The sequence below is a fragment of the Alnus glutinosa genome, chromosome 2 (genome assembly GCF_958979055.1).
Source record: "Alnus glutinosa chromosome 2, dhAlnGlut1.1, whole genome shotgun sequence".
Taxonomy (NCBI): Eukaryota; Viridiplantae; Streptophyta; class Magnoliopsida; order Fagales; family Betulaceae; genus Alnus; species Alnus glutinosa.
The window spans coordinates 36,142,212-36,205,780 of NC_084887.1; the positions used below are offsets into that span (position 1 = coordinate 36,142,212).

General features: G+C 35.1%; 7 protein-coding genes across 11 annotated transcripts; 3 read left to right on the plus strand and 4 right to left on the minus strand.

The window, feature by feature from the left end:
- Positions 1 to 1,985: 1,985 nt before the first annotated feature.
- On the plus strand, positions 1,986 to 8,578 carry LOC133859841 (uncharacterized). Its single transcript, XM_062295386.1, has 14 exons — positions 1,986 to 2,224; positions 2,768 to 2,912; positions 3,067 to 3,134; positions 3,240 to 3,293; positions 3,419 to 3,502; positions 3,604 to 3,689; positions 4,324 to 4,404; positions 4,863 to 4,993; positions 6,472 to 6,513; positions 7,161 to 7,237; positions 7,308 to 7,398; positions 7,479 to 7,560; positions 7,733 to 7,805; positions 8,096 to 8,578. The coding sequence occupies exons 1-14, from the start codon at positions 2,136 to 2,138 to the stop codon at positions 8,262 to 8,264; spliced, it is 1,272 nt and encodes a 423-aa protein (XP_062151370.1). The 5' UTR covers positions 1,986 to 2,135; the 3' UTR covers positions 8,265 to 8,578.
- Positions 8,579 to 9,347: 769 nt separating this feature from the next.
- Positions 9,348 to 14,432, plus strand: LOC133859842 (protease Do-like 1, chloroplastic). 3 transcript variants are annotated; one of them, XM_062295388.1, is made up of 9 exons: positions 9,348 to 9,833; positions 9,930 to 10,052; positions 10,809 to 10,980; positions 11,491 to 11,528; positions 11,949 to 12,147; positions 12,282 to 12,434; positions 12,673 to 12,807; positions 13,449 to 13,559; positions 13,690 to 14,432. In XM_062295388.1, exons 1-8 carry the CDS (start codon positions 9,400 to 9,402, stop codon positions 13,524 to 13,526), a joined length of 1,332 nt encoding a protein of 443 aa, XP_062151372.1. In that variant the 5' UTR covers positions 9,348 to 9,399; the 3' UTR covers positions 13,527 to 13,559; positions 13,690 to 14,432. The 3 variants fall into 3 exon arrangements, with proteins under 3 accessions (XP_062151372.1, XP_062151373.1, XP_062151371.1); XM_062295389.1 differs by having other exon boundaries at positions 13,707 to 14,432; XM_062295387.1 differs by having other exon boundaries at positions 13,449 to 14,432.
- Positions 14,433 to 15,839: 1,407 nt separating this feature from the next.
- On the plus strand, positions 15,840 to 17,474 carry LOC133861497 (transcription factor WER-like). The gene is made up of 3 exons (XM_062297283.1): positions 15,840 to 16,108; positions 16,239 to 16,368; positions 16,926 to 17,474. Exons 1-3 carry the CDS (start codon positions 15,979 to 15,981, stop codon positions 17,284 to 17,286), a joined length of 621 nt encoding a protein of 206 aa, XP_062153267.1. The 5' UTR covers positions 15,840 to 15,978; the 3' UTR covers positions 17,287 to 17,474.
- Positions 17,475 to 18,989: 1,515 nt separating this feature from the next.
- On the minus strand, positions 18,990 to 24,071 carry LOC133859843 (carbonic anhydrase 2). The gene is made up of 10 exons (XM_062295390.1): positions 23,873 to 24,071; positions 22,475 to 22,536; positions 22,231 to 22,374; positions 21,960 to 22,008; positions 21,651 to 21,767; positions 21,281 to 21,334; positions 20,117 to 20,202; positions 19,769 to 19,874; positions 19,400 to 19,558; positions 18,990 to 19,177 (listed from the first exon to the last, which is right to left on the minus strand). The coding sequence occupies exons 1-10, from the start codon at positions 24,053 to 24,055 to the stop codon at positions 19,139 to 19,141; spliced, it is 999 nt and encodes a 332-aa protein (XP_062151374.1). The 5' UTR covers positions 24,056 to 24,071; the 3' UTR covers positions 18,990 to 19,138.
- A 5,054-nt stretch (positions 24,072 to 29,125) lies between these two features.
- Positions 29,126 to 36,490, minus strand: LOC133859844 (phosphoglucan phosphatase LSF1, chloroplastic). 3 transcript variants are annotated; one of them, XM_062295392.1, is made up of 11 exons: positions 36,081 to 36,490; positions 35,852 to 35,958; positions 33,878 to 33,993; positions 33,534 to 33,652; positions 33,278 to 33,349; positions 32,883 to 33,004; positions 32,172 to 32,387; positions 30,728 to 30,833; positions 30,376 to 30,488; positions 29,602 to 29,746; positions 29,126 to 29,344 (listed from the first exon to the last, which is right to left on the minus strand). In XM_062295392.1, exons 1-11 carry the CDS (start codon positions 36,396 to 36,398, stop codon positions 29,225 to 29,227), a joined length of 1,554 nt encoding a protein of 517 aa, XP_062151376.1. In that variant the 5' UTR covers positions 36,399 to 36,490; the 3' UTR covers positions 29,126 to 29,224. The 3 variants fall into 3 exon arrangements, with proteins under 3 accessions (XP_062151376.1, XP_062151375.1, XP_062151377.1); XM_062295391.1 differs by having other exon boundaries at positions 33,534 to 33,993; XM_062295393.1 differs by lacking the exon at positions 36,081 to 36,490 and having other exon boundaries at positions 33,534 to 34,009; positions 35,852 to 35,964.
- Positions 36,491 to 41,395: 4,905 nt separating this feature from the next.
- LOC133859846 (uncharacterized) lies at positions 41,396 to 42,641 on the minus strand. Its single transcript, XM_062295394.1, has one exon. The coding sequence runs from the start codon at positions 42,490 to 42,492 to the stop codon at positions 41,686 to 41,688; it is 807 nt and encodes a 268-aa protein (XP_062151378.1). The 5' UTR covers positions 42,493 to 42,641; the 3' UTR covers positions 41,396 to 41,685.
- Positions 42,642 to 47,300: 4,659 nt separating this feature from the next.
- Positions 47,301 to 56,820, minus strand: LOC133859847 (probable phospholipid-transporting ATPase 8). Its single transcript, XM_062295395.1, has 11 exons — positions 55,807 to 56,820; positions 52,140 to 53,500; positions 51,629 to 51,739; positions 51,232 to 51,508; positions 50,935 to 51,023; positions 50,726 to 50,834; positions 50,429 to 50,635; positions 50,185 to 50,310; positions 49,605 to 49,703; positions 49,090 to 49,281; positions 47,301 to 48,010 (listed from the first exon to the last, which is right to left on the minus strand). The coding sequence occupies exons 1-11, from the start codon at positions 56,197 to 56,199 to the stop codon at positions 47,420 to 47,422; spliced, it is 3,555 nt and encodes a 1,184-aa protein (XP_062151379.1). The 5' UTR covers positions 56,200 to 56,820; the 3' UTR covers positions 47,301 to 47,419.
- Positions 56,821 to 63,569: the final 6,749 nt, after the last annotated feature.

A 63,569-nucleotide genomic window follows, 5' to 3' on the forward strand; every position in this document is an offset into this window, starting at 1 on the left:
TTTTTTATATATATATATTTCAAGTGAAATGGAGAGCATTTTGATCTCCTTCAAACATAATGCCACGTATAATATATATATATATTCAGTTTTGCTAGCAGGGAATAATGATATTTTATAAATTTTATCAAACATTTAACTACGTCTTTAAAAATTATATTTTTATCAACTGTATTTTAAAATTGTTATATTTTCAGTCATTCCGTCGAGTGACTATTTTTAGATGAGTAGTACCACATCACTATCTTATGACTATTCGTGATATTGTTAATTTATCCTTAAATCAACATTTGTTAAAAGAAATAATAATAAAAAAATTAATGATGAATTAGTAATGCCACATTAGCATAATAAATTAGTGGTGAAATAATAGTGTGAATATATAAAATTACTCTTTTTGAATTCATGTTCTGAGAGTCTGAGCATATTGAGCATATTGTGGTAGTGTCTTCTTCTTGTCCCTCTCACGGTGACAATTTTGTTCTTCCTATTATTGTGGAGAAAAAAATGCATTAGGGTCAAAATTGTGAAATTAGCAAACAAATGTGGAAGCTCCAATAAAAATAAAGCCACCACATGGAATTATTTTTTTTTATTCGTGGGTGGGCTTTTGAATCATTCAAGTAATGGTCCTTTAATTTTTTTTTTTGGTAATTTTCTGTAATGTAAATTAGAGATATTTATTCCTTTTCATAATGGATTAATAATCTATGTGCATAATTATTTATTCGAAATGTTAATATACTCTCAACTATCACGGTACTTAGGAATTTGATCTACCAAAACTGTGGAATTTATTGAGAGTTTAGGTTATTTCATATATATATATATGGAAAAATTAAAATTTTGCCTCACGAACTATCAACTCTTGAACTCTGAAGCTCCAAACTATTAAAAAGTTTCAAAAATGCTAATTTTGTCGAATTATGCCTTTAATACCCTGACACGTGTCAATTTTCATTTAAAAATAAAAAAAATAAAGAACTTTAAAAAAAAACTAAAATTTTATTTATTTATTTGAAAAAATAAAAGAAAAAAGAAAATGAGTGTTAGGGGGGTGGCACGCCCCGAAATGGATTACGGGGTGGCTGCGAGCCATCCCATAAGACACCTCTCAAACACTCAATTTTTTTAAAAAAAATAAATAAATAAAATTTTAGTTTTTTTTTAAAGTATTTTTAGTATTTTTTTTAATTGAAAAATGACACATAGCAGGGGTATTATAGGTATATTTCGACAAAATCTGCCTTTTAAAAAGTTTTGGTAGTTTGGGGACCAGAGTCCAAGCGTTGATAGTTGGTGGGGTTGCTAAACGACTGGCAATTTAAAGGGCTAAACTGTAATTTTTCCTATATATATATATATATAAAAGAGATTTTCTGGAATTTTTAGAACATTGTACTATGTAGATCTCCTTATAACTTTATCATTGTCCTTAAATAGATGATTAGGATTTTAGGTGTATTAATATTTATTTCTTTTAAGTTAAGATGTTACGAGGACCGTGATAAGACTTCGGAGGATATTAAGTAATTTTTTTTTCTTCAAACTTTATATCTTTGGACAGATACTTAAGTTTTTTCTTTAAAATATTAATTATAATGATTTCATTGTTTTTTCTCCTTCTCGTTAGGTATTTTCTCTTATATATTTCATATGTTTACTATTTAGGGGGACGCCTTTTGCGTTTTTAATAATATTTGCTAATTACTTATAAAAAAAAAAAAAAAAGGTTAAAAAGAATATGATAAATATTGATACAATAAAATTTTAATGTAAAAAATATTAATTATTTAATTTGATAATAATGGTTGAGATATGAAACGATTTATTTAATAAAATACATTAAAAAGTTGAAAAAATCATTATTCATTTAGCATAATTTTGGAATATAGGAGGAAAAAGGAAGAAGAAAAAAGCAAGCTTCCAGTGCCACGTCACTAGCTCGCTGTTGGAAAGTTAAAACCGTCGTGGAGCTGAATTGAGAATTGAGCGTTCGATTCCCGCAACTTTCTTCATCTTCTTCTTCACACTCTCTCACTCTAATTCCATTTCCACTCTCAAGTCGGTTAGGAAACCCTAGCCATTTTCACACATAATAAGTTTGAGAGAGAGATAGAGAGAGCAAGACAAAAATGGGGAACTTGATGAACAAGGAGCCTCCACCGCCAATGGTGCTCGTCCCACCTCTTTTCGATTTCCCTCCCCTCTCTGCCCGTACCAGGTTTCCCTCATCTCCCTCCGTTTTTTCATTCCTGATTATACAATATAAATGTGTCTGTATCTGTTTCTGGCCAATTGAATTCTGCATATAAAAAGTTTTCAGTTTAGAGTTCCTTTTATAACAATGTCTAAGGCACTTCATTCTATGCTTAAATTTAATTACCACTAGTGTAGTGGACGTTCAATTCGAGAATTTGGACTTTGAATGATTCACCTGCAAGGAAGTTCTGGCTATTGAGCAATCTGTGATGAATCAAATTCATCATAAAACAAAAATTAAATAAATAAAATTCTGTGATGAATCAATTCATGCTTAATAATTTGGAATATCAGGTCTTAATTTTCCAGGTTTATTGTTAATTTGTTACCATTTGGTTTACTTGAAGTAACTGTTAAAAAGCCCTTTGTATGAACAAGGTGTTGGTGCATTTTCTAATATTGGGGTTTGAATCTCCTTAAAGGGGCGGTTTTTGCGTCTCCTATAGTCCTATAACTTGTTGGGAAGTTGGAATAATTTAAATGAGGCTTTTGTGCCGTGATGCAGGATGTTGGAGTCGTCATATAACTTGTTATTTGGGAAGCTTGCTTTGAAATGCCTTTTTGAGGACTATTTTGAAGAAGCAAAGCATTTTAGCACAAGAATTATGCTTAAGCCAATTGATGACCCTCATGTGGATTTGGTTGCTACAGTATCCATGGAAATTTTGACTTTGACTACATTTGTGTCGCTGTTGTACGAGATTGATTCTTTTGCAGTTGTTTTATATTACATCCTTGTGTCTAATTGTTAAATTTGAGGAATAAATCAAGGAGAAAATATTTTCTTTCCCTTAATCTAATTAGGTTTCAGGTCCGCTTGATCATAAGCCCGAGGAGAACATTGTAGGAAACGCTCTGTTTCGCTGGCAAAGGTATTGTAGAATTAGTTTACTGTTCATCGCGTCTTCTTTGTTCCCAACACATTGTATGCTAATTGTGTTATTAAACAATACTTTAATGCTTCTTTATATGAACAGTGATATTGATGATCCTCATACGTTCGTGGACCTTTTCGTATCGAACTCTGACCCGTAAGGAACATTTATCTTAAGTAAATAATTTTACTTTCTAAATAAGGCCATCCCTTCCCCCTGGCCAGTTTTCCCCTATTCAAGCTGTAATTCTTTAAATGCTACTGTCCATGCTGTCACTTCAGGATTTTACAGATGAGGTCAAGTGCGTACTACCCTAAATATGGATTTGGAGCATTTGGCATTTTTCCATTGCTACTGAAGAAAAGGTGGGTTCATATCAGTAAAACCGTTTATATGGGCATCCTCAGCTAGTTGGTACTTACAAATATCAGATGCACTCTATTGACAAAACTAAATATTCCTGCAGAGTGTCTTCTGAAGATTATGGTGTTATGGGATTGAGATACGGGTCGGGAAATTTATCATTTGGAGCCACACTTATGCCTTTTTCCCGTATGTGACCTCTAATTTAGGACAATGAATTCCTCCTTGCGTGGTTCCTTAGAATATAATTCTGCCATACTTAAAAAAAAAAAATTGTGTTGACCTATGAGGGTTATTCTTTAAAGTTATATACTTATGGATTTCTAGTATTTAACTTTTTCCCCATTTCTTGTTCAATAACTTCAATTTGTTTGATACAGGATATTAGAATTTTAATAAATTGTTTTGAAGCTTAAACTATATTTGTTAGTTCTAAGAGAATTGGAGGGATTGGAGAAGGCATGGCTAGCTGGCCACTTGGAGGGCCGTTTTTCCCCCCCTTACAAGGGACTCCTTCAAAAGTGGTAATAGGCCTCAAAATGTCTTCACATATATTGCAAGGACATCATTAAGATAATAAATTATTCAGTTTGCCCCTGCCCCCTCTCTCTTCCCAATTAAGATTGAAAAAAAAGAGAGTAGAAATATCTGGTCAACCCTTGTGAGTCTGCATTTGAAAATCGAGATAAAAATTCTTTTGTTTTCCATGTTTGCCTCATTTAGCTTTTTGTTTGTAACTTTGGAAATCTCATCTACACACACTCCACCCAAATATATTGGATATGAGATGAAAACTTCTGAATGTACTCATCATACTTTGCAGTGAAAGATGAATTCCCAAGAAGTGCATGGTTCATAAGCAAGATGGGAAAACTAACTGCTGGGGTGCAATTTGAGCCACAGTGTAAGCTTTACTCAATTAAATCACTTTTGCAAAATTCCAAGTTCAGTTCATTAAACTTTTTATGTCAATTCCTTAAACCATTAGATAAGTTCGTGAATTTTTTTCTTTGGCCTAGAATGACGTTTTGTCTTCTCACAGGTTTTCTGTTGTAATTATTTATTTTTATTTAGTGCTAGATTTTTCTTTAATATGTTCACTTGGGAGTGTCAAACTCAAGCTTTTTATGGACAAGCCATGAAAGAAATACCATTCACCAATGGGAATGCTTTACATAAATGTTTCATTAACCTATGGGTTGGATATGATTATATTGTTGATTTCATTATTACTTTTCAGAATTCTTTCAAGTATGCCATGTTCCATATCTGTAAGATGAGCACAATATCATGTGTGATTGGAATTTGAGAAAGATTGTAATTGATTTTTATTGTTTACCTTGTTGATGGTGTTTTCTTTAGATGGAAACAAAGACGGTGCAAAATATAAAAATTTAATGAATTGGAGTTGTGCAATTGGCTATGGAGTAGGATCAGGCAGCCCCTTGAGCCCATCTTTCAATTTTGGTCTTGAACTTGCCAAAAGCTCTCAGGTTTTTTCTCAGATAGTTCAAATTATTTTTGAATTTGCTCCAAAATCTCTCTCTCTCTCTATACTAAATAATTGCTTCATTAGTATTGCAACTAGGTTCAATATCTTGGCTATAAATGAGAGAGTCGAAGCGTTCACATAATCTATTACTGAGATACTTGCCAAAAAATAATCTATAGCTGAGAAGAAGATGCGATACTTGAGATTGTTTGAGCACTGTGAGCTTGTCTTTAACCTCTACATGAAATGTGAACCAAGAAAGAAGCTAAATTATTTGTCTTTGTGAAAGTATGTATCCTACGGGTACTTCACAACTTCTTACACTTGCAAATAGCTATAGGTTTCCCTGCTGGACTCCTTGGCATTGTTCTCTGTCAGATGTCATTTAAAAGAGAAAAGTAATTATGTTGCTTTTGTCTCTATGTTCCCCTCATGCCCACATTTGATAAATTTTACTTAAAAATGAAAAAGCAACATAGAATTAGCCTCTTTGTATTTCTTGTTTTTACTGTTTAATAGCTTAATGAATCTATGTTGGATTTAAGTTCGACAAATTTTTAATCAATATTGCTCTGGGGGATGTTCAAATACACCAAGAAAATATTATTCATCCATCTATATATGCTTAAAGCAAATCTGTCCACACGCGAGATACATAGGTGAGCCTTTGGCTGTGTAACTCTTAGCTTTACCTGTTTGTATAGTCTTCTGCAGAACTGGCTTTGGACACAAATCGGGTGTCATTCTGGTAAAAGGTTTAGTGTATGATTCCTGAATGTCCTTTATGGGAAAAATAATTCAGGGTTCAACCTAATCTAAGTAGATGTATGAACAACTTTTTATCATGTTTTGCTGCACCAGTCTAATTCATGTGGCCATCTAAAAGGTAAAAGATGCCAGTTAACATGTGAGTGGAGGGAGGGTATGGATCTGCTGCCATTTCATTTTGATATATAAAATGCTAAAGATCACCAGTCAACATGTGAGTGGAGGGAGGTTATTGATCTGCCACCTCAACTCAATGTGCACATGAGAGGAATTTATATTACAACTGTTGGGCCCAGTCCATGCATAATACGGCGTTACAGGAACTCGAGGAAGAATGTATCAATACAACGGTACAATTTTTATCTTGGGGTCAATGTGCCAAAGATGGATCCCCTTTTGATATATATATATATAGATATGTTTTATGAATGGATCCCCTTTTGATATATTCCACAATGGAATTAGTTTTGGATCAATCTCCTGCAAAGTACATATCCAATATAATTCCCTTGATGCCTCCCAAGCTTCATGGAATTAAGTGCATCTATTGCTTGACTTCTTCACTTTACAAGTCATGTATTGGAAATAAAATCAAGCATAGATGCACTTAATTCCATGCACTTCTTTATTGGGGTCAATTACTTATCAAAAAAAAAAAGAAAAAGTTATGTGCTTCTTCACTGAAATTTTGTATACTGGTACAACCTGCAGTTCATTGCCTCATTCTATCAACACGTGGTTGTCCAAAGACGGGTATGTGTCTGGTTTTTTGTTTTCCTTTTCATATCTTCTTCTTCTTCTTTTCTTTTTTTTTTTTTTTTTTTTTTTAACCTATGTCTCATTGCCACTAATGATATAGACTATGGAATCTCATTGATTTTGTATAACCCTAATGATGGTTTACTAGTTTGTGTGTTATTGAGCTGCATGATGGTTGCCGTTTAGTATAAATATGGTCGGTTAGTTGTCATAAAACTTATGCTCAACAATGCTGCAATTGTAACCTCTAACTAGTAAGCATGGTTGGTAGCTGGGCACATTCACGATCCATTCAGCTTACTGAGATAAACGGTAATTGTATCATATTCTCTTGTAGAATTCAGGATAGTGACTAGTTGGTACAAAAGGATTTAAAAGCCAATTGAACCCTCACAGTTTGATATGGAACATGATGCCTATTATCTCGAGAAAGTGCTTACATTGTGTGAGTTAAATGTGGGAAGCTTGTCTTTTATTACGGAACCTAATTCCAAATTGTACCCCTAAACATTCCATCAAGAAAGAACTGGGAGTATCATTTTTTCTTACTCCTGTTATGTGATGTGGCACTTATTAGTTGCTTTCTTTTAGTAATCAAAGATGTTGTTTTGACAAAAGTTTGAACTGCTTCAACTAAACAGGTCAAGAACCCCCTTGAAGAACATGAAGTTGTTGGAATTACAAATTATATTGACTTTGGCTTTGAGTTACAGACAAGGTATTCTAAGTAATAGAACTGATTATAACCAGTGTGGTGATAACTGATTTTATTATGATTTTTTTTAAAGGGTTGATGATGCCAATACATCAAACAATATCCCCGGGTCCACTTTTCAAGTAGCTGCATCCTGGCAAGCCAATAAAAACTTCTTGCTAAAGGTAGCAGTTCTGATGCCATCTTGTGTTTCGTAACTACAGATCATTATCAGGTTTGAAAAATATCAACTTCATTTTTGCAGGGAAAGATGGGACCACTAAGCTCGTCAATATCATTGGCATTCAAGTCATGGTGGAAACCTTCTTTCACTTTCAACATTTCAGGTGCTCCTATAGTTGGTTGATTGTGTTATGGATTGGCTTGAAAGTTTCTTTCTATAGTAGAAATTAAAACATGTGTCATCATTATCAAATTTATTTGTGAAGGGTACATGATGTCACCCCTAATTGTTGATGGGTTCTGATTACTAATTCAGTAAATTCCATTATTTTGCAGCTACTAGAGATCGTATTTTTGGAAAGACAGGCTATGGATTTGGCATTCACGTTGAGAATCTTAGAGAAGCCAGGTTTCATATGTTTGTTTGCTTTAACTTCTTTGCTCAACCAAAGATTATTGTTTTGTAATTCGTTTGTGGGTCAAGGTCCGTGGCTTCTAGCCCTGCAAGCTTGAGTGTCTTATGGGTGTTATTCTACATTACGAAACGATAACTTTTACCTCCAAAGTTAATGGACTTTTGACATGTTACCAAGTTTGCTTGGGCTGAAGCTCATGTGGTCACCGGTCCATGTTTTTACCTCGAGTTTTTTTAGTTTATTGTGTGGGAAAAGTATAATGTATCATTTACCTGATTCGCAGTTATCAAAGAGCTGATCCAAATTTTGTAATGCTTACACCCAACAAGGAGCACCTAGCAGAGGGTATTGTTTGGAAAATTGGGAAGCGACCTGTGCTACAATCAGACGTCAGTGCTGGAAATTTTGACGACTTACCAAGAGAATTGAGACCTTTTGAGAAAATTTTGTGATTTCTCCTGTTGGTCCCTTTCCCCCTAATTCTAGGTCGTCGGGAATTTTAGGAGTGGATCACTGAAGAGGTAATCATTCTAGGTTGATGAGTTTGAATATATGTTTTTTTTTTGTCTTGGATTCATCAGTCTTGTGAAAAATGCTAACCTTTGGTTGAGGGACCACTACGATACTGGGTTGAACAAATTTTACTTTTGGTTGATCTCTTCTTGATTGTATATACTCTTTTTGTAATGGTTAGTGTGTGAATATGTGATATGATGGTGAACTGAATTGTGGTAAGCATAAGATTATATGAATATATGGTTCTCCATGATTCATCGGGTTGACAAGTGTGTCTGTATGATTTGAGAGTATTATCAATTTTTTAGTAGCTAATGTGATTAAATGTTGACATCTGTCAGCAAGTTATAAAAAAATTGTAAAAAATTGTGCTAGCATAATATAGCATTCTTCTTATGTAAGATGGATTAGGCACACGCTTCTTTTACGAGAGATCTTATTCCTCTATCTGTCCAACATTTTTCATGCAAGACTCTTTTTTTAAATTCACCAATGAATTTGTAGGACTCACACAGATCAAGTAATTCTAAAAATTTCTATTGTATCCCTCTAAAAATAATGTGACATTTAAAATCACTATTTAATTAAAATTTAATAATAATTTATCACAAATCACATAATAATTTTAAAAGGTACATTATTTTTTGAGAGATAAAAAAAGACAAATAAAATTTCTAGCATCACTTCTATATATCTAATGATAAATTTGAAAAAGGTACAAATTCGGAGATGGACAGAAAATGAAATGAAAGCATAGCATGTCTCTTAAAAAAAAAAAGGATAGAAATAAATGAGAGATTGACCGGAGATGAAAAAATAGCATTTATATTCTTTTATAAGAATGACTAAGAAAAAAAAAAAAAGGAACGTTTGTCAGACATTTTTCCGGTGCCTTTGGGCAGCACAATTACGTTTTATCCCGTCTCTACAACGCTGAAAGTCGCCACTACAATTACCTTTTTATAATTGGAATTGTAAGAAGGTGCATACGAATAATAAGCCAGTGACGAGAACACACAGGCTCAAATAAGTCAATCCCCTCACAGCAGCTGTCCCCCCCAAAAAACAGAGATGGCTGCGTATTCTGCAGTCCTTTCCACACACTTCCACTCTTCTCCCCCCTTTTCCTCCCCATTTTCTCGCTCCCCAAGCAGAAAGCTCATTGCCTTTTCCTCCAAATCCCTCTCTCCCACTCCCCACCCCTACCCCCCTATCTTCTCCCTCCTCCATCACCACCACCGCCACCACCACAACAACAATTCTCTTACCCAAAACAGTAACAACCCCCTATGCGCCAAAAACCCCTTTTCCTCGGCTCTAGACTCGATCCTCATTCTCTGTGCTTCGCTGGCCTTGGCGTTGTCCCTCTTTGTTGCCGATGTGGACTCGGCCTCGGCCTTCGTGGTCACCACGCCGAGGAAGTTGCAGTCCGATGAGCTCGCTACGGTTCGTCTTTTCCAGGAAAATACGCCCTCCGTTGTTTACATCACCAATCTAGCTGTCAGGTATGTTCTATTATGTCTTGCTCATAAGCATGTGTTTTTGTTCGTGTTCTTTGTTTGATGGGTTTGTGACGGTGGTGGTGGTGGTGTGGTTTTTAGGCAGGATGCGTTTACGTTGGACGTGTTGGAGGTTCCGCAGGGTTCTGGGTCGGGCTTCGTGTGGGATAAACAGGGTCACATTGTCACCAATTATCATGTGATTCGTGGCGCTTCTGATCTCAGGTTCGTCCGCTTCTCTCAATTCATTTAGTGTTTCTCTGCTTTGGATTGAGAAGAAAGCGTTTTGACTTGTTTTAATTCAAGCAAGAAACTTTTTATGTTGCTTGTGGTGTTGGTGTAGGCTAAAGATGATAAAGGATATAGAAAATGAGTGTTTTTTTTTGTGGGTTGGAATCCTTTCAAGTTTGGGTAGGTTAGTCTTTTTTTTTTCTTCCCAATTATTTCCTAGAGTGTGCATCCATTATGTTATCCGGAGTTGCCTTTTATGATGAGCCATCAATGTGAGCAAAGCTGTGGAGGAAATAGGGTGGTTGGGTACCTTTCATAAATTAACATAGAGGAAGTTTGGAAGCCCTGGATACATTGACTTGATGGGATTTATTTGATTACACATGTTCGACAGTTAAGGCTGTTGCTGCAGGCAATGGGATGGATTATTTACTCATTCCCACTGCTTATAAAGTGGCATTTCTAAAAAGAAGAGACTGTTGTGTTAAATTTTCAGCCCTTAAATTTCTGGGAGATTATGGAGCTATTTGTGTTGCGGTTTTACTTATCTGAAATTAGTACCTTTACCTTTTAACTCTGTGCAGTTAGTTCTTCGCTTAGATTCTCTGTTTGCTATGACGATTCCTTTGTGGTCAGATTTGTTGGACTATGATGGTAGATTTTGTTCTTAAGAAGTTAAAATGTCATAATTAGGTTGACACTTTTAAGCTTCTTATTGTTCCCATTTAAATTGGTTCAAGTTACATGCAGGGTTACTCTTGCTGACCAGACAACTTATGATGCAAAAGTTGTCGGGTTTGACCAAGATAAGGATGTCGCAGTATTGCGTGTCGATGCTCCCAAAGACAAGCTCAGACCTGTGCCTGTTGGTGTCTCCGCAGACCTGCTTGTTGGTCAAAAAGTTTTTGCTATTGGGAACCCTGTGAGTAATACTTATTACTCTGCTAGCAGAACATATACTTTCATTGCACTATTGCGTAAAAGTTTATTGGTTTGCCGTTATTTGAACAATACTACTGCTATTTAGGATTACAGAGAACAATTCACTTTTGGCGAGCAAGGGTATAGTTGATTTCTTAATTATTTTAAAAAACCAATTGAGTTAATTTTTTAATCTATTTTTAATCCATATGTGTGACAGCTCAGTTAGCTATTAAGCACATAAATTAATCTGCCCAAAGAAGTGCCTAGAAAATCCTTTTTGGGTCTATAAGGATTAGAGCGTAATAGTGGACAGGATGCTTCCAGATAGTTGGTGGTTTGTTGCTTTACTATTTCATTAGAGTTTGTTACCTATAGTTGTCTCCAACTCTGCAAATTGCTAATGAGTGCCTGATCAAGACTTCGATCATAATTTACCATGAATGTCACTAGTTGCAGTTTATTATGGTTCAAATAAATTACTCCTCCATTTTATTGTTTACTTTTGCAGTTTGGACTTGATCATACTCTTACAACTGGTGTTATCAGGTACAAAGCTTGATGAGGTTTATTATCTTAATGCTATTATATGTTATAAGTACTATTTGAATTTTCTCTGAAATTTTCTAATTTTTGCTTATGAATCATGTATGATGTAATCAAATTTACCTTAATGCTAGTTGAATCGATTGTGATGATTTTGCTGTTCCACATTGTGAAGCTTTTTGGTTTTTCTGGAACAACATATATTTCCAATATTTTAATTTCTATTTATTCACAATATAACAGAGAAAGAAAGATGTATATCAACAATTTCAGATGTGTGTGTGTGTGTAACATACCAAAAATAAAGAATAAGCCAACATGACCAACAAGAAATGTGACCTTTAATCTTAATTATCAAGAAATTAGTATGTCTTAACATGTATAAACAAATGTGTTTACTAATGTGTTCTTTATGTTTTACAGTGGGCTTCGCAGAGAAATCAGTTCTGCTGCTACTGGCCGACCCATTCAGGATGTTATACAGACAGATGCTGCCATTAATCCTGGTAATAGTGGAGGGCCACTATTAGATAGTTCAGGAAACCTTATCGGGATAAATACAGCTATATATTCTCCGTCTGGTGCATCCTCTGGTGTTGGATTTTCGATCCCTGTTGACACTGTGAGTTATTATGTGGGCCCTATCTTTTATTCTTCATAGGAAAACTTTGGTATTAGCATCACTAGATCTAACTGAGACAAAACTTATTTTTATGCTGTAGACCAAGTCACTAATCATCATTCTTACATATCCAGGTAGGTGGCATTGTTGACCAGATAGTGAGATTTGGGAAGGTCACAAGACCAATTTTAGGGATTAAGTTTGCTCCTGATCAGTCTGTGGAGCAGTTGGGGTTAAGTGGGGTGCTTGTCTTAGATGCTCCTGCTAATGGTCCAGCTGGTAAAGCGGTATGCATGCATTCTATCCTTAAGTTTTATCTTACTTTGAAATGAATTTCCTGTCAGCAAAGTGGAATGCTCCATTTTTTTTTGCCGTTGTAATATTTTGTATATTATTGTAGTTTGTTTCCTGGTTTGTTGGTGGAATGTTTTGATTTGATATTCTTTCTTTTACTGACATAAGCTTCTTAAGGTTGAAGGTTTTCTGCTTTCATTTAATCAGAGTTGATCAATCTCTATGCTGCAGGGCCTGCAACCAACTAAACGTGATGCCTATGGTAGACTCATTTTGGGTGACATCATAACATCTGTGAATGGTAAAAAGGTCACCAATGGCAGTGATTTGTACAGAATTCTTGACCAATGTAAAGTGGATGATACGGTATGCTGTTTTGGTTTCTTCAATATTCTTATTCTTATGCTCTCTCTCTCTCTCCCTCCCTCCCTCCGATTCTCTCTCTCTCTCTCTGTGTGGGATGGGTGTGAGGGGTAGAGTTGGTTTTTTCAAAATAGAAACCTTTACTCTGATGACAATGTGCCATAGAATTTGCTAATGTTTAGTGGTGAAGTATGACAAAACATGGAAGGAGACTTATTTGAACATTCAGACAATTTCTGTGTGAGGAAATTCCATAGTGGGAGGAAAATTCATTACTGGAAGCTTGGATATTGGACATTGCAGTTCTTAATCACATCAATGTCCACGGTCTTACTGTAGATCTTATGATCATTTTGTATGTTAGCCTATTGTTACATACTAAATATAGTTAAACTTAGTATGTAGAAGTGGTGAATCAAATGCGTGGCCTGAGAATATATAGAGGATCTTACAAAAATTTCAATTTGGGTTTGGTTTTCTGTTCTGTGCTTATCATGCAACAGATGAGCTATGCCGTACTAGTATGAGTAACTTCAAAAGCATTGCCTGAAGATGTAATAAGATGGTTAATTAAAAATTTCTATACATGTGAAGCTGATTCTATTAGTTTTTCGAAGTTTGTGTTTAATTATTTTGACATTCAGGTGACTGTGGAGGTGTTGCGTGGTGATCACAAGGAGAAGATTGCTGTAAAGCTTGAACCGAAGCCTGATGAGTCATGATATATACCTAGTGGTCCGGCATGTATATTTTAGGTACATATATATATATCTATTCAATTTTTATATGAATTGTTTCATGCGAAGGGCTGAGGGCTCCTATTGTACATATGTATTTCAATTGCTGTACTACCTCTGATAACACAAGGTTTATATATCTTTTGAGGTGAAAATGTGTAACAGTAATCTCCTTTAGTGGTACCAATTGAAAGTGAAGAAAGAAGGAACACCGTCCGGGTAATTAGGCTTCGGCAATCATCATTATGGTGGTTATTGGCTTCAGTATGACAGTAACTTTGGCCCTCGTAGTCTGCAAAATTTGAAATCGTCTCAAATGAAGAACCATTTATTCCAAAAGAAAGAAGTGCTTGAAGATTTTCTGCAAAATTTCCATCCTCACATTTTCCACGGCATTAAGTTCCGCCATTCATGCATGAATGGAAAACAATGTGTAAGAATGAGGTCCATACACGTGGAAATATGGTTTAATGCTGTTGGTGTTGATCAAGAAAGAGCATGTACCATGCAATTCAGGGTGGGTGCTCCATCCCCCCCTCAAACGTGTATTAGGATTTAAATTGGAGAGCATCTAGTTAGTTGTAGTGTAGGGGTACTCTTGTCCTAAAAAATGTGAAAAGACAAAAGTACACCTACACTTATAACTAACTGGAACTGAACTGGAGAGGATCTGTTTTCTTCGTATGTTGAGAGATCAGCTTACCCAACCAGTTTTTTGGGGTGATTGATCACTCTTTCAAATAGTAAAATGGTAGCCGGTAGCCAGTCGTACCTTAAGGGTGGTCAGACCATTCTTATATTTATCTTGCTTTACTTTATAAAAGATTTATGTGGTTAAAATTTGGATTGTTTGTTGTGAATGAATGTGGAAAGTCTGGATCCTTTGGAATATGGTTAAAGCAAATATTTATATTTTTCTGCTCTTAGCTCCATAATTGTTGACTACCATAGTTTCAGGACCAGGATTCTTGATCCTTTCCAGTCGAGAGGAACTGAAAAATGTGAAATTATACAAATATTTTTGTGTATAAATGATCAGCTTCTCTCTAGTTAATTTTTGCTGACTTCCATAGTCTCAGGACCAGAATCCTCGATCCTCTCTAATTGAGAGGACTTGGAAAGTGAAATTATACAAATATATTTGTGTACAAAGGACCGATTTTTCTCCGGTTAAAAATCAAGGGGGGAGGAACTTATGCATAGTTACATGCATTCCAAAAATGTTGACTGACATCTGAAAAGAAAATCTGTTGACTGACATCTGAAAAGAAATAGTGAAAGGACAATATTGGTCCAGAATTACAGCTCCGAGAATAAGAAAGAAATAGTGAAAGGACAATTTTGGACCAGAATTACAGCTCCGAGAATAAATCGAATGTGCGGTAACTCATAGGCACTAGGACGAGAGGACAGAGTACTTATTGAACAATAATTTGTTGTGTCCACTCATGTGGCGCCAATAAATGCTCTTACAAAGGGGATGGTGCGATGATTGATGATCCTCTTTATTGGTCCAACCCTCTTTATTGGTCCAACTGCTGAGTACATTGGGTACAATACATGCAATTGGCTCTAGTCACATCCTACTCTAGAGTACATGTAGGATTGAACTAGTTGGCTTTCCCAAATGGTGCATTTGCCCAAAGTAGTGAGAGGCAGGTGGACTTTTGATTGGTTCCATCCAATTCCGACAATTAATGTATAATTGTGAGAGAATAGGTGAGTCTTACACTTATTTGTGTTGCTCGATGTTATGCAATTTTTGCAGTTAATGCGAGAGAATAGGTGGGTCTCACACCACCTGTTCGGACACAACACAAATAAGTGTAAGGTTCATTTGCCTTCTTACATTCATGTAATACGAGCAATTAATTGCATCCGATTTCTTATAATGAAATAGTCAAATTAAGGTGCCCTTAAAAATCATGGTTATAAGTAGTTTGGGAGAAAGCCTGCCTCGACAGAAGATAACTTCATAGCACATCAGGAACAGTATAAATCTGTTATAATGGAAAACTAAATCCAGGGGTGAGAAGTAAATTAATTGTTGCTGCTAACACTAATTTTGCAGTCACTGTAAGGCAAATCTGAAATGAAGTAGAATTGAAGGAGATGATGGTAGAGGAGGAACTAATCAAGTAGCCTTGGCCCTTTGCTATTGCCAATGTTACAAAGGATGTAAACCGAATCTATTAAATGTTGTGTCAAGATGTGGACCAACTCTGCGCTGTAAATTATCCAAAGGCAGCATCTTCTGTTTGGCCATTTCAGTCCAGAGCAGAGGCAGTCAGTCAGATATCCTGAAAGGTCTCCATCATTATCTCATCATCAACTTCATTTAAAGGTTACACTTTTCAAAACTGCATAAACTAGTTAAGAAAAAATCATCCAAAATTCGCTCCCTTTCCCCCATTTCAAGCAGCAAGAAGAATCTACAATGACAAAGACAATGGAAGGTGGGAACCAATATAAGAAAGGTTTATGGACAAAGGAAGAAGACAGGATGCTTATGGAGTGCGTTAAGCAGCATGGAGAAGGGCAGTGGAATCATGTTGCTAAGAAGACAGGTACAAGTGTTGATTTACTTCTTTTCAATTGCCTTTTTTTCTTTTTTCTTTTTGTGGGTAAAACCTTCTTTTCACTTGCTTTTTAATAGAGAAGATGAATTCTAATATCTGCGTTTCTAATGTGATCCAGGCTTGAAGAGATGTGGGAAGAGTTGCAGGTTAAGGTGGATGAACTACCTGAGCCCCAATGTGAAGCTAGGCGATTTTACGGAACAAGAAGAAGACCTCATAATTAGACTCCATAATCTCCTTGGAAACAGGTAATTACACTCCATAATCTCTTGAAGTCTCTATAAAGATGAACATGATCAAAAGGTTTACTAGAATGATTAGTATTTACAAGAAGCCCGCCACCCAAAAAAAAATAGTCTATTTTTGCAGACTCGCTTCCATGAAACTTGAGATCCGAGGAATCATTCAAAAAGCAACCATGATAGTTTTGTCCTTCTGAATGTGGAGTTATGGATGGACCATATGAAAACTTTTTATAAAGGTTTTGGTTCAAGTGATGATTTAACATGACATCAGAACAAAGGTTGTGACTTCTAACATTATATCCGTCATTCTCCTAGTATTAGAATATTAATTAAATAATATAATCAATCATTTTCAATTAGCTTACGCTTTTGAGATAAGTGGTGAACTATTTTTTGCAGTAAATTGCAAGGAGAGTTCATATTAGCTAGATGGGTGAACAGATTTACTATTGTTGCAGTAATAGTGCTAAGAACTTCTGAACCTGCTGCTTCCCCAAAACCTTTGGCTATATCCTATTGTTTCTTTGTAAAGCTAGCTAATGTTAATTCTTGTGTTTTAGGTGGTCTTTGATTGCTAAACGGGTGCCTGGAAGAACTGACAATCAAGTCAAAAATTACTGGAACACTCATCTAAGCAAAAAGCTGGGCCTTCAGAAGCAAAACAGTCATCTTGGTGTTTCTGGGGCAGTGATAGTGTCGGACACCAGCAAAGCCATTGAAGATCAGGTAAGTATAGGCAGCCAGAAGTTGGATGAGGCCTCAGACTCACAAGAATCAGTAATCAGCCAGGGTTATGTCAACTCTTTCTGGGAATCTGATAGCATCTTTGAGTTAAGCAGCCTTGATGGAATTCTGGGATGGAACTCTTTTGATTTTGCTTCACATTTTTCATTCCTCAATGAGGACCAACCAAGTTTCTGAACTAGCAAGTAGGATAACTGCTATTTAGGTGACACCTTTTCTCTGGTCATTAAGAGGTATGCTTAACATGTTCGTTTATTTCTGAAGAACATAGTGTCATAGAAAAGATGCTACACAAGCAAATTTTTATTCAAAGTGCTAACCTGAAAAGAATAAAAAAGAAAAAGGAGCGTGGAGATTACTAGTTAAGACAACTAAACTTTTCAAGTTTTAACTATCAAGCAATGTCATATGAAAAAGCCACCCTTCAGCTCAAAATGTAAGTGGCGACTAGAATTGCGGTAAGTTTTCTGGAATAGAGATCTCCAACAATTTTGTTGTCTAGATTGCTAGTAATTTGAGCAGCAAATTTGATAGAGTCTCTATAAGGCTCACTTGTCCAAACAAGTCTCGGGCAACAAATTGCTAGGATCCAAATCCGGTATAAACCCTTGATAATAAACTTGAAGGCGCTTTTGGTTCATCCTTCATATGGAGTTACATTATCTCGCGGCAATCTCACGGGCCAAACAACAAAGCCTTTGAACCTGTTAGAATATAGGATATTTACTATATGTGTATTTGGTTTCTTATTAAGTATTTACCATATCTATTGGTAGGATTTGATTTCCTTTCTCAGCTTATTTGCCTACCTATTTTCCCTATAACCAAAGTCATCTTTAACACAAATACAATGTCAAGTCAATAAATCACTATGTAGCCCCACATGACACCTCTTAGTGGTATACGTAGGCATCTAAAGTCGAATCATGTCAAAATTCATAGGTTTCCTTTCTCTCTCCGCTTCCGCTTCCGTAACATAAGATATGGGGTTTAGGATCAAGATTACTCTAAAATTGATGATACCATAAATAAGCCTAGGGCCAATTAATAAAAGGGCTACCCCACAAAAAGGTTCATTCCATAGAAAAGCCCATAAAAGTCTAAGAGTGCATCGCGTAACCAACAATCTGACAATTTCTACTAAAGACCACCTCAAAAGAAGCTTTTGGATTCAATGATACACTACTGACTTAAGTATCAGAAGCTCTCTTGGATTCAATGATACACTACTGGCGTCACTCCGGTGGTTTTTTTTCTTGTCTTGTAGTTGAACCGTTATCCGTTCGTCCAAAAATATGTTATTGCAAAAATAAATGTTTTACGAATATAATTACAATTGTCAGTTTTTGGAAAAATGGACTATTATCTTTTTTTCTTGAGATGCATATTTTGGCCATTCTCGTATACTACTGAATGAAATTTTCTTTCTCTTCTTCCCCCCCAAGTATTTGATTGTTATAAGGACACACGATGAGCTAAAAAAAAAGGCAAGCACCATTGATGGACTTTCTATTTGCCCATGTTTGTCATCTTGAGAAATATATTTAGTTCAAAAGCATTGCCACTTATCTCAATCTCAATCTCTTTTGCTCCTATGTATAAATATTATAAATTGCTGATAATCTGGTTATTAGGGGCCAATTTTTATTTATTTTTTTTTTTTTTTGTGTTCTAATATATTGAGATAAGTGTCATTAATAGGGATGTTTAAAAGCCCCATGAATCAAAGCACTTAGCTCCCCCATATCAAAACCTATTTATTAGTGGTGATAAGGTTTTATGGTTTTTCTCATTAAATCATAGTCTTTGTATATGTTTGTTTCTACATCTTATTATCTTTTCAATTATTTTGGAAGGCCGGATACTTAAGAAGCTAGGAATACGTCAAGGAACATGAGATGAACAATGAAATTTCAGTCAAGTCAATGAAAGAGGCTTGTCTACATAACCCAGCTCTCAATTAAGTTATTATATAAATAATATATGAAGAAGAGCCTCATCTCTTGCAGGAATGACCTCTAAGCATGCCCTAGAGCTTCCAATGCAGTATCGTGGCCACATCTTTTACCTAACAAAGAAACAAAGACCAAAAGAAAAAAAAAATGCTTATTCTTTATTATAGAAAAGGAAGTTTATTGTGCACTTCTCTTACAAATACTTGTCTCTAATAATGGTTATGCAAACTACTAATGAACTCATCATCAGCAAGCCAATAAGAGAGTACATTGTAGGTAGAAAAAGTAGTAAAGGGAACCAAGATGAGGTCACTGATAATGGTTGATGTTCATACGGAGAGAGATGGAGAAAGACCAAACTCAAGCCCCCAGAGCTCAAAGCCTCCTTTAACAAAGTCGTAGTAACCACCCTTCAATGCCAGAGTTTTCTTCACCAACCCTTCTCTTACAAATGGATAGGTTAGCAGGTTTCCAATGGATAAATTCACTGCTTCCTGTATCACCCACCATTCAAACATGTATATTTGGTAAGAAATATTAACTCCATGAGACAGGAAAAAAAAACAACTAAAATTCAACATATGAAAACACAAGAACAGTAACAGTATTTGATGGTTTATGTTATGATTCTTCACTTGTCAGGCATAAGATAGAAAGGCATTAAACATGTGGCAAAGAAGCTGGGGAAGCAAGGGTGTTTTTACCTTTTCGCAATGTCCGCATAGTTCTGGGACACTTGCATTGCTAAACTCTGCTTTCACCTTGGCCTTCGCAGGCAAACCAATTTTGACCCAATCTTCTATGAAATCACTGCACATCCCAATTCTTAACCAATCAAAATTCCCCACTTTGAATATGAATTTTTTTTAGATTATACACTAAATCAGCCAGGCTAAATTGGGGTAGAATCAGATGCAGGACTTTTGCAAAATCCTGATCTGCATACTCTGCTCTGTTTGTTTTGAGCAAATAGGCATGCAATGGGATCTTTAAAGTGGAATTTATGAATGGTAATGAAGAGTGAACATGATGAATAAAAGCAAAGGCCTTACGTAGAGGTGGATCCATCTTCTGGGATGGATATCAGCCCCTTAATTCCACCACAAGCGCTGTGCCCAATCACCACAATGTTTTCCACCTGCGGATATTGATTACCAAATAAACTATTAATTTTTTTTTTTAAAAAAAATAAATTAAATTAAATGTTGACGTATTTGATCCTACCAAGATCTGGGTTTTAACCGTTCAACTATCATATATGAGATATATGTGCTAATGTTGCCAATGAAAACCTCAAATGGCAAGTCTTATCCCTATAAGAATTGATTTAAGGCCCGAACGAAGTTAATTCGAGTATTGATTAATGTTCAAGTTTGGTTCATTTTATTTTATTTTTTGCATGAGTTGAGCTCAAGCTTATTACTAACCTAGATTATTTTTTTTCAAATTCGATTCATTTATTTTTTGGACTTAAGCTTGTTGATGAGCAACTCAAATAACTTATTTATTCCTTATATAAAGTATATATCGTAATTGATTATACTTTCTTGTAAATCCATGTCAACCATAAGTTACTTAATTAGCGTTGTGATTTTACCATTCAAATTAATTAGATAAACTTATAAAAGTTAACTTCCCCAACTTTGTATTGTAATATATAATATATAAAAAATTTCACCATTATCTTATAACTTTAGTTACAATTTTAAATAATTCAATCTCGAGATTATATAAGTATTTTTATAGTATACATACATATTTATACCAAGACCCACAATAATCACATGACTTTAAGCTATATCTATGACATTAGGAAAATAATTTATTTTTCATTTTTTTTAAAATACTTAAGATGCTCTCACTATAAATTTAAAAACAATACTATAAAAAATAATAAAAATAAAGTTACGAACTTATTTGAGTCGAATCGAATTTAGTTTTGCTCGTTTAGTAAGAGAGCCTAAATTTTTGTTCAAGCACAAATGAATCGAACTCGAGTCAAATTTATATAAATCAAGCTTGAATTGTTTACGAACAACTCAATTCATTTATGACCCTAAATAGAGTCAAATGAGATCTTAATTTTTATTTTATTTTTTATTTTTAAAAAAAATGTTGGATATAATTTTTGGACACCAACAACCAAATATATAAGAGAGAGAGAGAGAGAATATAAGCAAAAGCAATGTATATAGGTTACCAATGTGTGGGCTTACCTTGAGATGCAAAACTGCATATTCAATCGCAGCCCCAGTTCCAGAGTACCTTGTCTGTTGCAGCACAGAAAACCGCAAAGTCCCATTTCAGAGTTGGAAATTTTTGGTCAAAAACAGGTTAAAAAAAATATAGAAAGAAATAGTTCAAGACAGATAAAAGTAATTAAGATAAATTTTTCTCAAATTTGGCTTGAGAAATTTTTTTAGATTCAATCTATTAAACTCGCATACGTCTAAAATGCATTAATTCTATTAAACTGACATATATCCTAAAATAAATGCATGTAATACATGCTGGCTGGGTTAAAAATACAAACAAAAATTAAAAATACATGTAAAGATAAGGCTTGTATATATGGGACGACCGTACCTTATCATAGGGTGGAACAAAGTTAGCAACGTTGCGGACCACAAAAGCCTCTCCTGGTTGGAAATCCAACACATGTGATGGGCAGACCCGGGAATCAGAGCATGCAAACACCATAAACTACAACATATATAGAAAATTCATATTAATTAATTAATGTAATTAACTTCCCATTGAAGAATCTAAGAAAAAAGCAGCCAGTAGTTGTACCAAACATATATAACCCCCAAAAAGAATGTAAAAGTACCACATGGCCCATGCTGCCTACAAAAAGAAGACAAATCTAGAAAGAACAAGAAGAAAGATCATTGCCTTGGGACTTTGTCCTTTGGCCAGCTCACCGTACAAAGCCGGGTTCTTGCTGCAAAGAGTTTTACAAAAGCAAATTAATAGAGCGTTAGAATTAATATTAACAGAAATGATTAAAGTTTAATTAATATGATGTTAGAGTGGAGATTCTGCAATATTATATATATACTTCCAGTCTCGGTTGTTAAAAGAAAGTTTAAACTTTTGAACATCTGATGGAGAATTCGAGAGCGTTAGAGAAAAGTGAAGTATGAAAAAGATCGAGATTACTGACTCGAATTTCTCTCTCTTGAAGTGAATGAAACCGGTTTTGATCCTCTCAACAGGGTTAAATTTGGCGTCGGAATTTGGAGTTTGTAACTCTGCCGTTATCTGCTCCACTTTTGCAGCAGCAACAGCTTTCAAGTCCCCCTTCTCACTGCATCCAACTCAAAAAGCAAAGATGCATAGAAAAGATCAGTAAGATAATTATTATTAGAAAACTTTTAGATTCAGTACATGTCGATCGAAGGAGTTACCTGAGAAGTTTCTTGAGAGCCTCAATAGCGTCCTCGTACGAGTCCTTCCCCATGTCTTCTCTCTGCAAATTAATGCCACCCAAAAATAAATAAAGGATAGCATATCATGTGATTATGACAAAAGTGGACAACTAACCTCCTTAAAATTTACCTATAATGTTTCAGTGACAAATTAATATATACTGCTATAGCTTTAATATTTAACAACTTGAAAAAAGAAAAATATATGGTTCATGCAATATATATTTATATATATAAACTAGTTTTGAGTACCTATATATTTTTCAACTCTTATACAATTTCTCTTCGTTTGGAGGAAACTAAAGAAAAAGATTAATGTTCTAAATTCAAGTGATCATGGTGCATGTGTATTTATTCAACCGAAAAACGAAATGAAAGGGAAACTGAGTGGTAGCAATGGAACGGATCGAGAGGAAAAAGTTTGTTTTGGCCGGCGAGGTATTATTGCATTTGAACTGACCATTTCTGTAAGAATTTTCCGCAACCAACGGCTCTTTTCAAGAACACGTACATTTATTACTTATTTTCTTTAACAAAAAAAAAGAAAAAAAGAAAAAAAAAAAAAAAAGGGAGCCGTTTATTATGTGGAGCTAGACAACATTTATTCTCACATGAACAACCACCGCCACACATATGTCAAGTGACAAAATATGCGTATAAAAACCGTGGAGATCCCGGTCAAGTGGGCAACGTCGGGACCATATATATTCTTGGTAGCTAGCTACTATCGGTTTCAGATAGCGATTTTAAAATATGCGTTTTAAAACATTAGTGATTTTAAAATGCAGTTAATTAATAAAAATGTGATTTTTAAAAATAGAGTTAAGCGTTTGGTAAAAATGTAGTTTAAAACGTATCTTTAAAATCATGCGTTTTTTAAAAGGCACCGGCAGGCACTTGCTTGTTGCGCAAAAATATGGATATTTCCTCATTTTCAAACGGTCATTTTTTAAAATAAAAAACGAGACATTTTCTTCGCTTTTATTTAAAATTAATTTAACACTCGTTTAGCCTACACCTAATCAAGTTATATATTGAGCATAATTAATGGAAAAGTGAGTAATTTATTTTTTACACCACATATTTTAAGAGACTTTTCATGTTCATCAGTCACTTAAAAAAAACTTAAAACACATCACATCAACCAGAATAAAATAGACATAAGATCTGAGAAATATATAAGTGTAAAAAGAATAGCATTATTTTAACTTATAGAACAACACTACACCTCGAGGGTGTGAGATTTTTGCTGGCCACGTACAACAAAAAACATGCACGTACGTACGATATATGATCAGTTGTGTTTTTTTAACAACACACATGCATGCCCACGTGCAATGGCGAGCGAGAGAGAGAGAGAGAGAGGAAGAGAGGTACCCAAGTAGGGGTGATGATGGGAGCAGGGGCAGCGAAAACAGGCTTGTTCTGGATGAGGGAAGGAGGAGATGGCGAAGAGTTAAGCCTAGCGAACACACAGGGACGCAATGTAGCTTTCCTCACACAAGTCTGGGCTCCAGAGGTTGACGAAAGGCACCAACCGTTGATCGAAGCAGTCGACATGGCGCACAATGCCCTTGTGCTCGGTAGATTTATACCATAAATATAGATAGCTCCACTCCACGTACCCCAGATAACGAAAGCGAAAGCCCAGTAAACAAGAGCTTCTAGCCTTTGTAGATGAGGTTTGGACGCACGAGATGGAACAGAATGGCCATGTCATGGGCCTTCCCTTCCCAGATTCATGATCATATGCATGCGTACGTGTCACAATTAACATTAGTGTATATGTTGGACCATGCATTCATGATCAACGACTGTTGTAGCGTTGTGGCCTTTCCAAAGGCTATTGGCTCCTCTCAGATAAGGATGGAACATAAGCCATTCCTGTTGCCCGCTTGTCCTGTTCAAGCTGAAAGATCCCTTCATTACAAAACATCTACATGCATGCGCGCATAATGTAATATATATATATATATATATATATATATATATATACATGGGTTAGATACATTTCATTCCTTTTAATGCTGTACAAATGATATAGATGCATTCTATTTTTATGGCTACATATATATATATATCCTTAATTGGTTTTCTGATGAATTCACATGAGTACTATTAGAAAAGATCGTAACATGCATGCACTAATTAAATCATCACTTATGTATATGAAAAGCTTAAGCTAATTAGTAATTATAAATTTAATCATTTATTTGGAAGGCATTAACGTGTCAGCAAAACCCCTTAAAACTCCTTCCCCCCTCCTTCCTTTGCTTTGAGCTAGAAAAACAACTTTTCCATAAACTCTCCATTTCCATTATGCTCCATATCTTCTTGAAACTAGTTTTAAACATTGACCTACATTATGTTCCATATATTATCCAATTAACTAATTTATAGCCTAAGTCACTCTAGCTCCACTATTTTCACAAATAATGTAATGTTAATTACTTTTTAAACTAATTCCCAATAAGCATCAATTAGCTCTTGTGGGTCGACATTAAAGGTCAGGGTAAGAATTTGGATATTGCTGCAAATAATTTTTTTTAATTTTTTTTTTAAAAAAAATGGTGTTGTTTACCAAAATTAAAGGAAGAAGTAGTACAAGACAAATCAACTTGAGGCATTCGCTATCCTTAGGTGAAATCGAATGGCTTATATGGGCAGACTCAATGGGTGATGGATCATAGAGATAAGGCCCTATCCTTAAAGCATGGTTCTTGTGGTATTGTGGATCTAAGGATAGCGAAGGCCTCAAGTGTATTAATTAGGGCAGTGCTTCAAAGTTTCCTTCATATTTCTTTCTTAAAAACAATTTCTCAAAATTAACCTTTTGAGTTCGTAAACAAGTTTGTCTACGCCGGCAATGGCATATATAGTGTTGTTGTTGATGAATTACAATTGTTTGTGGACCATACCACCTTGTTGCTAGGACTAGTTAGGAGATGATTCATTTCATAGTTCATATTATATTTTATAGCTAGATTTAATTGTGTATATATTGTTACATAATGAATATATTGTTTCACGTCATTTAAAAATTTTAAATGACGTGACAGTACTATATATGTGCACCGTTAGATGTAACAAAATAAAATTTAGAGCTCACATGAAACCAACATGCCTAAATAAATTATGGGTTAATTGCTCGGCCATTTATTTGGGTAGGTAGATCTCATATGGGTTTTTTCACATTAATTGCCCAAATTGCTAGCAATTTGAACGGCCAATTATTGTGAATCCTTATCCCTAGGGTGCCTAACACTAGTGGGATGAGAATCCCCTTAATTCTTTGTCAGGATTTTATAGAATTTGGGTAAAGAATGACAGATGAGTTGGGATCCGAGTACTTCGGGTAGCCTAAGGTACAAGGCCCGTTACTTGGAGCACCCGAGCCCCACACCCCTCTCTCATTCCCTCTCCAAATTCCTGTAGCTAGAATTCAAACAAGTAATTTCTCAGCATAGGTGAGCTAGCTAGATTTACAAATACTTACCAAAAAAAATCAAACACAATTGAATGAATATGTATGTATGCACAGCAGCACCTATAAACCACATGTATGCGTGCGGGGCAAAGATTCTCTCCATTTCACTTGAAATGGAAATGAACCATTTTGTGATCAGGATTTAATATTGTTGCAATATCTAACATGAAAATGATACCACATTATTTAAATGTTTTGAATATCGATCTTGCCAACATGCATATTTATGATCACTTTCGCAGCATCATTTACATCGTTAGATATAACAATATTAAATCCTAATGAAGAAATAACTCTTTCCTAGTTACTTCAAATTGAGAGAATCTTATTCCATGCCCGGAGTATGTGCCTTGAGAGAGAGAGAGAGAGAGAGAGAGAGAAGTTGATGCAAACCGGTACGATATGATCAAGAAAAGCAGCACTGAAATCAAAAACAGCCATTTTCCATGGGAGAGAAGCTTTTTGGTCATCTTTCTCTCGAGAAACAATGTCGTTTCACGGGCTCACAAGAAGACCCAAGAGAGTAAGGGACTAATGAGGAGGATGCATATATGGGTGGTTGTGTTTTGGAATTAACGTTGGTTTTCTAAGTTTGGCCGAGCAATAATGTCGGCATTTTTTGCAACTTGCAAGGAGAATGTCAACATTCTGTTCTCATTTTTAATATTAATTTTTGTTAACATTAATTGTTTTTTGGTTACATAACAATAACATTGACCCTGTAAAACCAATAATGTTACAAATTAAATGTCGGTCAGTGCTATACAATTTTACTTTTCGCATTGTGTTAAATTCAGGAACTTTACTAGAGCTACTAATTCACTTTGCACTAATTAATTACCATTTACCACGTCAGTCACTCAGTAAATAATTAAATTTACTTGTCAAATTTTGTTGGTTAAATTTTTTACTCACGTATTAGTTTTGTAATCAAAACTTAACCATCTTATCCTATGCGCGCGTAATGTGGATGTTTCACACCCCCCGTGTGTTTGAACTTTAACTTTTATCCATGCACTTAATTTCACCGGTGAAAAGGGGGCCACGTGGATTTTGTGATGTGCAGAACCTAACCATGTGGTCATCTCATTGTCATTTTTATGGAATGGGAACCCTCTCTCCCATGTAGCTCTCATCAAACATCAAGCACTTAAGAGAACGGCTTCTGGTGTACCTATCCGGCCCTCCGATGGGCCCATCTACCTTAAGGCCTCTCGGACCCAAACACAATTGAATTACCCAACCAACAAAGGGCCCATAAGGCCTGTCTAGTACCCCAAGGCCCAAACACAATGGAAGTTACTAAATTGCACCACATTGCATGTGAATTAAAAAATAAAAAATAAAAAAATAAAAAAACAATTTTTCTACATTTGCAATTTGCAATTTTTTTAAAAGCTCTCTAACGATACATTTTCTGCGATTTTTTTTTAAAAAAATATCACTTTTGGTCTACAAAGATCGCAGTGTCAAACGCACTCAAGCAAAATCTTTCCCATGAATTTGATATGAAAATTCATATTCTATAAGTGTGCATTGTGCAGGCCACTCAAAGACACCAGAAAGTTGGACTCAAGAATTACTACAAGAACTATCGCTTTCTTCTCTCCTGAAGACACCTAAACCTCTCCCCATAGATGTTGAGGATAAGGTAGTGAAATCCACTCCCTCCTCCTCCTCCTCCTTTATTCCCCTCCTCCTCCTTCCCCTTTCCTTTCTCGCCTCTTTTGAGGCTCAAACTGTCTATTTGGAGGTCTTGTCCATCGCCCTTAGTGATATATCTTAGTTCAACATCTCCATTGGCTTCTCCTCCACCACGGATGATCCAATTTCAGTCTCCACATGTCATTTTCAGCCTTGGATCCGCCCCCTTCTTGAAGTTCTTGAATTTGATTTTTTCAAAATCAAATATATTCGCTTTAGGAAGCTTCACCACCACACACGCCACTCTACCGTGATCTAGGCTCCCTCCACTCCACTTTGCCATCAGCCGCTTCTCCATTTGGCCACCACGCGCCGACGCGTGGACAACCTTGTGTCGCCATCACGATGGCTTCCACCGCCTTTCACAGTTGTCGCCGGTCACCTGTGGTGCTATGCATACTCCTAACAACCATCTTTGGCGCATGAGACTACGCGCCAACAAGTTGCCTCCGCCACACCAGCAACCAATGTTTTGTTCCTTAGTTTTTTTTTTTTTCTTTTTTTTTTTTCCTAGTTTCCTTCAGACTATTAAAGCTATCTTCACCGTAGGCTTTGTTTTGACTCTCATCAATGTCTTATTTGTTGCAATGGTTTACCTTTAGGTATGTTACTACAATTGTTTCTTTGCTGGGGTACAGATTGAATTATTGGACCTTTCGAGATTTATAGCCCTTCTTGCGCCTCTAGGCTGCACTACTCGTGGTGCGTCTTACCAAACCGCCTTAATTGTCGACCATTTTTCTTGGTCTTCGTACCAAGAATATATAGGACCACATCTAGGGGTGGACAAATTATCCGCCTACCACCTATCGACTGCTTACCGAACCAAACCGAACCACCATTAATCGCTTACCGAATAATTTCGATTTGATACTCGGTATAAAATTTTGTTCCGAAAACCGATTCAGAAACTAAACCGTCTTTTAAGCGGCAACCAAACTGAACCGCTTTTAATCGGTAACCGAACCGAACCGCATTTTATTCCGATCGATTAACCTAACCGACATAAAACGAAACGTCGTCATTTTATTAAGAACGAAACATTTTATCTTTTTTTCTCTCCCTCTCTCTCTTTTTTTTTTTTTTTTTTTTTTTTTTTTTTTTTTTCTCCTTTAAAAAAATCAAAACAATGTTGTTTCCTTACTCATGTTAATTGATTTAACCGACTTAACCAACCGCCTATTAATCAACTTAACCGACCGCCTATTAAATGCTTAACCGAAATAAATTCACCGACTGCATTCCGACAAAAGTCGGTTAACCGACTTAACCGCCTACTGAACCGATGCCCACCCCTAACCACATCATTTATTTGATGCATTCCCTTTTAAGTTTTGTTTATCACCACTGATGAAATTAATTTAGAACTCTTTGCTAGTTGTCCAGCCCTATATTTTTATTTGTTGCAATTTCTTTGTCGATGTATGTACAAAAAAAAAAAAAAAAATTGATAATTGATTCCTCAACCTGGGCTGGTTGAAAATGCCGCATTATCAAGTAATTAACAGCTATTCCAGTTAGGGTATCATATGCTCAAACTACTTGGGAGCTAGTCTGATTGGACAGACGGAGAATGCGACACACCGAGCTGCTTTTGCCAGCATAAAGCGCTCATTTTCTGTCAGAGGCCTCTCAATCACCTTCACTACATTCACATCCTAAAACAACAGAGGAAAGCCAACATCAGAACAAAGATACAACCCCAGAAGTGATAAGCATTAATAAAGAGATGAAACAAAGAATACTTTCCCCAAAATTAATAACATCAACATTCATTGTGTTTTTTTAACATGAAGAATCCTTTATGACCATATGATGAATCTGTGGTATTTGAAAGTCCGTGAACAGAAGAGACGAGGGTTCCATACGTTTCAAGTTCATATAAGCAAAATGTCAGAAGACATAGTGTACTAACCTTCTTTTGTTGATGGACAGTAGGTCTGATGCTCGCAGTATCACCAATCACAATTACATTGTTAAGATTCCCCCTTTCATCCCTTTCTGCTGGTGAAGCTGTTGAATGTTTCCATTGCCCATTAATAATATACTTGTAGTAGTACCTTCAGGCAGTGAGTACAATCACATTTAGAAAGAAGTTTATATATATATATATATATATATATATATATAGAGAGAGAGAGAGAGAGAGAGAGAGAGAGAGAGACATACATAAACGTATGTGTCTTCCAGAGTGTGGAATAGAACTTAAATTATTGCATGATTTTCTAAACAGTTAGATATGTATGTGTGAGTAGAACTTGAATTACTGAATGATTTTCTAATGAATCGCAACTCTGCTTAATGATGATGATAGAGACTCTAACTTGTAGAATTTTACTATCACATATATCTCATAACATTCTTAACAAAGATAAGTGGAGAATTATCTAAAACAAGTATGCACAGAACAAAAGAGCCACAACCAAGGTCCCATTTTGGATTAGATGAATATATCTCCTTTTTACGGTTAACAATATAGATTTGCAACAAACTCGAGTCCCAGTAAACCATATACAATTCGCGGCTTCTTTCTTAGATACATGCTACAGTTACGAGAAATAGGAACTACAAGTGCATGAACTTTTAAAGTTTTTAAAGCAGTAAAATCAACAAAGACGCAGTATGGCAGATTAATTAGAAAGCTTACATTTTAACAATTAAGAAATAGTACAGAAACCTTGACACTTACTTTCCTTGTGAGAGTCTAACTTCTGCTTCAAATCTAGGTCCACCCTTGTGGATTGCTTTAATTGGTTCTTTCCAATTTCCAGTAAAATCTCCAACCAAATTTACATCCTCTCCCTGTAATGCAGAGACAAGTGGACATACAAGAAGCACCATCAAAAACTTGTATTCCATAACTAAATCAATTATAGCAGATATTACTATCCAAACACTAGATGCTCTATTCTTTGACAGAATTACTTCTAGTCAATTAAGTTTCAAGAAAGAAAAACTGTGACATCTTCATTTTAGGTGATCAAAAATCAAAACGAAAGTACAGTGAAGACAGTGAAGATGAAACTGAAGTTGTTACTCACCTCTTGCCCATTCCACACAAAGGTCACAGCATGGGTAGCAGGACCATCATGCATACCTTTTTCCACCATAGCTATAAGATCCCATGTTGCCCAAGCAATTGCTGGTCTGCATAAAGATTTTCTTTAGATGCTTGTCAAGTTAAGGGAATGAAAATTTAAAAAAGCACTTGTGCATACAATGGACCCTGTAGATTAACAATGTATGTTTTGTAAATATATGAAGCAGACACACAAACACAGATTAACATATCCCTAGGTTCTGGATCCTAAACTTTTCATTTACCATTAGTTTTACACAACTACTTTTACAGGTGACCATTTTACTTGTGAGAGAGAGAGAGAGAGAGATGAACGTAAATAACTCTTCATGATTGCAAGTTGATTTGAATAGTACATCTAAGCTATGAAATATTTTTCTCTCTTGCTGTGGTAGCTAACTTACTTACAATTGGAAGAGTTAAACATCGCCTCAGTTAAAGTTAGTAAAGCAACTCTATTTTTTCATAGGCAAGTTATTAAAGCAACTCTCTCTTTGAATAGTACATCTAAGCTCTGAATTTACAATGGAAGAGTTAACAATAAAAAATCATTCAAGAGACCCTCCCTCCCTCCCTCTCTCTCTCTCTATAGAAATTCTCGAGAGCTTTGATCGATAGTTCAATTGATGTTCGATCGATCGAAGTGAACAAGGTCTAATTGATGTTCGATCAAGCTAAAATGCAATCTTTTGTCCGATCAATCCAATTTAATGTTCTATCGATCGAACTTGATAAGGGAAGTTTTGTACTTTGTTTTCAGGGCTGTGACCTTACTTCCATTTAAGCTCAATAAGGACGGCATGGCTGACCATAACTTGTATTTTTCACTTTCTCAATAAGAAACACTCAGAATGATTTTTCTTCAATTTTCCTACAATTCTTTGATTTTTCTTGGATTGTGGAAGAGTAGTGAGCTATTGCGCTCGTAGATTCGGCTTCTCACTACGTCACGCTGCATCTCTCTCTCTCTCTCTCTGTCCGAAATATTAATCAAATTAAAATGGACAATTTGTCCTAATACTGATTATAAAGCTTAATTTGTTCTTTTTTGTTCCCCCTTCCCATTTTCGGTGAATAAATCCTCCAATTATTTGATTCCATTCAATGAAAGAAAATCTAACTGCGAAACAAATCTTAGGAGCTAAAACACGCTATCGTGCCCATGTATATATTAAGCTCTCTGAAATAATAAACATATAACTAATGACGACTAAGAACCTTAGCTACCAGTCAATCACGTCACATAGGAGTTTTTCTGTCATAGCCCACACAAGGATTATGGGCAGAATACTTGAGATTGTTATTTGTAACTAAGGATCTTTAAAGTCAACATGCAAATCATGATTCAATGCTCTTAGCATAGCCAAAGTAAAGTACCGACATGCAAGAGTGTTAGCAAGAAGAACCTGTCAGGTCTACAAGAATGCAACCCGGTGACAAAATTGTAAGCTGCATGAAGGGAAGTATCTGTCATCCAATGCAGGTATGCAATCACAGAAGCTGGAGATCGATCAAAACCAGTAGTACAAGTAACAAAAACACGGTGGTTCTTTTTTAACAAGCGTAATAGAAGCCCCACACAAAATGGTAACTTCTTCCTCATATCAAAAGAGTCTCCTTCCCTGCAAAAGAAAACCAAGGCAAATTCACTGTACAGTAACCAAGTAGTAAGTCTTAAGTGAAGTAAAAGCTAAAGTAGACCTATTTGAGAAAACTAAGGCAAATTCACTGTACAGTAACCAGCTAGTAAGTCTTTTTTTTTTTTGTAAGTATCCAGCTAGTAAGTCTTAAGAGAAGTAAAAGCTAAAGTAGACCTATTAACAATTCCCCTTTCAATTTTCAAACGCAGCATATGCATGTTAATGCATCAAATTTCTGGCATCATTTACACGTAAGAAGAAAAAGTCCAAAAAAACAAGCCCATGTAGAATATTCTCAAGGACTCCAGTCCAGAAAGCTTCAGCAACTATCTTCCCAATTAAACTTCAGCACAACGATTACAGAAAACCAAAAAAACACACACACAACATAATAAAACTGACGGCAGAAACAGTACCCATTAGCTTGTGAAACTTCTTTTATTAACATATAGGATACATCATCGAACCTTTGTTTACCTTATAGGATAGTTAATCATGAGAATATTAAATCTTTGGCATGATTCATTGATTGAATTGGAATTGATTCCCCAATTTTCCGCTTCAATTCCACTTTGGAAATTCAGAACAGCAGTCACTCCCTGAACCAGAAATTTGAAAGCCGCTATAAGAGGCATGAAAAAAAAAAAAAAAAACCTTGCAAAGAGCATTTAGTGTTATGACAACTATCTGCACATGCAAATTAATTGCAGGCAACAGACCTAATGAACCCTTGCTCCTTCCATCAGATATTTAAAAATAGGACATATTAAGAGAAGTCTACGTCAGTGAGGCACTCACAATCGAAAGAATAGGATAGAATTGCAAAATGCCATCAACAAGCAACAAGTATGACTAAAAAAGATGGCACTCACAGCAACATTTGACAGAGTCTCCACATCAGCTCCTGTTTGAATACATGATCCCACATATATTTGCTCTGTAATCTATCAAAATGAAAAACAGCAAAAGAGTTAACAATGTAACATAAGTGCTGTACTAACAGACTAGAAGTTATCTTTGGAAGCACAAAACTGAAGCAAGATCCTCAAATTAACCACATAAACTGTATACAATCCAGTCCTTAAATATAATGAAACTATAGAGTTTGGAAATTGATGAACATCACACCTTACTATAGCGCATGCCAAGGGAGTGATCATAGTATAACTCTCCTTTTGAACGATCCAGTGCCCTAACATATTCTTCAAGTGGGAATTGTCCATGAGCCCATTCTCCATCTCCAGGCTCTTCTTCAGAAAAAATACAAACAAGTTCACTCATGAGTTGTGCATGAATACTTTTCTGCGTTTGCAATTGAATATGTCCATTTTGATCATTCAAAATGTTGCATCCTTGGGATGTTAGAAACTTTGAAGAAAACATGACAAAACCAGAATTCCCACTACTTTCAGAAGATGTTCGCAAATTCGATGCCAATATACTCTTGTTCCAACTGGCAACAGAAACTCGACCTCTATTAAATAGCATATCTAGATCACCCGAAAGATGTAGTTGATGAATTGGATATGGAGTGTAAGGCCTCTCAAGGACCAGGCTAAAAGTTCCTGTTTTCTCCTTCAGCATCTTCCTGAATAAACCAAAGACTGAAAAATAAAAACAAAAAAACTTATGAACAGAACATATCTTTGACCATTACCACATTAAGTAACCTTTCATTAAATAAAGATTAACGTAGAGATTGAAACACATGCATAGTTATAGCGGAAAAGAAATAAATATATTAGCCAGAAAAAAGATCCGGCCCAAAGCAGTTATTCATTATGCCACCCACAATAATTTTGCCTCAAATATTAAACTTTTTAGACACAAACAATAGCATGTCCAAAAACCTATTAAACAATCCATGTTGCCAATTTGAAAAATTTGCTCAGCCAGAAACTACCCATCAGAACAATTTGTAATAATCACTCATTTTGGACCCATTTGCTTTGTTAAGTAAATTTCAAAGAAGTTTTCCTCAATGATAGAAAGCTAATCCACAAACTACGATAAAGACAGAATATACTGCACTGCTGCAGCATATAATGCCTCAACAAGCATTGAATCTAACTATAATATAATCCAAGATTTATGGAATTGAGTAGCTTCTGTTAGGATTTTAGTATTGGCCTATTTCGGTGATCAAAACATGGGTTGTGACTTTTTAAACACCCAAGTGTTTTGGTGTAAAAGATTTTTTTTTTTTTTTTTTGATAAGTAAGAATGTTTTGGTGTAAAAGTTAGGATTTGGAATTGCAGGATTTTGAATTGGTGTTGGCTAGCTTTGTCAACAAGCGCTCTGACGAGATGCATTCTAGGGGAATTCCAAAGCCTACTCGAGAGCACTGCTAGCTAGACGTCCAGACACTATGGGTTACAGGAGACTTCCAGAATCCTAACCAAGAGCTCCGTCAGCAAGACTATCAGCCAGACATTACTGAATATCGTGAAGAAACCCTAAAGTTGTAGTTTACCATGCTTGTACTTGAATCGTTGTTAGTGATTGGTTTCCTAGATTTGGCTGCACCAGCATGGTTTTCCCTTTGAGGTGCTCAAAGGGTTTCCACTTTGCCAACAAAATCCTTGTGTTAATTGTATTATGATTGATACTTTGTGGTTTATCTTTATTTTACTGCTGCAGTATTTTCACTCTATTTTTCTGCATAATTGCATGTTTGTGTGCATTGGGGTCAAAACCCGGTCTTTCAGTTTCAATGAGTTAACAGACTAGCCCAACTCCCAGCAACCAAACCCTTACTGCAGGCTCTAGGGCACTTTCTTGCATGGTCCTATGTACAGTACAAAGAAAGTGGTTTGGGGAGATAAAACTCTCCAAGGACACCAGTCAAACCACCTTAACCAAAAGTTTAAGCCTATAGGCTTAGGCCAAGTTATGTATATCGGGGGACGAACTCAAGACCTCCAAAAAATTAAAAAATTAAAAAAATAATAATAATAATAATAATCTTTAAGCTTCTTTTTTTTTTTTTTTTTTCATTTTATAGGATTTTTTGTCATTTTATTAATGTTTACCCTCCCAAAAATAATCCCAGTCCAGTGCAGCCATCCTTGGACTAAAATTCTGCCTTTGTCATATCAAACACTCATTCTTGTGCTTACTACAGGATCTGGGACTTAAATGTGAGAGCTGTATACCCAACAATTATATGCCACCTTGACACCGGAGTCACTCAAGAAAACCTAGTATCACACCTAGAAGCCGGCCGACCATATAGTATATTACTTACTAGTTACTATAAATATCAAGAAATGGTCACATTGTATAATGCCAGTACCGACATCAACACGTATTCACACAAAGTAAATTACGATTACGAATCAACAAACTCTAGTATAAAAATTAAAAACCATTCTATAGATGCTTTAACCAAAAATAAATGAATAAGTAAATTTATTTAAAAAATTAAAAGAAAAAATACGCATACTGTGTATCACCACAATCCTTGATCTCAATAAGCACACCGCCAGACGAATCGCCAGCCTTCTTCAAAGTGTCACCCACCATGATTATCCTCGACTTCTCTGCATTACTCTACCAACTCAAAAAACAAAAACATGTTAAAATCACCAGTCCCGCAAAAGACTAAGCTGATATATGAAATGGTGAATTTAATCGTTTAATTACTATTCTAACAAATTGAAACACGGAAATACCCCTCTCTTGAGAGCGTGAACGAAGATCTTGCCGTCGACGGAGAGCGCGAATCGGATACCGAGCGGTTTCTCGAGAGTGACCATGTACTCATTGAGATTCATCTTGAACGGAGAAGGAGAAGAACCACCAGACATTGCGAGAACCTTGAAACTGACGGTTCCGATTCCGCCATCGGAACGAAACCTCGCTTTCTTGGCACCAAGCAGCCTGAGAGCTCTATTTTGTGATGAGAAGGAGCACAGATCTTTGCCCCAGAATGAGGAGGACATTGGAGGACGATGGAGAGCTCTGCAACTAGGGGCTTGCAGAGAGGGCATTTTGGGGTAAAGGATTCGTTGCTCCAAGCTCGAGTGTGAATTTGGGAGAGAGAGGTTCGAGCTGGTTCTTCGAAGAGTGAGGAAGAGAAGAGAAGCCACGGAGTTGGGGTAACTGGCTAAGGAATTCGAGGTCCACGTGGCTGAATCTGTATGAAGGGGCCCACTTGCGCGATGGCTTTTTTTCCTTTACAGTCGCTGACACGTGGAAAGGTTCTCTTGGTTAAGGGAAGAAGAAGGAGTCCCCGCCAGATCTTTTGTCATGGTAGTTACAAATAAATTGTCGGTCTAATTAACCAGTAACAAGTGCAGTTGAGATGCCACGTGTCGGATTCTTACTGGTTTTTGGTCGAAAAGAACATATAGATTTCGAAGACTTTATTTCTTTGTTTAAGCAAAAAATTAAAAAATTAAAAAAAAAAAAAAATCATTAATGCATATTTTTCAAGTCATTAATGGACAAAATATAATAACCAAAGTAAATAAATGAACTTCTTTTAATTCGGACTATTAAACAAAAATCTGTCAAAATCTTTTAATGAAAATTTTGATTTTTACATGTATTTTGATTTTTAACATATTCACACAAGATTTAATAAAACATGTAAATCACACGGACTTCGGACAAATTTGAAAGAAAATTTTGTCTAACGTAAAATGTGGCATGAGACCTTTGTATAGCTACACATAACATCATTTTTTGTACGGGATTTGATGGCCGGAGACAAACGTTCTTCTTTTTTTTTTTTTTTTTATGTTTTTAAAAAAATAAAAATATTAACAAATAACTCAAAATATAAAATACTCCTTTCTACTTTTTACATTCTCATTACATTAAAATACCTTTTTAAATAAAAAAAACTTCCCTAAAAAAGCATTAACAAAAAGATACTTTTTTCTATTCTCGCTAGCTAGGTTCCCCGCTAGGTTTAGAAGTAATGAAAGACAACCTATTAGATATTTGTTAGATATTTGTTTCTCTCTCTTATGTCTAATTAGATATTTGTTCCATGTTTCTTTTTCTTTTTTCTTTTTTCTTTTTTTTATTATTTTTATGAGGAGGCCGTCTCATCTAGAAGGAAGGCTTTATGAACGTGTTGCGTAATTGTTTGAAAAGCATGATCCTCACTTCCAGATCAAAAAACAATCTCATACATCACGTGCTGCTGATATGCTTCATTACCTCATGCCCACTCATCATAACGATGAGACGGCCAAAGAGCACTACTTCCTTTATATAATACTACTTTATTTATTTATTTATATAATACTACTTCTCTTTCTTTTTCTTTTTTATTTTATTCCTTTATATAATAGGAGTTCTATTAGGAGTTTGTTGAAGTCAGATTTTGGCTAATGACGTGTCAACTGGTAACTGAATTGTTGAACCGAGATTAGAACTCAAATTGAAATCTTCGATCCTCATCTCCCACTCCAAATTTGCAAAACAAAGGTATACCGGAGTTGTACCCGCGACGCCTCCTCTAGCGATCAAATTAGATAACAATTGTAAAAGGATACTATTTTTCTTTTCTTTAGTCCTCTCTTTACCTCAATAAATGCTTTCCTTATATGTCACGTGCACTTCTGTACCCTCATTTATGGCTGTCGGATATTCTAAATCTTCTCATTTAATGCTTTTCCAAATAAACCGCTTTGGAAGTGAAGATCCGACATCACTTTAATTTTCAGCCTTATTTTCGAGAATAAGTCGAAGTCGAAGATTAAATCATTTGCTCCCAGCTGTACATGTTTTCTAAGGCCAATGACAGGAAGCAACAAATCCTCAAGATTTTAATAAATGAAGTAATCTCTTATCATTAATACTTTTGTCCTTCTTCTTGGTAACAATCACTTTTTTATTGGCACCAGATTATGGATCCCGGATTCCGGTTGATTAATTCCATAGCCCAATTTCATTAAACCTTATTTCTTTTATTATGAACAAAGGGGAGGGAATTAATTTCCCCAACAGAGTTCATTTCATCACTCATATTGTCTTTTTCAACTTCTTCTTCTTTTTTTTTTTTTAATTCGAAATTGATTATTGTTATCATCGTATAATTATTTTAAAACTTTGGGCCGAGCTCAACCTAGATGTGGTTGATATGGTGCAAGTAATTAATATTCTAAGCTCAAATTTTATCTCAATAAGTGAGAGATCCAACACGTGAAATACATTTTCAGTAATATCATTTCGTTGACTTAGATATTAAAAGTATCTCTCGTCGGGTGACCTCGATAAGCCTATGAACTAATTCTCTCGTTAACTTCGAGTGGTTTCTTGCTGTGAATTTGGTCGTGTGAATTTATGCATCATTAAAATCCATTTTATTTTGCTTATGCTTTTAATTTAACAATACCCACTATCTCGTGGCAATTTGCCCTGGGAAGCATATATATATATATATATATATATTCAATTAAATCTTTCACTTCCCATAGTCTGAAGAGGTAAGAAAGAATGGAGCAACCTAGTTTTGTTTCCTTTCAGTGGAGTTTAATGGTAACATGAAATTAGCAGAATAATTGGACAAGTGGTCAATTTGATGAAGAAATGTGGTCGGAGGCAAAATTATGACTGATGGCCCACCATTTTGTTTGTCTTTTCTATAGAGAACTGAGTTGGTAGGCAGCAATTAGTGGTCCGTCCAGTTTAAGCAAAATGTTGAATCCAGGAAGAGGAAGGCCGGCCCCCAACCATTTTCACATGATTCAAGCCTTGCTTATTCTGACACATAGCTTCCTCCTGTCAACACAATGGCCACAATATTGAATATTCCTCCCAGATGTAAATTTCGACATTATTAATGAAAACTATAGAATTGCTAAAAACCCAAGTACCCAACTGTTCAAATATGATTCGCTCTATTTGTTCATGATTTTTCAAGGGTTTTTTTTTATTATTTTAATCATAGCTACAAGCCTACAAAGAAAAGAAAATGAGATAGATGAAGTAGGCTAATAAATGTAATCAATGCAATTAGACTGCAAGTATATAAATTAAATATCATGTATTTTAACCCCCGCAAACTCAAACCCAAACTCAAAGTGAAAATTTAAATAATAATAATAATAATACATTTTTTTAGGTGGTTGACTTGACTCAAACTAACTCGGCCGGCCGCGTGAAGCGGTGGTCAGACATTGATTTGGTACATCGACAAGAGAAGATGCTGGAGGTATGCAGTGGATGACACCCAACAGACAATGGTTAAAGGACAGCTAGGTTAGACAGTAGCCAATGACAAGCTAGGCCGACAATAATAACTGAATGGTGGCTATCAATTATGGGCCAAACAATGGCTAGGACTAGTCGGAGATGGGTCGGGTAGTGGCCAGAATTGAATCATAAATTATCAGAGAGGTGGTCAATGATAGTAAAGCTGAAGGTAACTAAAGATGGAGTAAGACGGCAGCATGAATGGTCATAAATTAGGTTGGAAATTGGCATTTGGTTTGCTATGGTAGTATTAAACATGAGAATTGTACTATTTCTAGAAATTAACGCCGCCCGAGCCCCATGCTAGCCTCTCTCTTTCACATAAAACATAGTTAAACAGCTTTTCGGTGTAGAAAGAGATTCATAAAACTTTTTTGATTGGCGTATTTGAGTGCGTTCATATATAGCTACTTTCCTCAAACGTAAATCAATAACGCAATTATTATATTTCCTTTCGCATTCCCCATCAATTTGCAATTTCTTTTGGCACTAGACCTAGCTTTAATTTGCCTTCGATTTCTTTTCCTACAAGTTTTCCATGCCCCTTTCTTTCAGTGGCTTCCATGGCCTATCCCACCATCAAATACTATGATTGCCTCTAGTCTCCCTAATTTTCTGGCGGCCAATACACACCCACCAGATGTTCTTTTTCAAATATTTGGGAGCCCATATATATATATATATATAAGACAAAAATAAGTGATTCGAATGTCACCACTGAGAGTAAATTAAGAAGATGAGTCTTAAAAATGTCATAACTTATGCTTTATTACCATGTTAAATTTACTCTCTCTTTTTTGTGAAATTCAAGTTTTAAGATAATTGATAATTTAATACTTGTAAGGCTTGCATCAATAAGGTCTTAACATAACCAATTAAGTTTACTAATACTGTAATAGTTGGTGCCTTCTTTCTTTTTCTTTTTCTTTTTCCCTCTATATGAAATAAAATAGCCTTAATTGTTAATTCAATGTCTCTAGGGCAGAACTACATATAGACTAAGGGGGACACGGCTACATACCTATTTTTAGGTTTAAAAATTAAGGTCGGCCTTTATTAAAATCAGTTTTATCTTCTCGTTTATATTTTAGCTATTTCAGATAAGAAATTTCTGTTCAGCCCTGAGCGATTGCGATCTCTCTATGTATTCAAGTAGAATTTCCCAATTTCACATTATAATCTTGTACAACAGTCCCCTAACATTTACGAATGACTAATTCGAAAAATAAATAGATTGTTACAGTCACATTGATTTATAAAATTTGCATGAAATGACTTGTTTTTTTAATGAGGGCTTGGAGTTAAAAATAAAAAAAAATAAAAAAAAGGCATTGCTTGCAAATGCATTTGAGTATCTGTATAAACCTTTTATATTTATATGGGGTGAATGGAATTTGTAATCATATATATACTTAATAATTTCTCTCTCTCGTGTTTAGTGTTCACATCGATTACATTCTGGCATGCCGAACATTCAGCTCTAATACCATTATTAGGGAGATTTATTCTTTAAGAAAGTCTTAATAGTAAAATCATAATATAACATATATATTAAGATACCACCACCTATTTAAATGCTTAAGTTAATGGATTTATGCCTAATTATATTATATTAACTGTTCATTATTATGATATATATTTCAATATGAAACTTAATTAAGTTGTATATAATTGTTTAGGCAAATAACAGAATTTCATAGTGTATTTTTTAGTGGAATTCAATCGGTCAAGTAAGTAAAAAAAATTAAAAGAAAATTAAAAGCCACACCACTGTGCATGACAAAATCTTCTGCAATTTTAGTAAAAAGGAAAGTAATAATGTACACGTACGATCATGTAAAAATCACATTTCCAAAGCTTTACTTTTCCTCTTCTCTCTCTCTCTTTTTTTTTTTTTCTTCACACTTCCTATATATATATATATATATATATATATATATATATATATATATATATATATATATATATATATTAAAAATAATAATTATAACTTGATGACAATTGGTAATTAACCAACAAAAAAAAAAAAAAAGTGGGTCAAACAAAACCGATCAGATCCGAGAAACCTTAGAAAGGAGGAAAGGTCTTGCCCAGCGCACCCACGTTAGCCCAGAACCCGACCAGGTCCTGCCTGTATGGCAAGTATGTCCGCCTCTTGTCCCCCTCCCTCATCGCCCTGTTCCTCGTGTAGAACGCCTCGTGCGCCGACGACACCGTTTTGACCTTCTTTTCCTTCGTGCCCGGCTCACGATTAACAGCCTTCTCGGGTCTGATCTCTTCCTTCTTGGGAGTCAAGAACACGAACGCGTTCTTGCCCTCGCTGTTGCTCCTCCGAAGCAAGCTCGAGAGCCTCCAGCGTTTGGACGATGATGATCCAGTGGTTTTAGTTCCGGTGGAATTGCTCTTCTTGCATCGGCTGGGTGAGGCTTTGGCAGAGTTGTTGTTATTTGGGGTCCAAACGCAGTATGTTCCCGGCGGGACACCCTCCAGCTCGCCCTCCCCCTCTTCATCCTCCGACGAAGACGACGACGACGACGACGAAAACGAGGTAGTGGGATCGCGTTCATCCACGAACAGCTTCTTTAGCGGAACCCGAAGAGACCGTCCGTCGTGATCCTCGTTGCCTTGTAACCAACTTTTACTTAATAAGTCACGATTGAATACCGGAAAAACCGGGCCGATCTGGCCATCGACCACCACCACGTCGTCGTCGGCTCTAGAAACCGAAACGAACTCGAAGTCGTCGTCGAGTTCCTCGCCCCGATGACGACCATCATCACCATCAACGACTTTAGCGGCTATGTCGGCGAGCTTATCGGAAGAGTAGCTGCTGAAGCTGGGACAGACCGACAGTTCCCAATTATCTTCTTGCATTTGTAATTCCTCCTCTTCTTCTTGTTGTTGTGCTTCTGGGTCTTGGTGAAGCTGTGAATCGTGTGATGGTTGGGTTTCTTTGCGTTTACTGTTTGGGATTGAAGGAGATTAATTAAGGAGGTGAGTTACTTATGTGGTCGACGTACATATATATATATATATATGGGAGGTGGGTGGATAGTGAATAATTAAGAACGTTAAAAGGAGGAGAGATGCGTAAGTGGTGGCGCGTGAACCTAGAAGGTCAGGATCTTCTACAATAAATATAAATGGTTGACAATTAACATCTTCTCGTTGCCTTCCTAGTTCTTACTCCGTTCTCACGTTAAAAGCGGTGAGTCCCCACGTGTCTTATAGAATCTCTTAAAATATTAAAATATACTGAAATAGAGACACAATTTCACAAATTTTTTTACTCTAAATTGCAATATTGAAGCAAATTCTTTTAGAATTTTATTAAAAATTATATTTTTATTTTACAATTATTCGTATTCTTACCTGACAATTCTAACTAATTATTAAATTTAAAAATTTTGTACTTTAACGATAAATATCAATTTAATAAACTAAATTAAAAAAATAACCAATTTTATTATAAATTACATTTTTATTTCACAATATTAATATGCTAACTCCTAAGAGCGATATATATATATTGAATAATATTGTGGAATAAATACTATTCCACGTAAATGTTGCTTACTTAATTGATAATATTTAACTTGATTTTATTTGCATTATATAATAATCGAGATAGGTGAAGAATATGGGTTAAGAAAAAAAAAATCTCAAATTAAGATAAAGTTTTTTTTTTTTTTTTTTGATAGAAGATAAAGTTTTCTTTAAAATTGAGTGAGAATAAAATTTTTTAATCCAAATTATTAAATTAATATTCGTCCTTAAATTAACATCGGTTTGTTAATCTCATTAATACATATAATTTCAAGACAGATATAAATTTAATGGACCTATAAAGTTATTAATTAGCTTCGTGTGGAAGGTGTAATGGTTTTATACCTAATTGTCTTTAAACGTTAAACAGACGTACTATTTCCCTTCCAAAAGGGAAATACCGACTTTTCAGATCATTACACATAATATTTATCAGATACATCCGACGGTTGAGGTTGATCTTCGAGAAAAGCATAACTTTTTACTTTCCAATTGAAGCCGACAACCGCTTTTTCGCAAAGAGCGTTTAAAATTGGGATTTTATAAATAAAATGTGCATTTTAAATAAAGTTGTAAAAAATTATTCTTTTGAAAATTGTATTTTTTAGAATTTGAGATTTGAAAACGTATGAAATTGCTTTTTCGAATAGTTAGCAATTAAATATTTTTTTAAGAATGCAGAATTTTAAAAACTAACTTATAATTTTAATAGTTAAATTACGAATTTTTTAAACGCTTAATTGTATTTTTAAAAATTACTTTTTCAAACCGTAAATTTTGAAATTGTAAACCCAAACAGATGATAAGGTCAAAAGATCAAGCAGTCAATGATAGGCTTTTGCGTAATGAGAAGGAACAAGGGCTAGGACAGAAAATCCTGAGAAGAAGCTAAACTTTCCAGCGGTCCAAACAGGTTGAAATTGAATTCTAGAACGAGAGAATCTAATGCCACTGCCAGCCAAACGGCAGACTTTCTAGAAAGCAAATCCAAACGCATGACTTTTATGGAAGCGAATATTAAAAATAAAAATTAAAAAAAAAAAAAAAACAAAAACCTTATTCTGCAAGCGAAAACAGCTCGCCGTAAAGTCCGGAGAGGAACTCTTTGAAGAACAAGAAGTCATCCTAAAGTTTCCTTAAAAAAATCATAAACATAGAAGGGGTAGGCTTTTGGTAATATTATATTTAGTGTTGTAGTCAATTTAATGTCTTGCATACATAAGTGCTGACCTATACGCATAAGCCTTTTAATTCACAATAAATAAATTTATACCAAGTGTTCTTTTTAGTAAATTGGGTTAATTACATTTTTTACCATCTGATGATCGGAGATGACATGTAAAATCATGATCTATAGCATATAAGCCCAATATTTCCCACAATTCTTGGACCTCTTATTTTTAACGTTATTTTAAATAGGATTAAATACTTTATTAGTATATGTGGTTTGACATAAAATAATACAGACTCAAAAGGTTTCAAAAAGTATCACAGATAGTACATATAGACATCTGATAAACGCAGTTGATCATTCAATTCATGTTCTATGTAATAATTTAACGACATGCCACATCAAACCTATCAATGACTGTTACGTGTTATATATTCCATATTACTATTATGTAAAAATTAGGCGGTGATCGAGTCACCCCTTCAGTTAAAATTGGGGTAGCCAAGCCACCCTCAATTTGGCCTTTTTTTATTATTATTTTATTATCAATTCTTTAAAAATACATAATTCCTGCATAAATCATGTTGTTTGCAGACAACCTCCTATAATAGAGAATTCGACTCGGGTCTAGTTTCAACTAAATTTTTTTGTGACAATCATTATTCTCTAATATAGGAGGTCGGCTGCAAAAAATCTTATGTGCCATGAGTATGAATTCTAGAGAGTTGACAATAGTTATGTTATTGATCCAAAAATAAGCTCAATTCAGGAGTTGATGTCACCCCAAGCTTGGACCTCTTGAACCTTGAAAACCCTTTGGAGGTAACTTGAAGGCATTGGCCAAGAATTCTGAAAATTATGAATGCCTAAGGCAACATATATATCAAATGTGTTGACTATCTAGAACTCAAATAATTCAAGGATGTGCAGCTGAAATGTTCAACTTGCCTAAAATTTACTGGTAAAAAGGATGCTGGAATTGATTGTACGTGCATGCCACCCAGTTGCCCTTTTTGTAATAATAAATTTTTCATTATACTAATAATTAATTACCACCCAATTTACAAACCCTTGATCAACAATATCTAATATTATGTGGTCAATGGATTTATTTTAGGGTAAAATATTTGAACCTTCATTGTCTTATATCTTTCAAAATTACACTTTAATCCAGATCAGATAATTATGTTGACATAAAAAAATATATTTATGATCTTGTCCCCGTCAATTTTGGATTTTAAAAAAAAAAGAAAAAAAGAAGAAGAACGAAGGTTTATGCTTTATTTGTGCAGAAATTTAAATATAACACGTAGAGTTTTTAGATATTTCATTTTTTTTTTTAACTATATCATTAATATTTTTTTTAGTCTGTAGTAATGAAGGATTAGACTGCATTGTATATCATGGAATATATGAAAAATCTGCATTTTTTTTTTTTTGGTTATGATATAAGCGACATATGTAGATTTCTTTAAAATCTAATGCGGTTACTTTTTTGTCCCTAGTCTGTATCCATACCTAGAATCACTTATGATATGTATATACCCGACCAACTCAAGTTGATAATATAGGCTTGGGCATGGAGGATCAAGCCCAAATCACGAGCACCTATAGGCCGTGAAAGCCAACATGTCAACTGCTTAGATAACAATTGGGAAGTGGTGCAGATGATAGCTCATCACTGCTTCATCCTAATTGTCCTATTATTCTAAGCAGGAAACCATGCAACGTCCTTAACCTGCCAGTGAACACACAATCCTGAACGACACCTGATAACGGCCGCAGCATGACGACAGGCAAGGAATTCGGCACCACAATTGGCCAGAGACGTACCACGACACCTGGTCAAGGGCATGCCTTGCTAGGATACACAAATTAAACGCCATGGTTGGCCAGGGCCATAATTTATCAACAGACGACACCTGACCAAGGTCAGACATCATTTACAGGCTCTTCGCATAAGAGAAGGCATGCAACCCATCAAGGTATATACCCATTAAACATTACACGCTATCATTCACATTTCTCTCTCTCTCTCTCTCAGCTATTACTCTCTCAAAAAAAAAAAAATACTAATCCCCTTATTAACTTAATCATCGGAGACAACCCCTATCGGGACACCCAACAAGTCAACGATCTTTCTCATTCTCTCTTGTAGGCATTCATTGTCTAAGATTGACTGTGTGATGAACTTCATCATCAACTTATAACCAAATACACCCTATCCATAGTCCAAACTGTACGGGGGTTGGGATTTTATCATAAAACCTTCACAGAAATGGGATCTTACAACTAATCATCTGTTGAAGCTAAAGGCCTTTTTTTTTCTCACAATGAAGTTGAAGACCCGGCCGCCTGCAGTACAATTGGAGATGCTTATCCTAATATTAATGATAGTGGTTTGGTGTTATTGGCATGGCTAAAAATGATGATAATAGACTAATAGCAAGTTGTCAGAAGCTTCCCACTAGTAAAAAAATAAAGTTAAACATTCTTTTAGAAATGGTGGCTTGGAAAAGCTCCTCTAGAAAATAGTGGGTGGTTAAGCGATGGAGTGAAGATTGGTGACAGCCACTCCTCACTCACCCTCTTTATTTCAACACAAGGGATTCAAATTGACTGAGATGTTAGCTCATGTGGTTGACACATGTCAGCTCATTGGCCAAAATCACAAGCTAAGGAAAATGCGAGAGGTGGCCCGTGAAGTGGAGAGATTACCAACCAAAAGGGGCCACATTGTTAATGCTCTCAATTATTGCAAATTCTGTGATTTTACTAGAGAGAATGACTAGAACTAATTTAAGCCTTTCTTAACTGTTTTTTAGTCAGTGCCCATCTACAGTATTTTGGCCTTTCAGGAAGAAAAGGGTGCTTATTATTGACATAAGAATGTTGGGATCCTTACTGACACATGGCATCCCAAGACATCTATGGAACTGCAAATAAGAAGAAACCGATTGGTGACTTGAAAAAAATAGAATCCCTTCAATGTACATTCACAGTACAGAACAAAGATGATGTTCTTCAATATACAGACACCGAATATCCACAGTTTCACATAAGCTTAGAAATGTTGTGTGTTTTTCACAATTCCCTCTGCCTCAATCTCTCCCTAAGACGATGTAGTTTTTGCTTGAATGGCCTAGTTTCAGAAGAGTTCTGAGTCTCCAAGTCTTCTAACCTTTTTCTTTGTATTATGTCAAGGTACGTTGGTTTAAATCGCGTTTGGAAAGCTCTATAAGAGAACAAAGGTAACAAAGTGCAAATGACAACAAAAAGGGTGACCAACCAATAAAGAGCACTTGGAGCACAAGCTTCTGTAAAAACCCGATATGCTGTCGTTGATACATTCGGCGGGAGAGAACCATAAATGACTAAGAATATATACCAGAAGGCGATGCTGCCCCAGATGAAGAGGTGCTGGATCCAAGTGAAGTAGTTGACGGAGAGTGCCATTTGGCAGTTTACAGCCCACACGACACACGTGTACATTGTGACCCCGAGGACCTCAAAGTCAACAACTTGACCATCTCTTCGGAAGGCCTGGTTAATCATCGACTTGGTTGTGAAGAAGAAGATTATTATGGAGCTTATCACTCCATTAAACATCCAACCAAGTATACGGGGCCAGCTGAAGTGGAGGTTCTCTACTCCCTCTAAATATAGAATAGGGTACTGTAGACAAAGGAAGCATGACAAATAAATGGCTATTCATGCTTCTATATAAAGATTCAAGGAATATTTAGCAACCAAACAAGCAAATTGCTAGGAAACCAGTATTTTGTAGAGATATATACCTACTTGCCTACATTGTTGTGTGCATAGAATTAAGTTATAAGTTGCAGGGGGAATAGTACAGAGTAATATACAAGCCATCCCCCCAGCCCCTTTTTGTATTTCATTAATTGAATTTCGTCTGTTGATCAAGGGAAAGTAAAGATAAATCTTGGACGATCGTTTCATGTCATGATACTATTTAGGCTTCCTCTAACATTAAGTGAACCCACTGTATTTTGATGTTGAAGCATACTTGTGCTGAGGAAGTGCGCCTAATCTACCTATTTGAGAAGCAGGAAAGAAAGAAAGAAAGATATGGGAAACAGGAGTGAGGAAGCATAACCCAAAAAGAATATTGGAAATTCAAGAATAGAATCAAACATGCAGATGAATAGTTAATCACAGATAAACTTATGAGAAATTATGTCAAATTGTGTTGTGTAAGCACTACTCATTGAAAGATACATGAAGAACTTAAATGTGAAAGGGAACAGTAGGAATGCCATTTCAATTTCGTTCCAAAATATAGCCCATCACAAAACTTTACACTTTTTTATCAGGTTCCATTAGAGAAATGCAAATCAAAGAGAGGTTTTAAAAAATATCCAGAGAAGCAGACCATTCATTTCTGAAATAGGTTTTTTTTTACAAAAAAAAAAGAAAAAGAAAAAGAAAAAAGAAAAGGTGCATTTTTTGGATTAAGATGCTACCCATCTTAACAGAAAAAAAATGATGTCCAAAATAACTACTTTAAATAATGCATAGGTCAAAAGAAATAATTTTGTTAACTACCCTACTTAGTGGAATTAACCAGTGCTATGCTGCAGCAGCATTGTGGAGTGTATGACTATTGTGTAGACCACATGTCAACCTAGAGCTACAACTTGTCTTTTTCTTATCTGAATTCATTTCTTACTGGGTTTCTGTTGGTTGTTATACTGCATATACAAACTCAGCGAAGGATAATAATTCTGTACCTTGAGGCAAAATCGTGCAGAAACATCCTGGTCGAAAACACCAAGAGCAATTACAGGAAGCGAGGTGAAGAAGACATTGTAAAATGACATGTACCAATCATTATATGCAGGTTGACCAGAGAAAGAAGCATAGGCCTCAAACCAAAATAGAGTAAACCCAAATGCTATGTTCTTGTAAAAGAAGTAGCATATCTGCATCAACGAAAAAGAATATAATAGTACATGTCAACCAAAGATGCCGTTTCTGGTTCATCACTCATTTGACAAGACACAAAGCAATTTATTAGCAAACATTAAATCCCTTAACAAGGAAACTGAAAAGCATAAAACTAATATACAGCTAAGACCCCCAAATCATACCATGAAGAGGGACTAGAAGGGAGAAAAGAGAAAAAGAAACTAACTTTTCAATTTCCGTCCCCACTTTTTTCTCCCTGAGAAACTTTATGTTAATGAAAAATTATTTTCTATATTTTTTAAAGTTTTAAATGCGATAGATGGAAGAAAAGTTTTACCATCATTGATATTCGCCTGTAACACCAATGGCCATGTACCAGCAACAAACGTTCTAGAAAACGGAATTGCGCTATTGAAAAATCACTTGCCATCACTGCCTGCAGTTAGGAACATTTGGAATAAGATGTTGCATCTTTACCTTCATTCAAATTGAAACCCTAAAAAGGTCTGCCAGAACACAATCAATAGCAATGATATATACCTAGATTACAAAAGACAAATAGTATAGCTATGGGTTTAAATGAGAACACAATGCAACAGTTTAATCGTCAGTAAAGCAAACAAAAGAGGAGAAAAGGCACTGTTGCTAATCAGAAATTCTTTTCTAATTCGTTATCCTGTGATTGATATTCATTTTCACCAGCTCCATGCAGATCAAATATAAATCACTTGACACTAAGAAATGGGCACTAAAAGTATGAAACTCCAGCATACAATCATTTCAAACAAGTCTGGATGACATATACATGAGCAAAAAGGTAAATAAAAAAAGTGAGATGAGAAAAATAATAGACATTTCAAGTGTCTGTGAAATAAAGATGCACACTCCACATGAATAAAAACAAAATATGTAATAACCTGCATCCCTTCAACGCCACTAATGCCAACTCCAATATCGGCCTCTTGAAGCATGCCAACATCATTTGCCCCATCACCAATAGAGAGTGTTGTCTTACCCGTTTCCAATTTTACCAATCTCGTGACCTGCATATCTTCTACATTTCTATCAGATTATTCTGATATCAGCAAAAACAAGTAACCACCCATTCCAGATAACTTAAACTGCACAGAAACCATAAATTGGCATGATCATAACACTTACAAGAGCTTTCTGCTTGGGTGAAGATCGGCAGCATATAACGGAAGAACATTTTTTTGCAAGATCAAAGAATGACTTCTCCACATTCTTTTTCAGAGAATGCTCCAAGGACTTTCCATCAATTATTAGGCCAAACTCAGCACTTTCTTCAACTGAATTTATCTGAGATATTCCTTCACTAATTTGCTTCCCTATGCTTTTGAATGAAGCCTATAACAGTCAATGTCTTAGACATTTACCACCAAAAAGAAGAAAAAAAAATAAATAAATAAACAATGTTCTTTGCCCCAAATCCTGTACCTGTGCAATGGCATCCTTATCTCCTAGTTTTTCCAAGGCATCAATATCTGGCGAATCAAGGGTGATCACAATTTGTTTCATATCTTGTCTAAGTAAACTACAAGCATACCTGGGACAATTAAAGTAGCAACAATATGTAACTTCCAGAAAATTAACATATATAGATTATCACGGACAAAATTTTCTATACCAAAATTTTTTTACAATACCCAACATTAACAGCTGTTTCCATTTTATCACCAGTTAATACCCATATCTTAATTCCAGCTTGGGCAAGTTTCTCAATACATTCAGGAACCTGAAACACCAGAGAACGCGATTAGAGCGAAACTTTCATAAAATAATGAAATCTTATTTTTCTGACAATACAATGAAGGGCCTGGTTATGCCTCTGCAATTATCAACTTTCACTTGATACACAGTGAGACACTGTTCAAGGCTCAAATTAATAGTGAGTGCAAAATATTGAAGGTAAATTAATGAAACTTCAAATTTTCAAAACTGACCCCCTTTTGTAGTTTGTCTTCAATGGCTGTAGCGCCAAGAAGAGTCAAATCCCTTTCAACCTCATTAGCAAGTTCATCTACCGATATATCACGGTCTGCAATGAGAGATGTTTTGGCCTTTTGAAACTTTTCTTCCCATGGTCTATATTCCTCTTCACCCAGCTCACGGTATGCAGTTACCATGATTCGTAGTCCGGATTCGGCATATTTTTTAATGTGATCCTTGGTTTGAGACTCAAAAAGCCGCCCGTCTTTTGAAAGCCTTCCAAACATTACACTACATTTCATGCAAATAAATAGAAACTTTGATATCAATTGACTCAACTTGGAACTTCATATATGTAACTTGGAACTTCATATATGTAACAATAAATCATGTAGGCATTGGGAGACTAACCTGTCCGCCCCCTTGCAAAGGAGCAACAACTGATTTTCTTCATTTCTTACAATTACGGACATTCTTTTGCGAGAACTACTAAACTCTAAGACTTGAAGAACCTCATATTTTCTGGGATGTAGAAACCATGTCATTTGAAGTGTAACAAAAAGTAAACCAAGCAAACTATAAGAAGTAAAAAATGAGTAAACAGGCATCAAAGGAAATATACAATAACATGCCTTGCCAAAAGTAGCATTTTAGGCCTTTGTCATAAAATTGAATCTAGAAGTAGCTGCCAAGTATTTGACATACACAACAAAGATCCTGTTTTTTATTTTTTTTAAAAAAAAATGAAAAAGGAGAACAGAAACAAAAGCTGAACAATCGTATATCAAAATAGAAAACATGGTAGCTGAAATATGACAAATGGACAACAGAAGCCATATCAATAACTGGCCGAATAGAAAGTGGAAACTGTAATTAAATGAATCTGAATATGTAAAACATAAATGTTGCATGAGAAGCTCACCTGACAACCCTATTGCTGGTCTCATAATCTAACTCCCACAACCATATGCTTGATTGCGTCCTTTTAAAAAACTCAAAGCCAATCTCCCTCGCTGCTATGACAAAAGCTGCTTCATCCGGTGACTCAGCTTCATATGAAATTTCTCCTGCCCCTTTATTTTCCTCAGGAATAGCAGTATGACATATTGCTAAGACCCGAAAGAATTTCTGTATGATATCTGAATGAGGTTCCTTAACCCACTTCCCATTCATGATGCGTTCATCTCTAAAGTTGAAACCCCTAATTGACTTTCTGGAGTCCACAGGATCACCATCATGGCCTTGTACATCAGATAATACATCACTAGCTTCAGGCAGTGCATCCCCCCTCCTCCTCGCCAGTGCCCTCTCCACTTCTGTCATACCATGGCCATAAGCAGTGCCTGCTATTGAACATTTAACAAACTCCATGGAATTACATGTCAAAGTGCCTGTTTTGTCAGACAGTATTGTATCCACCTGACCAAGTTCCTCATTCAAATTAGAAGTGCGAGCTTGTGCTGGCCTTTCTGTTTCTTCATGATACATATCCTGATCTTGGTTAATGAAAATACTCTGTAAAACCTTCACAATCTCAATGGATACATATAAAGATATCGGTATAAGGTATCCATACAACATAAGGGCTGTTAAGAAGTGAAGAAAGGCAGAAAGTAATGCTCTTTTGGGGTCAAAAAACACAGTTGTATCATCTGGACGAAGATACCACCTTCTATACCTTCCATCACTAATATCTTTTTTGGTTTCAATTCCGAAAAACACAGATCCAACAAAAGCTATCAATATCAGAACACTGAAAAGTACGTAGATTATCTTATCCATTTTCTTCTCAATTTTACTTCTCTTCGAAGGAGGATCTATAGCATTCTGCATCACTTTTGTATCATGTCCCGTAAAAACCACGACACCGTAAATATATTCAGTGTTTTTAAGCTTAGAATCTCTTAAAAGCATATTTTTTAAGGAAAGTGGGTATTCTTTGCCATCATAGCACAAAGTTCCAACAAATGAATATAAATGTTCATTAGGGTCCTCACACTTGATCACTGCTCTAAATTTTTGGAAGGATTTTTCATCACAAAGATGGGATGTCACCTCCAAGGAATGCTTCAATTTTAAATTAGTCTCTCCATCAAGGTTCATAGTCTCAACATAACAAATCCCATCCGCATAGCTTGATGAAAGCAGAATTAAATCAGCAGGGAAGTATTCATCCTTGCACACCTTTATGAGATCACCAACTCGAAGTTTCATCCATTTCGTCTCATTGAACGTATAATTTCTACCATACACTTTTACCTTTTGATTATTTGCCTCTTTATCCTGAAACCATTTCAGCATTCAGCTAGAAACAACATAATTACAAAAAATAATAATAATAAAGTGATGATGTAATCATATGAGTAAGAATGCCAGCATGATGAAGATTATGCGCAATTATTAATAAATCAGAATGCAAGAAAACACTACAGCGGATGCATCTTGAAGAACAATGAAAAGTTACATCTACAAGGGATCTTTATGCAAAAGGTTACATATATGCTCTAAATAATGTATATACAAATACCATTCTCGTATAAAGAACCTGAAGCTACACTAGCATCTATATCTTAGATCACATAATTGGCTATTATAAGGCTGAGAGGATGTGGAACATTCTATGTCCTTTTCTTTTTTGTGGGTGGGGACGGGGAGGTTGAGGAAGCTTGTCCATAATAGGATGTAGTATTGAAAGCTAATTATGTGTTGTGACAAATTAATTTTTTGAATCACAAAGAAACAAAAAAGAACAAAATAAAATAACCAATCACACAAAATACTAAGATTTATGTGGTTCGGCTTAAGAAACCTACATCTACAAGCGGAGGCAACCAGGAGAAAATTTCACTCACAAAAGATGGAGTAAAAAGAGTAATAAAAAATAAAACCACTCAAAAACCCAAATCCCGAATACATCTCTCTAACAATTGGTATCATAGTTATGGTTTAACTTATGTTTAAACAAATGTCTTAGTCTATGACACGTTTGGAGCAAAAGTTGTGTTTGGTGTCCTACAATTGGTGCAACTCTTGTATGCGTGACACTCTTGAATTTGTAGAGGGCTCCCATGCAAGGAAGAGTTACGTTAATGAGGAAGAAACTCACATGTGAGGGAGACATTTGTTGTGAGTACACGTGTGAGTGATAAGTCCTACATTGAGGAAAAATAAACAAAGTGAGTAATATATATATATATATATATAAGTGGACCCAAACCCATTAGCTTAAACTTTTAGGTCGGAGTGATGTTCAAATATGTATATTAATGTGCTCTTGGTAGACTCCCTAGGCGATTCTCTACCTAACAGATGGGTATCAGAGCTGTGGTTCAACTTCCGCTCAAATGAGTGTTTTGATTTTTGATGTGTTTGGTCTGGCTCTGGTAAACGAGTGTGGATAGATCTTGGAGTAAAGTTGTGTTTGGTGACCAGCAATTGGTGCAACTCTTATACACATGACACTCTTGAATTTGTAAATGACTCACATGCGATGAGTAGTTAAATCAATGTGGAAGAGATTCACATGTGAGAGGGAGATTTGTTCTTGGTGTACGTATGAGTGTTGAGACTCACATTGAAGAAAAATAAACAAAGTGAGTAATGAATATACATAAGTAAACTCAAACCATACAGCGCTTCAATACCACATGGCCTGGCGTTACTAGGTGGCTTTGATACCATTTGTAACGACCCATAGAAAAGTGCCAACCACATATGCATTATCACCTCAAAAGGACTAGTCAATTTAAAACTTTTCCTATAATCTCTTATAAAGCTCAGTTTCACTTAGTAACTAGGCAATGTAGAACTTAGCACTCATGACTATCTTTATAAACTACATACTTTATGTGAGCTACTCATCTTTTCAATATGGAATCGGAGTGTTACATATACCTTTTTAGAGTGGTGGTAGAAGAGATGGACAATATCGATGATCTCATGAAGTATGTCGATTTTGTATTCTCTTCAATGATGGGTTAGAATTTGGAATTTATGATAAATTACAATTCAATTATGACTTTTGAATTTGTAGTTTAATGTGGTTTGTTTCAATCATCCTACATCCACTTTGGTCTGAGAGCAGCTCTTATCTTGAAGAAAAGTTTTGATTTCATGGCTGTTGGCTCATAACAGGATTTATGACCATCACCCAACATTATTGGAGAACATATATCGTACTACAAGCACCCAGATATAACATAACTTCATACATAATAATTGTTAAAAGGAAATTTATTCCAACCATCTGTTATTAATGAATCTCCCAATCAAGAACCACAATGCCTTTGCAGTCCTAGTATTAATGGCAACCAGAAGATATCTTTGCTAATAGTTTGTTTCCTTAGGGAATTATAAATATGTGATCCCAATCCCCATAACCCAGTTCCTGTCCCTTATTTGTTGAAATACATCCGATATTGCTTAAAACAATGCAGAGTCTAATTTCCGTACAAGTAACTCAAACATAACCAAATAAATTGCAGTGCATATAATTTTCAATAACAAGTGCATCAATCCATTATAACATTTTAGAAGATCAACAACAATCGAGATAACAAAAGATGATTAAAAGGGATTTCAAATATCACCTGCATTCTTCGTCTCCAATCTTCCACGCCTTCCTTGGCCATAGTAGCTCCAATCACCAGTAACAATGGTCCAAGAACACTAAGTGCTGAATAAGGTGCCAAAGGACTAAATGAAACGCAAGCCACAACAAGAAAGTACATATTTGCAACCCTCCTAAACTGCTCAAACAAAGACTTGGCAACAAAATTAGCCAACGTATACTTAGTAGTGGACACATAATTTCCCCTGTACTTCGACTGAACTGCCTCGGGATTATCCGGATCATTAACATACACTACCCTCGAGTACCCTCTCTTCCCAATTTGGGCATGCTGTTCTTCGAACTTCGACCGACAACAAGCAAATGAATAGATTTTGCTAAAATGTATCCCTCTCCTCCGCCCTTCTGGCATTTTTACACCTCAACAACAAATGGGTCTCCTCCTTTTTTCCCAAAGAAAACCAATAAGCTATCAAACCCCCCTCACCTCACCATCCACATTTCTCTTTTCCCTCTCCAGAACAACCAAATAAGTCACAAACTCACAGCTACTTCTCTAAACTCAAATTCTTATTAGTTGCAATATGGAAATATTCATGTACCCCCAATGCATATAGAATTAAATCATCAACAAAATGAAATACAAAACACAGGAAAAGAGACAAAAATACTAATTTACACCAATTCTACTGAGACGCGATTCATGCATTCATTCTAAAGATTACACCTTGATAAGCTCCTGATCTTTGAATGCTTTGGTTGTGAGATATAACCCAACATCGAAAGTGCGAACGAAGTATAGCATCAAGCTCCATACACTGACACCGACAAAACAGGCTTGTTTTACTCCTACTTTGCCGCTAATATAACTAAACTTATCTGGCCAATATTCTTTGGGAAACCCAACAGCCTGGTCTCTCCGAGAATTCCTTGCTTTTATGTGAAGTTGCAGAGATCTCTTCCTTGCAGAGTTCAGCTGAATTGTAGAGAGAGAGAGAGAGAGAGAATGTAAGAAAAAGTGAGCTTTGGGTGAGGTAGTAGTAGTAGTAGCAGTAGTAAGCTTCTCTTGCCGCCTTTATAAGCAAGAGATAAAAACCAAAGAGAGCTTAACATAGAAGCGAACCAGGGGATTAGACCTGAAGTTGAAGGAGTTTCCCATGAAGCCTGGGAAGCTTGACGTACTATTGTACGGCTACATGTCACAGTATTTGTCGTACACGTGGCTCTTGCTATCACATTTTAAGTGTTTTTTTTTTTTTCCTTTTCTTTTCTTTTTAAGGCTGTTCTGTTTTCCACAAGTTCCAACTTTTCTTTGTTTTTGCTTCTTGAACTCCAATTTGTAATCCCTCTCCCTTCTCCCATGTGGCTTACAAAAAAAATTCCAACTTTTCTAAGACAATTGGAAATTTCTGTTATTATTTTTGCCCTTGTTCTAGAGGAGGTTTCTTTTAGGGATTCACCAATCTTAAAATATCATTCCTCGCTCGCTTGTGGGTCGATCCCACGCGTAGGCGCGTGAATCACACGAGTTATTGTATGTTCTTTGAGTTACTGTCAGAAGTTTTTTTGCCAGTTTTGTTTGGTCATGCTCTCTATTTAAGCTGTTGTTCAATAGTAATGTTACACACTCTCACTTTTTCATATTCATTTTCTATGCCTTTACGTGATTTTTAAAATTATCATTATATTAAAATCCAATAAATACCTATATCAAAGTCAAATAAACTAATATTGATTTTAAAAATCACTTGAACGTGTGGATAAATTGGTGTAGAGAAGTGGAAATGTGTGTAACATTACTCGTTGTTCAACGGTATTTTTTACTGCTTTTTTATTTTTCTTGTATTTTTTTCTTTTCAGTTGCTATTGTAATTTGCTACTTGTTTGTTTTGTGGGTTGCTATCTCCCATCTTTTAATTGTTTTATTCTTATTGTGGAGACTTTTTTAACTGAATTTGGGTTGATTCCTCTTTTTTGCAGTCCCTTATGTGGACTATGACAGTGCATTTTCAACTTCAGCTTCCTTTCGATGGTGGTTGTTAGTTCCAAGTAGGGGTTCAGATATGTTCGCCTTAATATGTGCCCATTTTGCTTCTGTAACCTTCTTATACTGTCCTTTAAGATGACCGAATTACTTGTTTGACCAATTTCTTACTATTTGTAATTATTTCTGTATTGTTTTAATTTATATTGTGTCTGTTGTGAGCTCACCCCATTTTTCGTTTTTATGATAATTTATTTCTTCTTCTTTTTTGGATGAGTAATGATTCACTACCACCTAAATATACAAACTTTTCACCACCTTGTCTATGTGGCAAGGTGGTCCATCACCTTAATTTATTTTTAAAAAATAAAAAAAACTCAAAAAATAGTGGGGGACCACCTTGCCACATAGGTAAGGTGGTAAAAAGTTGTATATTTAGGTGGCATTGAATCATTATTCTTTTTAGATTAGGAGTGGAAACGATATTTCCACGTAACTTTTTTCTTATTTAATTATAAAAATTTAAAAATTTTTTAAAAAAAAAAAGTTAAAAGTTTATTAATGTGATATAGAAAGTTGAGTATTTTGAAATTGATATTTTTTTTAAAAAAAAAAAAGAAGGAGAGGTGAATTTGCCAAATAAAGCCGTCACCTTGTATAAAAATTGAATTTAAGAGAATTTAGGATGTACTCGTAAATTAATCACAAGTCGCAACCCTCTTCTCTTCGATTCAAAGTTTTATAAAATTGAAAATTCAAACATTTTAAAATAACAGAAAATCCCAGTCTCCTCTTCCGACCCATCAACCTCCTCCCTGCTTCCGTTGTCGCCGGTAAAACTCGGTGCTGGGACCCATCGAATTTAGTACGAGTAATATTTCTTGGAACTGTGCCACGTGCAAGAAGGGTCCGTTGGTGTGATTGTGCTTGGCCCTCGTGCAGAGAAAACAAACAACAACACGTGCGAGTGACGAGACCCACAGAACACAAAAGTCATCGCCTACGTTGTGAGTTAAGAGTTTGTTTGTCTACACCCGGACAAGCTTCACTCAATTAAATTGGAGGCCAATGGGTGAACTTTTTCTTCAATATTTTTTTTCTTATTTTAATTAAATATTTTTACGTTATAATATTATTTAAATAATTAAATTATAATAAATAAATATTATAAAATTAATTAGTTATTTAATTTACTTAAATTTTTGTAATAAATGATAATTTAACACTTGAAAATAGTCTCTGATAGCAAATATTTTGACTGAAGACACTTCATATGGATTATACTTATTAAGACTACAAAACTTCTATATTTGTACTTTTATATATATATATATTTTTTTTAATCACACCCTCTTAGGTTTTGAAAAGAAAGGGTGACATCTGATTCTGAAAGAATAGATAACTCTCTCTCTTTTTTTTTTTTTTAATATATTGTTTTTCCTCCGTTAATTTTTTTTAATAATAATAGTAATACTAAACTCATAAAAAGAAAGTTAAAAGTGTCTCGTTTAGAAATGTATTAAAAAAATGATAGTTTAAAAATGTTAAAAATAATTATGTTTTGAAATCGCACACAAGGGGTGCATTTTTAAAAGCTTACTACTTTAAAGATTGGACCGCAATTTTACCAAACACTTAATTATATTTAAAAAAAAAAAAAAAAAAAAAAAAAAAAAAAAAAAGGCTCATTTTTTCATTAATTATGTTTTAAAAATTTAAAAAAAAATTAAAATAACATATTTTAGAACCGCTAAACAAAATTGAATCTACTGATAGTTAGCTTTGTTCATTTTTCAAATAAGCCGAGGTGGAAGAGCCCCAAACCAACTTTCCACTTAAAAATCTGAATAAATTGTTGAACTTAGCTCATTGTGGACTTGAAGAGCTGGGCCTGAATTTTTCTCCCATTATTATTAGAAGACTGGGCTTAACATTGAGGCATTCCTAGGATTTATTTCTGCCATATTTAGCCGACATTTACAAAATAAACCTCATTATTTGTTTGATAACACTTTTCTTTTTCTTTTTTTCTCTCTCTTTTTTTTTAACTAAAAATATTAACAAACAATTCAAAACATAAAACACACCCAAAATACTTAAAACTAATTTAATTTTTATAATACATCATAATTTAAAAAAATAATAAATAAAATAAATAAATAAAAAACACCATCTAAAAAGTATTAACAATTAGAACCAAGCTCCAAAAATGAACCCAAGGCCCCAGCAATGAACAAGGGGTTGCATAAAGAATCCATTCAATGATCAATTCAATAGTGATAAGAAGAATAATGCTAAAAGTTTTTTTTGTATCACTCAAAAAATGAAGTGATTTTTAAAATCATCACTGAGCTTGTAATTTATCACTATTAAATTTTAATCAAATTATAATTTTAAAAATCATCTCATTTTTATAGAAAATAGAAAAATAACACATGATAGACTTGTATAATTACTCGTGATGAGACAACAAGATAGCAGTAATTTGTCTAAAGATGCAAGTTGAGTGTTGGTGACCACGTGTCTTCGGTGTATTGGACTATTTATCAAGATCTTATACGTCATTGGATGGGATTATCTAATTAATTAAGATCTTACTTGGTCCTCTCTGGCATTATTGGTTGACCAGGCTCTCACAATAGGTGTGACACAGATTAATATCATCAGCAACTACTTTATACTTCATCTTAAATTTTAAAGATTCAATGGTTATCCGTTGACATGCCGTTTTAAATTTTTAAATGATATGTCATTATGTACGTTAAATATAATAAAATAAAGTTTAAACTGTAAAATAATTTATTTTCATTTAATTTGAGATTGAGAGGATCCTAATCCTGTATGAAACCCCCAAAAAGTTTATCTCACATTGAAAATATGAATTATTCACGTTGAGTGTGTAGATTATAAATGTGTTAATAGGTGCTAAGTTTTATATTTGTTCATTATTATGTGAGAATGGGTTTTTATAAGTGATTACGATTTATATGGAGTACTAATTGTAACTTGACTAGTCTAGTCATTTTAGAGTATTAATGTAAATGTAGTTAACGCCTTTTCTGAATCGTTATAAATAGTATGACATTGAGGCACTGCATAACATGATCCTTAACAAAATGGTATTAGAATAACTTAGTAATATTGTGTGGCGTTGAAATACTGCATGACGTGAGCTCTAACAAGAACGTTAGACATTTGAGTGGAAGAGATTGTGACACTCTAAAAAGTTAGTTTCATAACTTGACTAATCAATTTAGAGTGCAATAACAAATGTGACTGATTTTTTTCTGAATTGTTACAACGGGTGTCAACTATTGGTCATATTTTGTAGTTGTAGCAGCAGTTGCAGCGGGCTTATCGTATCAATAATTTCTTGTTTTTGCTTAATATTCCAGGCTTGTGCTGCCTATTTATATGATCTAGACCTCATAAACTAGTCCAACTGCCACCAAACAAGTCACTGTGAGAATTAAAGATTATAAAACATTTAAAAAAAAAAACAAAAAAAAAAAAAACCTTGAGAAGAAGACATTCAACTTTTGTTTATTACCATTTTAAATAATTAAGTTATATTTATTGGCTTTGGCTTGCATTATTTGCTATGTTTGCACAGGATTCATGTTAAGGGAAATAAGATCGTTTCATTTTCAAACGAAACATAGATGATTCATTTTATGATCGTAACAAATTTTACATATTTAATATTGTATAATTTTTCGTGGCATACTTAAATGTGCCTTTTTGAAAAGGGCACAATAAACCTAAACTCTATCACTAATTAACTGTTATACTTATATCAATTATATAATTTGATTGAGTAATGCTGCATGTCATCTTTTTATCTCCAAAAGTTTGTGTATTTTAAAATTACTATTGAATCAAAATCTAATAATAATCTATCTTTAATCCAATAGTCATTTTTAAAAGTCACGTCAATTTTAAAAAATAAAAAATAATATACAACATTACTAAAATTGATTTCCCATAAATAAGCGTTGTGATCACACTATCATCTTAAAATTATTCCAAAGTAAAGTGGAAGCAAGGAATGAGTAAATGTTCTATACTCTTCTTGGTCTTTTGTTTGTTGGTCATATGCCCCCGTTGCCTACCCACCTTGACTGGTACCATATTCCAAATGTCATTTTCTTCTTCTTCTTTTTTTCTTTTTCTTTTTCTTTTTAAAGTCCAAAGGTCATTCTAGATGGTCTTTTTTTTTTTTTAATCAAATTTTTATTTTAATCTCTATGTTGTCTGATCTTTTTCCCTATCTATCTACTGTTTCAATAATAATTGATTAGTCCATCAAAAATAAATAAATAAATAAATAATCATTGATTAGAAATAAGTGAGAGATACTTTTAATAATATTGTTAATCTTGACACGTACCCATTAAGTTTCTTAAAGTGTCTATAATATTTTTTTCTGTCCAATTATATATAGTAGAATTTGTAACATGCAAGACAAAAATATTGTATGATACACTTGGATTTTGCCTCCCTGTATTTGGGCCAGGCATCCAATTCCGGGTGTTGACCGACCCAAGCCCAGATTGGCCCAACAATATTATTTAGTGGCTTCATAAGAATTACACTAGAATGCGAAGTACCCAATGACCCTCCCTCATTACTTAAACTAGTTCAAACCTCGATGTGTAAGCAACTTTCATAGAAAATCCATTCCGGAGACCGTGTCGCAGCATCACTTACCTCCGATTATAGGGGCACTTGGAATTTAATGCCACCTGATCGGTAATAGAGAGAGTGTTATCGGGGGCATCTCTTGTCAAAATCGGTGATCACGATTCATGGATGAACCACACACAACATAGTTAGAAGATAATATGCGGCTGGGCCGTATAATAAATGAATGTCCTTCAGATGAAGGGAGAATTGATCAAAGAGGGAGATGAGTTGTTCATTCATTAAAAAACACACTGATTTAAGAACTCTTTCTATTGCAATAAGGACCTTTATTGAGCTTTCAACCGACTTAGACATTGGAAGTATTAACACCTTAAATCAATAAGAGATATACTAATAAACAGTATGAAAAATGAAGTAGCTAATGTCATCTATAAACTCCAACTCTCTGATTATAGAATCATCATTAATCCACGGTAAATCACACTTAAACCTCCTATCAACAACCAATCTCACACACACACACACACAAATGGACACTAATCAAAAACTAAACATGGAATGAACAAGGTATAAAACTACAAAAATAAACAAACTTAGGGTGCAGGGTTACCTTCATTGAATATGGGAACCCAAAACCTTACAAAGCCTACCATTTTCATCACTTCTCTCTCTCTCTCTATAGGTCCGATTGCTGAAGGGTAACAAAATGTGGTATGGGATTTAACCCATACCTTATATAGCCCTTTCCTTACGAACTTATGCTAAAATTACCTAATTTAATTCACACGTAGATTGTCACCATTCGAATGTTTAAAGCACTATTTGAACGTTTTGCATTGTTGAAATGGTTCATAAAATGTTTGATAGGTCCGTGCAGGAATTCCCCTAAGTGTCCAAAAATCCTTTTTTTTTTTTTTTTTTGTTCTTTTCCCCATTTTGGGATTCAAGTCTAATCCAACAATATCACTCACATTTAAGCATTAACTAGGGTGTCATTAATCCTAACTTAGTGCTGTATATTACATATTTAACGAACGATTCTAACTCCGAGGGATTGAATTTATCATTTAGGGTTTATAGTATTAGATACTTTCAGGAACTACCGTTGTAGGTTAACAAATTTGAGTAGGAGGAAAATTGCGCATGTAATC

What these genes read in the sequence shown, in the direction of transcription:
- LOC133859843 (XM_062295390.1), bottom strand. Translation starts at nt 24,055, where the DNA reads ATGTCGACTGCTTCGATCAACGGTTGGTGCCTTTCGTCAACCTCTGGA. An exon ending in TTCAAGAGAGAGAAATTCGA is followed by an intron (nt 22,009 to 22,230) that starts GTCAGTAATCTC and finishes AACTCTTTGCAG; the next exon opens with CAAGAACCCGGCTTTGTACG. An exon ending in ATGCAGTTTTGCATCTCAAG is followed by an intron (nt 20,203 to 21,280) that starts GTAAGCCCACAC and finishes CAATATCCGCAG; the next exon opens with GTGGAAAACATTGTGGTGAT.
- LOC133859846 (XM_062295394.1), bottom strand. Translation starts at nt 42,492, where the DNA reads ATGCAAGAAGATAATTGGGAACTGTCGGTCTGTCCCAGCTTCAGCAGC.
- LOC133859841 (XM_062295386.1), top strand. Translation starts at nt 2,136, where the DNA reads ATGGGGAACTTGATGAACAAGGAGCCTCCACCGCCAATGGTGCTCGTC. An exon ending in CCCCTCTCTGCCCGTACCAG is followed by an intron (nt 2,225 to 2,767) that starts GTTTCCCTCATC and finishes GCCGTGATGCAG; the next exon opens with GATGTTGGAGTCGTCATATA. An exon ending in GAGAATCTTAGAGAAGCCAG is followed by an intron (nt 7,806 to 8,095) that starts GTTTCATATGTT and finishes CCTGATTCGCAG; the next exon opens with TTATCAAAGAGCTGATCCAA.
- LOC133859847 (XM_062295395.1), bottom strand. Translation starts at nt 56,199, where the DNA reads ATGCCAGAAGGGCGGAGGAGAGGGATACATTTTAGCAAAATCTATTCA. An exon ending in CTTTGCAAGGGGGCGGACAG is followed by an intron (nt 51,509 to 51,628) that starts GTTAGTCTCCCA and finishes CATGAAATGTAG; the next exon opens with TGTAATGTTTGGAAGGCTTT. An exon ending in CTGCACGATTTTGCCTCAAG is followed by an intron (nt 48,011 to 49,089) that starts GTACAGAATTAT and finishes CTTTGTCTACAG; the next exon opens with TACCCTATTCTATATTTAGA.
- LOC133859844 (XM_062295391.1), bottom strand. Translation starts at nt 36,398, where the DNA reads ATGCCCTCTCTGCAAGCCCCTAGTTGCAGAGCTCTCCATCGTCCTCCA. An exon ending in TTGGCATGCGCTATAGTAAG is followed by an intron (nt 33,350 to 33,533) that starts GTGTGATGTTCA and finishes TCATTTTGATAG; the next exon opens with ATTACAGAGCAAATATATGT. An exon ending in AGACTCTGTCAAATGTTGCT is followed by an intron (nt 33,005 to 33,277) that starts GTGAGTGCCATC and finishes TTTCTGGTTCAG; the next exon opens with GGAGTGACTGCTGTTCTGAA.
- LOC133861497 (XM_062297283.1), top strand. Translation starts at nt 15,979, where the DNA reads ATGACAAAGACAATGGAAGGTGGGAACCAATATAAGAAAGGTTTATGG. An exon ending in TCATGTTGCTAAGAAGACAG is followed by an intron (nt 16,109 to 16,238) that starts GTACAAGTGTTG and finishes AATGTGATCCAG; the next exon opens with GCTTGAAGAGATGTGGGAAG. An exon ending in CATAATCTCCTTGGAAACAG is followed by an intron (nt 16,369 to 16,925) that starts GTAATTACACTC and finishes CTTGTGTTTTAG; the next exon opens with GTGGTCTTTGATTGCTAAAC.
- LOC133859842 (XM_062295387.1), top strand. Translation starts at nt 9,400, where the DNA reads ATGGCTGCGTATTCTGCAGTCCTTTCCACACACTTCCACTCTTCTCCC. An exon ending in CGTGGCGCTTCTGATCTCAG is followed by an intron (nt 10,053 to 10,808) that starts GTTCGTCCGCTT and finishes AGTTACATGCAG; the next exon opens with GGTTACTCTTGCTGACCAGA. An exon ending in TTTCGATCCCTGTTGACACT is followed by an intron (nt 12,148 to 12,281) that starts GTGAGTTATTAT and finishes TTACATATCCAG; the next exon opens with GTAGGTGGCATTGTTGACCA.